Below are 72,089 nucleotides of genomic sequence, written 5' to 3' on the forward strand. Positions count from 1 at the left end.
CAACCGGTTTGCTACCCTACACATGGGAGCGGGATGAGGGGGGATGAAAGATGGGGAGGAGAGAGAGCACACAGCACAGCACACACATCGTCAGTCACTCTTGCGTGGTACGTGACATCACTGTCACAGCCGCTTGTCCAAGCCCGTTGTCCAAGTCTCGAAGGCGATATTTTCTCACGCCCGTCCCGGCAACTTTTCTGCCCTCCTAACTCCCTCACCTTCGACTGTCTGCGCGCGCGCGCCCGCCGCCGTGCTGAAGTTTTGTTTTCTGCCGTTATCGGGAAGCCAGCGTTGGCCGGCGTGGGCAGTTTTGAGTTCCTCGCTCGCTTTGTGCTTGTGCGCCGCGATGTTTCTCGACTCGAACTGTTTGTGCATCGTGCTATGGTGCGCGAATACTTCAAAAAGAAGTTCTGCAAGATTCTTCCGGGTCCCTAAAGACAACAGGTGAGCGTGCGGTTTGCGGCCCGGTTTTCATTTGCGCTAAATAGTGTGCGCAGCCATAGATAGCTGTTCTGCAGTGAGACAACAGCTAATATTTGTAAATATTGCTGTTTCAGAGCATCACGATGCTTTAATAACATCGCTATACCAATATGCAATGAACATAAAAGGACTTGAGGCATACGGTTTCTTGCTAATCACTCTCAATCGTTTAGAAACGCGTTTCGGAGACTCAAGGTAGACGTGTCACAGCCTGCACTGTGCTCAGAGGACGAAACGAGTTCACTTTTGCATGATCCGACTGCACGCTATCTCGTTGGAATTTATGGTTTTCACCTATTTTTCTTCAGGATGAAAGAAGAGTTTTCAATGTATTCTGGCAGGTCACAGCTGATGGGTTCGCCTAGGGAAAAGGTAAACGACTACAGAGTCTGCTCGGCGCACTTCAAGGACACAGACACACTTCATGGACTCGGCGAAAAGAAGACTGATTTGGCTTATGTGAGCACTTATTCTGTGTATGTATATTCCGTTCATGCACATTGATGTATCCGATAATTGTGCACCGATTTTGTTGCCCTAAGAGTTCTTTAATACACGTCTGTAATTGACGCAAGTGTGTGTTTCATGCGTCTCCGGACGTATGAAACACACAAAAATTTGTGCCTTTATTGTGATACACTTTGCTCTTACCAGTAGACAAAGCTGACAAATAGAACTTCCTCCTCATTGTCACTTGACCTGTGTTCTTATGTACCAAATATAATTCCGTAACTTCACTACCTCACCCGGTTTCCAATCTGCCCTCAGTGCATTTTCTGTGTGTCAACGTTCTATAAACGTACTAACAGCTCAAAGATTACTCTTCGTGTTTGCCCGTTATCTCTGTACGTACCGATGGGAAAACCACGCAAACAATCTTCATGTGTAGACTTGAGACAGTTTATTCTGTATAGCTGGAGCATTGCAAGTGTCCTATGAGCAGATTTTTGCCGTTCGTATTTGTTACACATATGACTGCTAGACATTGCATTCGCGGTGAAAGAAAAGTTGTGTTGCTGGCTTGTTTCACCAGACCTTTGAGGAATAGGCTTTTCTGCAAATGTTTTCTATGGCATGATGTAAAAAACGACTATTTTCTGCTCCCCCTTGCCACCAGTACTCAAGTTGTGGTCAAGTGCAAAATAATATCTTTCGTTTTAGTACAATGTTATTTTTATTCTGCCAGGTTTTTTTTTTCATTTTGTTTAGTAGTAGTGAACATGTCACGCATTTCACATACTTTTGCGTAATATCTGAGCAAGTAACTTAAGTTTTCATGACTGTCATACACGTCGTCCAGTGTTGTGCATTATCTAAGGGCGTATATCAGAAGCTCTCATACGCTTTGGTCGTTAGGACATTGTATGAAAATCGTTCTTTATGTACGTACATGAAACGGCGTTCGTGTTTTAGTGTGTTGTATTTTTTTATTTCTCTGTATGCTTTAATTTTAGACCTCAGTGAACATTTGTGGTTGCTTAGTAGCCATGAACATCTCATGCTTCCTTGTGTTCATTTTATGTGCGTGTATCAAACCACATTATATGAAAATCTTGGTTTGCGGAAAGGAAGTCAATAAAACGAGTCCAAATATCTGGTGTGTTGTAAGTGGAATTCATTTGTTTTATGTCCTGGCACATGCTGGCATGATCGCAGTAATGAACAAGACTGCGTGCATGCAAACACGCAAAGAACGCGTGACGCGCGGCATAGAGCCTTCAAAAAAATGTCACAGTTTCGCCCTAAGGGCGAAGCAATGAATGCGATAGCAACACAGCAATGCCATACGAAGTAAGGGGAGCGGCTTTGGTAGCAATATGAATTGTAGTAAACATGAGCTGATTAAGTAAGCAGGTGTGCTGCGGCGTAAGTAGACCGACATGAAGAGTGACTCGATGACAACGAGAAGGCGAGTGTGAAACGGTGGTGTTGATGAGAAGCGCTTCCCGTGGGCAGCGCGTGCGAAGGGACACACCTGTAGCGCTGCACTGCCAATCCGGGCAGCATTGCATGTGTAGCGTGCGTTGGAAAATGTGGCCCGACTATTACTAACTGAATGAACAAGCGTGGTGTGAGCGCACACAACCAAACACGAACAGATCACACTGAATGACTGCAGACAACGACTGTCAAAACGCTGGCAGCAAGCATACGCCGCAGCGGGCGAAGGTACGTGCGGTCTATCGCTTCAACGGAAACTGAGCGGCGAATGCACGGCGCATAAAGGTCAGAGCCGCGTGGAGATAAGAGACGGTGTGAACGAGCGACGAGCGCGGTTGTTGGCGGAGTAGAAGTGCGCCCCCCCCCCCCCCCCCCCCGCTCCCTCCGGCGCTGGCTTCCTGCTTCCTTGCTTGCGCATGGGAGATGAGTGCGTTCGCTCTCCGTGATAGCGCGCGTCCCCGCACGCTTCCGCTCGGGCATACGGCGCGCGGCGAAGATTTTATCTATAGGGAACCTCACGGCGACGGCGACGGCAGAAATCCGGTTGAAGTGTCCATATAATTGCTATCGCAATAAAACAAAACCTGCGGCGCACAGGCAAAAACAACACAAAAAGAAAACATCCGGAGCGCGCGGCATAGGGTGGGGGAGCTGTTCGGCGGCATAATACAAACACAAAGGGAAAAAACCGCTAGGGTGAGGAGAGCCGCGCGGCTGCTCTTCCTGTTGCCATGGCGACGTAAACTGTGCGCACCGCCATTTGTCGCGCGCCTGCAAGAGCAGTAACTGAAGGGAGCCTTGGCGCTAGCGTCGGCTGAGCGTCTGCTTTAAATCAGCCAATGAGAGCCATGCGGAGATTCACCCCCCAGTCTAAGCCACTGGGCGCGCGCCGCTGCCACGGTTACATACTACGGTGGCTCTGCCGTTCCTGACGAGATGCGGTAGATGCTTCACGCGTCTGTCAGGATTACTTCCTCCGATTTCCATCGTGAGGCGCCACCCAGAGGGTACTCTTTGTGTCAAACGCAAAGTGAGGGAGGCTGAGTCAAGGTTATGGTTGGCGGCCAATGGAAAAGAAACCTACTAACTACCTCAAAGAAAATCAGGAAAGAGACAATTTATGAAAACTCAAAGGAAAGCTCATTACTTTTCTAAGCGAGATCAGGATGCCTTAGAATGCGCAGTTATAAAGCGAGGTACACAAAGGACGAAGCCGCATGTGCGTGCTGTCGTAAAGCTAGAGAAAAGGTGGAACATGTTTTATTGGAATGTGAAGAAATCTACCCAGCTGCAAGTCTAGGCTCCTGTGACCTCCTTGAAGCCCTTGGGTTCAGGATAGCAGGGGCAAAGTAAACATGTCCGCTGTAGAGATTAGTAAGAGGCGGTTGGAGGTTTGGTGGCAGAAATGTAGGGAGACCACAAACAACGGAGACGTACAGAAACAGAGTTCCCAGTAAGGTTAAAAAATGTTGATGCTTGGAATTCATTGTATTTGTATGTTTCTCAAAAATAAAGGTAGGTCATTACCCAGGTAGCACTCAAAGCCTTCAGAACGTCGTATTAAAGGATTAAACGTCTAAAACAGATTTTTGACCAAACTCGACGCTTTAAAAACGTCGCAGGCACGACAGCTTAAAAAGGAGAGGTGAATACGTCTTGAAAACGTTTTCATAAGACTAGCCGTATCTGTTCAATTACGTAGCGTACCGGGTTTTCGACGGCGCCGTTTTTGGCGGGAGAATTCGTCATTTATGCAACCTTACGCAAGGTGGCAATACCGTCGTCACATCGGTCACATGACCACGGTGTACATGTCCAAGCTTGTGGCCGCGGCTACCGGCTCCCGCGTGAAACCGGCCTGTGCATAGTTCCGTAATGGCGCTTGGTTTGGGCTATCGTGTGTTTCTGCCTGTTTTCGGTTGTGCTGTCCTTTGTCATTGTGATGAGTGAAAGAAAACGATGACGACGAAGTGCGCGCGGGTTCTTTCGCGATTCGGCCACGCTGTGAGTGATCTCGCCAAATCAGCCATGGCCCAGTGTTATTGGGCCACGTATGATGAACACGTGGCGAAATGCTTCGTGGCGAGACACGCGGCTAGTCAGCGGGAGACGGAAGACAGTAGGCCGACCTGTCGGACGCCGACAATCAAGGAACGCGGCCGTCCATGGAGCTGCCGCCCGACCGTTGCCTTTCGCCAAGGCGTTCGCCAGCGCGAGTACTGCACCTCGGAGCGTGGCTTGGCCTGCTGTGCTACCACTTGCCGCCGGCATTGCGGATCGCGGAGAAGGAGTCTCCTTGGTCAGTTGTTCGGCGGAGCACCGTTCGTGGCCTAGCTAATGGCCACATATGCACCGAGCACTGCGGCTCGCGCGCAGGCTGACCATTCCTGCAACGTGCACTGCGGCTCGGATGCAGGCTGACCGATGAGCGCCAGTGAGCGGTGGTCTCCTGTTCGGTCGTCTCCGGTTCGGTCCGGTTGGGTCGCTCCGCATCGTCTCCAACATCGAGGCGTGCCCGACGTCGTCACGTCATCGCCCCTCACTTCGGCAAGCGCTCGTCTCATGTACACCGTACCGTGAGCTCTCTTGACTGTTTCTTTCTCGGACTGTTATCTACCCTAGCTGTTCTTACCTTGTATGTATGTCGTGTCATGTGGCGTAAGGTTCTGTTTGGTTGTAGTTTGATTTTATAGTTTTCGTTAATGTAGTTTGGTTTTAGTTTTCATAAAGGTAGCTTGGATTTTCCCATCACGAGTTCGACTGCTTTTCTTGCGTCCTTTTCCTCATCACGCGGCATGACAAACAAGTGTGACGAATGTCCTCGTGATTTCCTTTACACTCATGCAAGTATTGCAGTGTTATGCTGTCTTATCCGGCACTGCGTGTGCAGTGATTTGTTTGTATTGTTTTAATTTATTGAGCAGCTTAGTTTTGCATTAAAGAGCGCCGAATGGTGGCACTAATTTGCTCTTCAATCTGTTTCTCGTGTCGGTATGTGAGGAGCCTTTTCAGTGATGTTGTATTTAAGGCGTTATGGTCAGTATGAGGATGAAGGTCCGAAGAAATGTTGCTTTTGTGTGCCTGGCATCGGGATCTGCCGTCAGGAGTGAAACTATCAAGTTTGGAAGGATGCGAAGAAAGGCGGGAATTGCTGTCTCTGCGCACTTTGCCTATATCCTCTAGAAAGCTGTGATCGCGGTATTTCAGTTGCACGTTTCGCAAGAATGTTGCAGACAAGAGAACTGACATACAGGCTCTTTGTGAATGATTCATTACGGGTAAGGTAGCGCAAGAGATGAGGTCAAGTGCCCGTCCTATTCTCTTGCCTTGTGCTATAGCGCACTCATAGAATATTGCGTACCACACCGTGCTGTTATCGCTTGCGATTCAGGTTCTCTCGATTGTGTTTTGGCCCGTTTTATATTACGTTATTGGTATTTCATGGTCTTTAGAGGAACTTCGTTTCCAATGTGACACGGGCAAATTCGATTTTTTTTCGCACCTCGGCATGGTTGCGATGTATTGCGCTGCTTATTGGAGCTTTTTTCTTATAGTTTTTCTAGTTCGCGAGTGGATGCCGCGTATACGCTGGTAACTAGCTAATGGATACTGCATATCTGAAGCGTGAATCCCCTTGTCGTAAAATATCCTGTTACTTCAGGTAGTCACGATTATTTGCAGTTTGTGACTGGTGTCGGATTATACGCTGCGCGGCCTTCGTGGCATTTATTCAGCCGTCTGCCGAGTTCTTGCGTGTGCCAGTGTACGCACGGTGCTTGAGAAGTGCTCGTGCAGTTCTTTCGATTTGTGCGCTCTTCGTGCACTTCGCGCAACAGGGCATGCCGCGGTTCTTGGTCCTTGTGCAACAAACTTTCCTATCGTACATCAGACAGAGCAGAGGAGCCTCTATTTAGGCATGTCAGCGCACTAAGTAAGTTGAAGGGTAAAAGTACATAGCATTTGCTGCTTAGAGTCCATGTGATGGGTTATTTACACAGCCATTTTAACCATGGCAGTGCGGAATGGATTCGTGCATGATTAGTTGCATAAATTGGTTCCTGCGGGGAGGTCTAAGAACAAAATACGGTTACAGGGCAACAGTGTACCAATAACCGCAGAAGTATCGGACCAATGCATTGTGACTGAATGTGGTGTCTTGAATGGTAGTGAGCAGTTGACAGGTGACTTAAAACGTGGTAATGCTTTAAGCGCATAGCGTCTGTAATTATTCTTGCTCCCTTGCAATGTGCCAACTGACTGTTCTCATTCAGTCCACTGGCATCAACACAGCAGCCACTGGTGAAAGTGCGGGAGAACACACGAACATACATTGGGACATCTTCCCTCATCTGCTTTAAAGGGCGTTCTCCAAATCGCTTAAGAAATTCAAGCAATCACACTGCTAGCATTGGAACGGCGTGTGAACGCAATTTAATATGGTATTACATAAGCTGTCGCTAATTTCATTTGAAATGCTTGGCAAGTTTAATGTAGAATCTACATATGTGATTTCATTGTTCAGTGTCGTCAAAACAATTCCTGCAATAATTTTTATAGCTCCCTCATTTTGTTTGTTTTTATGATCCGGATACAGTGTTGTAGTTGCATATTTTGTGTACATATCACTTTCATAAGTCACAATAAAGTTTAGTATGTCTTTAACATTGTAGCTGACTTGTGCTGCAATGTTTCATTACAAGCTGCAAAAAATTTGAAAGAATGTTTAGGCCTCCCCACTTATTTAGCAAGCACACCTAGAGGGAAGTCTTCAGTGCTACACCTCAGTGCTACCTCTGGTGCTACCAAGTGAAGAGCAAATGCATATACAGGGTGTCCCCGCTAACTTTAAGCCAGAATTTTAAAATATGTCGATGCATTCTAACGCGACCAAACCCATGTTGCTCACCATTGCATGGTGTAAGTCACTATTTTTTGTATTCTGCTTAATTACACAATTAGTTAAGATTAATGGACCAACTTCTGAAGCAACGAAGTAAGAAAAGAAGAGTGGTTTGTAAAACGTACAATTAAACGGTTTCTAACTTTCTATTAGGTATTAGTATTTTCCCGCTTACTGCAGATGCCCTCAACATACAAAATATACCATGTGACATGCCCCCTTGTGCGCCGTGATTGCAGTGCCCCCAAACGCTCCGCGTACAAACGAACATAGCATTTAGCGGGGTGTTGCCGCTTAAAAGGCGACAGGGCATTGACGCAGGCGTTGGCTGTGCGATTTACGCCAGAACCGTTATCGCTTGCGCTGCGATAACGCTTGCCGTGTCGCGTTTTAGGCGGCAGCACACCCTGCTAAATGTTATCAGGGTCCTTCAATACTTTCTTCTGGTGATGAAACTCCCGCCGAAGTTTCATATAGGGACAAAAGCTGCCACCAGAGGCGCCGCCGTGAGTAGAAGGGCACCGATCTGCCGCGCTTGGTAGGGCAGTCGCGCGTTCGCGTGAATGTTTGCCATGAAAAACACCTCGTCCACATTTTTATTTCACTGTGTCCACTAACTAAACATAGCAGTGCTTACTCTTGACCAAATAAGATAGCATGCGAGTTGTTTATTACTTCAAGTCATTGATTGTTAGCAATGGTTCACCCAAGGCTGCCCGTCAAGTGTTGCAATTTCGCTAGTGCTCGCACCTATACCTACGTTTCTTGATTCCTGGGTAGGTGAATAAAATCGTGCTTAAATTGTACAGTGCGCCATGACTAAGCCTAGCTGACCCACAGATTAACGTTGCTTCAACAAGAACTTATGGTGCGCCCTTCTGCGCACTGGCGGTCCGTAGCGCTTACTCTCCTGATAATCGCCTGTTTATTCTGGGGCATCGCGAAGCTGCCAATGGGAATTTCGCGCGCAGAAAAGGTACGTCTAAATAATGTCATCTTGGCACTAATTGCAGCAGCAGCTGTGACCTGCGCATGCTAGATATAGGCAATATGTGCGGTTTCTAAGCGAAAGTTCTTGCATTTACGCATACAAATTTAAACATGATCAGTTCAAACCTGCGCGAGTGTATTTTTTTTTCATCCATTCACATTTAATGTCGCAGTGACCATCAGTTCAAGGTTGGCGTTTCACTTAGTGGCCCGAAAACACCACCCGAGTCCATCAGCGCAGATGGAAACCAGCTCGGAGCTTCTATCGCCACTAAGTCATTCAAGACTACATTTACCGATCAAACTGAATAACTATATTATCTTTTTGCATGTTTCTCTTGTTTGTCTTTATACTCAGTTTTCTTAATCCAACTAGAGCCTAAGTTCGTGTATTATTTTTTCTGCCTAACAGAAAACAAGTTTGCACAGGTCCTTGTGGATAGCATTTTGACTTGTGCTAACCACGCTACCCCTTACGGGACAGTGTCTACTTAGTAAAAGGGCGGAATGGAGGGCATGGTATACGATTATTAGGGAGTAATTACTAGCAAGCGTCAAGAATGCAAAAGTGCCGCAAGCATTAGTGCACAAATGGTTGCAATTAAGATTGCGTTTGATACACTGGCAGAAAAGTTGGTGGATAGAGGGAATGAGACAAAACACCAGGAAAAATAATTTATCACTGCTTTCCTCTCTCCCGTGGCTGGACAGGATGAACGAGCACCAGCACGAAATAGTCTGTTCCTTTCGCGTGTAAAAAATCCAAACGGCACTTAATAAAAAAAGTGCACAACTTCATTCGTAGTGCGTACAAAATGTGTTGCGCAGCCAACACTGGCCGAGGAAGTGCGGTCTTCCAGCAGGATGTCTTCAACAATGTTCATGTAGACATTTGCACACGCTATATTGTCCACGGTGCACAGTGCTGGGTGCTCGACCACAATTTGCAGAAGGAAAAGCAGCTGGTCTGATGGCACTTGCAAAAATCCCCTAGTCTTTATTTCGGTCAGTACACTTGGCTCTCAGGAGGTGCTCCTCAGTGTTTGGAGGAAGCTTGCGCAGCTTATTTTAGCAAACTTTCTTGCAATCTAGCCACCAAGGTAGTCCAAAATGCAGTCCTTCGTTGACTCCGGACGATTGATATCTTGCATGCACTCATCCGGCTCCAGTAGTATATCGTCTAAAAGAACTGCAAGGGTATCAATCTGAAACACAAATATCTTCCCCTATCACTCAGTGAATGACATGAGTGGGAAATTTTAAGCACCAGAAACCATAATAGATCTTCACTGCATTTAAAACGAGACGTGTTTGCCATTAGCATCAAATGGCTGGACAATCATTTATCACATATCTATACAGTGCACAGCTACTCTGCAAGTTGTTTTGGTGTGTGTTATTAAATAGTTTACCTGGTTAGCAGTAGGTTATTTATGCTGAAAGAGATCTTGCATTTTTAAGAGTAGGCGTGGCCCATCTTCATTTTAGTCAGTGCTATCACTTTTTCGTTTGGATCACGTTCATTGCAAATGCCGCGCTTCAAGTAAACCTCTAAAACACAGACACTGTCGCGGTTTGTACAAAAAAAACTAAAAAAAACAAAAAAACCTTCAGGAATGGAGGCTTACCGCACTGAATTCGTGGACTTCATGTTTGCCTTCATGACGCACTGATCTATAATGAGCATCTCGCGGCCCGATAGCTTCTGAATGGTTTCCTGCATGCCACGTTTTTCATTTACCTGCGCCTCCACTTTTGCGAGCTTCCGCTGACACGAATGAAGTTGTTGCTTCACACTGCGAAGTTGGGCCTTCAGCCTTTGCAGCTCTGAGGCAAAGCAAGCTGCGTGCTCCGTTAGGCACTCTGCATCAGCACCGCCAAGGCGATTCACAGTTCGTACTTCATCTGCAAAGAGTGACCAAGAACGAATATCGTAATGAGAGTGATTCCAGTTTGCCTGCGTAGTGAGCAAGTACCATACTCCAAAGGTGTGTACCAGACTTACCGTGAATTTCTTCTTCGGCTGGATCGGTGACATCTGCAGTTGCGACGGCCGCAACTTCGGCTTCAGCGCAGTTTGAAGATACCACTCGCAGCCTTTTTGCAGGTGGGCGCCGTGTCGGTGCATGCGAACGTTCTTTGGGCTTAGACAAGTACACAAGTACGCCTTGGAAAATCCTCGGAATGGCGCCTTCTACCAGTTTGGGTCGATCGCGTGGCAGTGACACAACGTTTCCATTCACTGTACACACTTCCGCACGAATAATGTCTCCGACATCAAAATTTTTTTCGCACACGTGAAAATACTTCGATTCAAACGAGAACCCGGCAGTCTCTTGTCGCGGGATTGCTCGCTTCCACCTGTCGCGTAGTTCCGGGTTGGCTGGTAAACAGAATAGGGAGACTTTTTCGTCGAGCCCTTGTATCCGGAGCGGCAGCCTAGCTCACAAGCGTTAGGCATCACTGCTATGGTGAATTACGATGTGCGGATGTCACTACATGGAGAGACACGTTCAGACGAAACAAAAAACAAACACGCACAACAGCACGCCGCGCCGACACTCCGCTTTCCGGCGGCAGCGGCCGCCTTCCCCGTCGCCCTTCTAGCGACACCAGCGCCGCGGCGCCGCAACTGCGGGCGCTATATGAAGCTCTCCCATAGCGTTACGCGGGAGTTTCATGACCAGGAGAAAAGTATCGAAAGACCCTGATGTTATGTTCGTTTGTACGCGGAACGTTTATGGGCACTGCAATCACGGCGCGCAAGCGAGCATGTCACGTGGTATTTTTTTTCGCAGGCATCTGTAGTAAGAGGGCAAAAACTAATACTCAATAGAAAGTTAGAAGCTGTTTAATTGGATTATTTGTAGACCGCTCTACAACTTAATAATTTGAATTTTGTTTGCTTCGTTGGTTGAGAAGTTGGTTATTTAATATCAGCTAATTATGCAATTGATCCGAATACAAAAGATGGTGTGATTTACTGAAAACAATAGTCCGCAACATGCATTTGGTCGCGTCGTCTTAGTGTGCAGCGGCATATTTTTAACTTTGGCTAAAGTTAGCTGGGACACCCTGTATATGCCATCGATAGTATGTGGGCAAGTCTTTCTACATTTGCATTCAGAACATTTCAACTACCAGCGTAGTGCAGAATACGTGTCCACTTCGACCAAATGGAGCTCTAGTGCAAATATCTGGGCGTACTTGTCCAGAGCAACAAGTGTGTTTACATTAAAAACATTTCAAGTACCAGCATGTACGACAGTTCCATTGCAAGAGGCACTGAATAATGTTCTGTGGTGCGCTACCAAGCTGGTTATCAATGGAATTCTGTCTGGACTGTGTACCAAATAGTTTTGGATGTGAAAGTTTGGATTCTATCAGCCATCGTCATCTTTCTCGGCCGCCTTTTATATATGGCGCGCTCCGGTGCGTGTGTCTCGTGCCTCGTGCTGCGAGCTGCGAGGTTATAAAAAAAGGGAGAGAAATAAAAGCTTCTTCTGCTCCTGCCATCGGTCCGAACGGTTCTCAGATCTTCCGCTCGCTGACACACAATGTTGTAGTGGACCTAACCTCTGTCGCTATAACGTGGTGACCCGGACGTGATAGTACGGCGAGCACCACGTCATGGACGACACCACCAACGAGAAAACAACGACCAGCGCAGAGGGCCTCACCACGTTGGAGATTCACCGGCCGTCCTTTTACACAAAATCCTGCAACCTGATTTACTCAGGTGGAGGCCATATTCGACCTTCGGCACATTACCTCGCAGCGCGCGTGGTTTCTCCATGCTGTCTCGGTACTCTCTACAGACAGAGGGGATTGAGAAGTTTCATAAGGTTGTGGACTCGCCCCACAGCACCACACCCTATTACCACTTCAAATTGACGATGCAGGATCGCAAGTCCGTGTCTGCACGCAGGCGGCTTCAGCAGCTTCTAAACCAAGAGGAGCTCGTCGAGCGTCGGAACTTCTATGTCGTATGCGGCGGCTTCTGAGTGACTAGGCTGGACGCAAACAGGCCGCTGCTGCGTGACCTGTTCCTTCAGGGCCTGCCGCAGAATCAGGTGGTCGCTTTGGCTACCACACAAGAAGACATGTCCCTCGACAATCATGCCGAGCGGGCCAACCGCATCGCTGACAATTCAGCAAGAGGTGCTGTAGCAACAACGACCGTTCCGCTGTCGCACCTCGAAGATCGGCAGTCTCGCCTTCAGTAAAAGATCTGAGTACCGTTCGGACCGATGGCAGAAGCACCGGAAGCTCCCTTGTTCTTCCTTTTTTTTAACCTTGCAGCACGAGACACGCGCCGGAGTTCGCCGTATACAGACTCGACAGGGGAACAGCGCGTAAAGACTAAGGACGAGAAGGGGAACATACATCAGCTCTGGTGTGTATTCCTGTTTTTGTCCTTCATCTTTTCGCGCTGTTCCTCTGTCGAGTATGTACCGACTAGCCCAAGCCTGTAGTTTCACTTAACTTGGGCCAAACTTGAAAAATGTGCAAAGGCTACGTAGCTGGACAGAACCAAGGTAATGTTTGCCGTCGCTTAGAGATACTCAGATCATATTTTGCATTCCGCCTAATTATATAATTGGTTTTCAATAATTAATCAACTTCTCAGTTATAGTTAAGTGTCAATGAGATAAGTGTCAAAATACACGCAAACTGGCTCGAGCGGCCAGTCGCGCGGCAGTTATGAGTGTGTTCGGAGGCTTCTATCACATTCGGAGAAACGCTTTTAAGTAGCACGTATTGAGCAACGGAAAGCTGTATCGGGAGGTTTTCATGTTGCTCTAATATTTTCTCATTGACACTTATTTAATTATAATAATCGAGAAGTTGAAGAAATAATGAAGACTAATTATCTAATTAGGTGGAATTCAAAAAATAATCTGAGTATCTCCAAGCGGCGACAAACATTGCCTTGGTTCTGCCCAGCTACGTGGCATTGGCGTTTGGGCCAAGTTACGTGAAACACCCTGTATAAAAAGCGGCTGAAGATGACGATAGCTGCTAGAGGGCAAACTGGTAAAGCGTTTTCTCAGGGTTACATGTGCAGAAGCTTCTTGTCATTCACAGTGCTTTTTTTTACTTTAGGAAACAGGAGATGTGTGTAAAGTGTAACATGGCAATGTACAAACGTATTCACTGGTTTGCAGATGATTCATTGCGACCTTATGCTTGTTTTTTTTTTCAGAGTGGTACATATGTGCCTCCTGTACAATGCTTTTCATATAAACCAAGAATGACTTCTTTGGTTACTTGAATGAAGCTCCCAGTGCAATAGTTTTAATTTCCAAGTTTATATAAGTTTGTAATATGAGGCTTATACATCCATATCTCGTGTACTAGAATGCTAAGATTATTTTATTTATGTAGCCTTACTCAGTCTCATCGTAACCTGCAATACAATGGTGCACACCTGTGACACTGATTTCCCCGTTTGAGTATTCTATACTATTTTTACTTGATTGTTGCTTTTTTGGTTTTATGGTTCCTTTAATTTACACCATTACATTATTTGGCGTATGCCAAAGGCAGTATTTTTTCATTTTAGCATGTTGCCAGTGTTTGTTTTTGATACTATGATGCGTTATTCGTTTTTGCGTTCTTTTCAAGCTTCTGTATTATTGGTAACATTGCTTGTAGGCAGCTACCATGCGATTGAATCTCACATTTCTCAGTGTGCTTCTTGCAGTTGATGTGATATCAATCTCTAAATAACTCTCGTCTGTTAATTTGACTGCATGGGGTGTTTACTTTGCTAAATAAGAAACTTTACGAATTTTGTTTGTATATTGTAGTCATTGTTTATCAGTTTCTAGTTCATTAATAATTGTATCTGCGAACTTAAGTCATTGTTGGGGTACTTTTAATTCAATTTACTCGGTATTTCTTATACATTTTTCTGAAATATTGCACTTTTTCAATAAACTTTTGCTTTGTCGTACTGTCCTCATTCCATGCGCACTTGGCGCAAGAGCCCTGGCCTGGACGTTCGTCCAGACGCGCCCATTTTTTCTTAGCGAGATTTCATTCACATTTTGGTTGTAAACATCATTGCTGCATACCCAAGACTGTATTCTAGATTCTTTTTCGTGGACATGTTCATTTTCATGTGACTTCGTAGAGGATGCGTCGGCGTCGATAGCCAACAGTGCTTGGCATTGCACCAGGAGCTCTTTTGCACTCGACACCAAAGCTTCGACTCATCTGCAACCCCCGAAAATTAGCTTCAGATTATCGTAAACATTTGAAGACCATTTCTATACCAGCTTTTTGATAACGTCTTAAAAACGTTTAGAAATTCGATATGATTAGCTTTGGCAAAGGGCTTATTTGTTTCTTTCCCAATCCTATTTCTAGACGCGCTTTTTGAATACGTCTTTAAGACATGTTATAGATCGTCTCAGAAAAGAAATTAAGCCGGACATTAGCCTATGTATACGACGCTTTACCGACGAAGTTGTCTCACTCATGTCTTCCTTAAACTGTTTTTATCGTCTTGGATAAACGCTACGAGAACGTTACGTATCTCTTTTGTGCTACCTGGGTAGGCAAAATAATATCAAGAGCTTGGTGGCGCAACCCACCACCCCGTTTCGGAGGGGGCGCTCATAGCATCCATCCATCCATCCATCAATCCATCTCTCCCTCGACCGTAAAGCAGGCGCGAAGGCTAGCCGACGGGGGAGAGTAGGAAAAGGCTATTGGAGAGGGTGGTGAACCGTTGGATCGGCCGCATCTGGCTGGCATTGAAAAATAGAGGCGCTGCTCCCCGAGCTAAAGCTTCCTCTTAAACTATGGAGCATGCCAGTTCTATAGGAAACCCGTGAAACAGAACCCTGATGTATACGCAAGACCGTGGCCACAGTGGCCGTTGCACAAATAAAAAGTCCGCTCAAGAAAAAAAATTCAAAGGAAGCTTCGCGGGAGCCGGTATCTGGGCCAAACATTTCTCCGGAATACCGACGAGCTTTCTGACCAGGTGTCTAGCAAAACCGTCGATTTCAAAATCGGTAGAGCAATAGCTGGCTGTCTTCGAGATAACGCTGATATATAAGCGCACTCGTTTCCAAGTGCCGAAGTGAAGCGACAATTTTAGGGTGTGCTTTTTATTATTTTTGTTTTGCTGTGCATCATGGCATGCGTCACAGCGGGAATTTCGAATTCCCTAAGGTCGATACGCCACGTGGTGCCAAAAAAAGGATATTCAACTAAATGTGCCAAATTCCTGGTTACGGGTACACATATAGCCTTATACGCCTGTTATGAATATGTTGAGTAGAACAAAGTTGTGGCAGTTAATGCAAAGACAACGATCTTATATCACAACAGCAATAACGACATTTAACGACATTACAATGAAACCAGCAAAGCAACAGCTAGGGCAGTAAAAAAAGGGGGCTACCACTTAGTACAGAAGGCAACAGTACAAATAAAAAACACTGACATGAAGTAGATGCTTCTTTACGTAGAAATTTATGTAATATGATATACTATATGGCGTGTTTCTGCGTTGATAGCAACGAAACGTACATTGTGCCCCAACAGATGCCAAATGTACCAGTTCATTACCTTCTGTGATTGCAATAAACCACGCGTTCGCGAAAGATTTCTTTAAAAAAGGTCGACAGAAACCATCACATGCAGGATGATCACAGGGGGAACAAAGGGGGTAACAATCACCAGCCCTTTCCCTGTCGAGAAAATGGGGGGGGGGGGGGGGGGTAAGCGAAGCTTGCGGCAGGACGACGCTGTCGCAGGCGTTCCGCTTCTTTCGCCCTAAACTCACGGTCGGTGGCTCTTCACTGACGTTTGTCCTCAACATCGCGCACCCGCAACTTTGGGTCCGCGGCTCTTCGCTGACGTTTCGCCTGGGCTTCGGAAGCCCTCACGCTAAAATCGGGACGTCGACGACAAGCGCTTTCCCGAGCGAGTTCGCGGTGTGGTCGCTCAAACGCAGCCTGTTCCTCGGAGGAACGCACCCAGCGCGGGCTTTCCCATCCACCCAAATGTAGCACTTTGCTACAATGGAAACCCAACCGGGTTCCTCGAAAGAAAGCCTCGCAGTTGAAGAAAAATTCGTCCTGGTCCGGGACTCGAACCCGGGACCACCGCCTTTCCGGGGCAACCGCTCTACCATCTGAGCTAACCAGGCGGCTTGCAGATGGCAGGGCGAAGTCGAATTTGTCGACAACTCGAAGCAAACGCAAGTGTATGACGTAAATAGTTCAGCGGGAATCCTATAGGTGGAGATAAGTAATTAGAGGGAAACTGAGACATCCACCCAAATGTAGCAATTTGCTACAATGGAAACCCAACCGGGTTCCTCGAAAGAAAGCCTCGCAGTTGAAGAAAAATTCGTCCTGGACCGGGACTCGAACCCGGGACCACCGCCATTCTGGGGCAGCCGCTCTACCATCTGAGCTAACCAGCCAGGCGGTTAGCAGATGGCAGGGCGAAGCCGAATTTGTCAACTTGAAGCCAAGGCAAGTGTTTGACGTAATAGTTCAACGGAAGCCCACGATGTGGAGAGAAGTAATTAAAAGGAAAATGAGACATCCACCCAATCGTAGCAATTGCTACAAAGAAAACCTTTTCTTTGTAGAAACAAAACCTTTTCTCGGTTTCTCATTTGGGTGGATGTCTCATTTTTTCTTTAATTATTTCTTTCCACCTAGTGGGCTTCTGCTGAACTATTACGTCAAACACTTGCCTTTGCTTTGAGTTGTTGACAAATTCGACTTCACCCTGCCATCTGCTAACCGCCTGCCTGGTTAGTTCGGATGGCAGAGCGGCTGCCCCGGAAAGGCGGTGGTCCCGGGTTCGAGTCTCGGACCAGGACAAATTTTTACTCGACTGCAGCGCTTTTCTTTCGTGGAAACCGTTTGGGGTTTTCTTTGTAGCAATTGCTACGATTGGGTGGATGTCTCATTTTCCCTTTAATTACTTCTCTCCACCTAGTGGGCTTCCGCTGAACTACTACGTCAATATATATAATTTTACAGCAAATATTTTAAAAGGCTCCTGCAACACCTTTTCAAGTAAGCGTATAATGACCTCACTGCTGTAGTCGACTCTTGAAACTCCTGCCGAAAAATATTTTCAAATCCTTCAAGTGTAAGTGGATTAGTTGTCGCACGCAACACGTACTTTCTCTCTGTGTTTTTGAAATGACCATATGCATCGGCGAGTGTTGTCTTTGTGGGCTCGGCACAAGACAAGGCGCATAGTGTTTGAAATAGCACGCATGTTGTATGCTGGACGCTACCTCGTATGCATGTAAGTGAAAAAAAAAACATTGAGCAGACAACTCGATCGAGACTGCAACAGCAAATATGAAATGTTGTGCCTTTTAGTTATCACAGATACATTCCATGCTGCATAATTTTTAATGTTCTAAAAGTGTTGCAGAGCTCCTTTAAGAAGAGTTCCACAATCTTGCACATGCCTTCTGTTTTTTGGCATGGTAAAATAACTGAAGTATAGATTTCTGAAACCTGCAATACATTTGCGTGAGTTGAGTCAAACCTTGATTTTGAGTGGTTTTGTGATGCTCATATTATTACATAATCTTATACTTTTGATAGTGTTGAGTGCATCTTTTATTTATAATCGAGATATCAACAGATTGCCAGAATCATCATCATCAGCCTATATTTATTTCCCCTGCAGGACGAAGGCCTCTCCCTGCGGTCTCCAGTTACCCCTTTCTTGGCTAGCTGATCGCAGGACAAGTGAGCTCTTGTATAGCTGTTGGAATAAGGATATCTGTGATTTCGTAAACATGTAATAGGTTTGCCAAATACTCATGTACAGTTTCATTAACCCATCCTGTTTACATTTGTGTACCTTTAATGATGCTCATTTTATTACATAATCTTATAATTTTGGTAGAGTTGAGTGCATCTTTTATTTATAATCAAGATATCTACAGATTGCCTGAATCATCATCATCAGCCTATATTTATTTCCCCTGCAGGACGAAGGCCTCTCCCTGCGGTCTCCAGTTTCCCCTGTCTTGCGCTAGTTGTTCGCAGGACAAGTGAGCTCTTGTCTAGCTGTTGGAATAAGGATATCTGTGATTTCGTAAACATGTAATAGGTTTGCCAAATACTCATGTACAGTTTCATTAACGCATCCTGTTTACATTTGTGTACCTTTAATGATGCTCATTTTATTACATAATCTTATAATTTTGGTAGTGTTGAGTGCATCTTTTATTTATAATCAAGATATCTACAGATTGCCTGAATCATCATCATCAGCCTATATTTATTTTCCCTGCGGGACGAAGGCGTCTCCCTGCGGTCTCCAGTTACCCATGTCTTGCGCTAGCTGATCGCAGGACAAGTGATCTCTTATATAGCTGTTGGAATAAAGATATCTGTGATTTCGTAAACATTTTATAGATTTGCCAAATACTCATGTACAGTTTCATTAACCCATCCTGTTTACATTTGTGTACCTTTAATGATGCTCATTTTATTACATAATCTTAAGCTTTTGGTAGTGTTGAGTGCATCTTTTATTTATAATCAAGATATCTACAGATTGCCTGAATCATTATCATCAGCCTATATTTATTTCCCCTGCAGGACGAAGGCCTCTCCCTGCGGTCTCCAGTTACCCCTGTCTTGCGCTAGCTGATCGCAGGACAAGTGATCTCTTCTATAGCTGTTGGAATAAAGATATCTGTGATTTCGTAAACATTTAATAGATTTGCGAAATACTCATGTACAGTTTAACACCTCGTGTTTACATTTGTGTGATTTTAATGATACTCATTTTATAACATTACTAAAAAAAGCAATCTATACTTCTGGTAGTGTTCAGTGAATTTTTTATATAATCAAGACATCTAGCCTGCATATTCATTGAATACCTTGGTGCAATGTTACTTTGCAAGACAAGTGAGCTCTTGTATATCTGTTGGAATTTCTGTGATGATGCAAATGATGTGCAAAAAATAGATTCGTGAGATGATTATGCGCAGCTTCATCAACAGCTCTTGTATAGACGTTAATTTGCTTTAGAGTTGTAAAGAATTTTGAAATTAGGTGTGTAAGTGTATAGTATTGTACGTTGCTTGCCGATGCAAACCAGTAGGTAAATACATGCATTGTGATACTACACAACATTGCTTTTGTAAACACCATATTTCCAGGCATACCGCACTGTTTTTGACACCTGTGATAGAGCGTACATTTCGCCACTGCAGACAGTGATATGTTACAAGGTGGTTGTAATACTTAACACAAGTTGCAACGGTTGACTGTGATACTGAATAATGCAAGTACAAGTATTGTGTGACGCAACATGCTTGGGTGTATGTTTCAAATGGGTCAACAAGTGATTTTACGACCTTTTATTTTCATTGTAGTGGAAAACCTTCAGCAATTTGTGAGCAGTGTCTGTCGGGCTTGTTAGTTCATAATGCTTGGTTTACAGAGCTGGCGTAAAACAACACACATTGTCGTACTTATTAAACAAAACATTCGTATAAGGAACATTCTGTGGTATTTTTCTGGAGTTCTGGCTCTAAAAGATTTAATGAATTTATTTCTAACATGAAGATTACACACACATATACAAAGGCACTTACATGTGTTGGTTGCAATGAATAAGTATGGCTGCTGCTCTATTTTATGGAATTTGTATAAAACTAAATGTGTTCATGATCCATGCTGTTATCTATTGCCAGTGTGCTTATAATGCTACCTTCAGCATGTGAAGAATTGTCTTTTTTTTAATTCTTCCTGTACTGGTATAACATTTCTCTTTGCCTAGCTAGAAACATAATTCATTGTGTTTCTGTCATGATACATTTTGATCAATTCTCAGAACTTTTAAGCATGCTATTCACCAATGAACAAAGACCAGGGAACTGACAGGAACAGGTGCAAGCGTGTGTTTATTCAACCTTGTTTTTTTGGTGAAAATCTAAGCAAATCCAGGGAAACATGGCAGCTTGAAGTAATGGTAAATTTTCACTGAAGCCAACTTTTCTTCTCTGTTGGCTTCAGCGACATTCCCTGTTCAACGGAAAATGATTACAATTCTGCTGAATAATGTGCAGCAATGTGTTTCATTAATCTGATTCCAAGTAAAGTGCACCAGCAACCGATGCTATGTTTGTTATTAGCAAACAGGTATGCGTGTTTATGTGAATTATAAATGAATGCAATCATGTTTATTTTTTTCATTAGAAAGCAGTGTTTTAGAGATCATTGTGAGGCTTGTTTATCGCATTTACACAGCACATCATCTGTACTTGTGCGCAAGCTCACACACGAGCGCTGATGACTTATCTGAATAAAATATCTAATTTTGTGCCCTGTCATTTTCATATCTTTTTATGCTATTGTAAATGAAACAGCATAGTGAGAAGTTGACCAAATGAGCCAAAATGACCTCCTCCACCCCCTAAAATGTAAGTAATGTTGAGTGGTCATGGTTCTTACCCTTCTTAGAGAGTGGTGGACATAGGTTTGTCAAGGCAGCAACATCAGTGGTGATTTCATCGTAGACGTCCACAAGACTGTGCTGTACGGTATCAGTCATTATACGCCACTTCTTTGAGTGGCCAATGGCACGTTCCACAATTATACGAGACGAAGAAATCCTCGATGTTGTGATCTCCTGCCCTGGTAGCTGAATTCTACTCTTAACAAAACTAGGTGTTATTAGCTGGATATTTCTTTCATCAAATTCTTCGAAAAGCAGAAACCCACGGTCTGCCAGAACTTGGTCTCCACTTTCAAGGTACTTCATAAATCCTGCGAAAATCGTAATTTGCATTTTTATATACTTAGTTTAAACTGAGTTCACGGGCACACAAGCAACTTAGGTTATACTGTGCCAGCCACAAAATTTGTGTTTTGGCAAACGCTAACAAAGTAGCAATGTAGGCTATGTGACGGGCATATTGTGAACCAAGGCTAGCAAGAACAGAGGAACACATGCACAAGTTAGTAGAAGAAATGTAATGCATGCAGGTACTATGCAAACAGGTTCAGGACAAGAACATGTGCGCAGGTTAGTGGAAGAAATGTGATGATGATATGTGGTTTTTTGTGGCGCAAGGGCCAGGTATGGCCAAAGAGCGCCATGACTGATAATGTTGTGTTAAGCGCTGATTGATTAGTTGCGATGATAGGATGTAACATGGCTGTAAAGTGGCCTAAAATCAATCGCTATCGTAGTAGCGTAAAATGATATATAGTATAAAATTATGATAGTGATATGTGGAGTGGTCGATGGGTACAGTACCAATGACAAGTGATCATGAGGCTAAAATGCAAGACAATGGAAATAGCACGTATGCCTCCTTAAGGCCTTTGAGCCCAAAGGCTGTGAGGCAGGTGCTTTCTTTAACGTAGCTACCGCAGCAGAAACCTCTGTTAAGAGGCCGTGCTACGGATTGCCTGGGGCTATAACATGAAAACTGTGTACTTCTTTTAAGAATTCCAACAATGATTGATATTTAAACAGAGGTTCTATATCTAAGATCATTGAAGGATGAAGTGGAATTTGCTGCCGGTGTGGTAATGGAAAATGCTTTTTTCGATTAGCGTTCAATTCAGTGCATTGCAGCAGGATGTGAAGCACGGTAAGTGGCTCACCACATTTATCACACGTGGGTGAATCACCACCGGACAAGAGGTAAGCGTGTGTACTGTATGTGTGTCCTATTCTAAGTCTGCAAAGTGTTACTTCTGTGCGGCGGTTCTTTGATACCGGCGGCCAGTTGCCATGATACGGCTTGATAAAATGCAGTTTATTTTCTGTTGCTTTATCCCACAATCGCTGCCAATAAGCCCTCAGCTTTTTCTTTAGGGTGGGCTTGAGGTCCATTACAGGGACAGTCGTGGAAGAGTTGGAGACGTTCGCGTGGACGGATGTGGCTAGCTGGTCAGCCAACACGTTACCTTCTATCTCTCGGTGCCCCGGCACCCAGCATACCACGATATGTTGCTTGGACTCATAGGTGGCGCATAGTACAGAGTAAAGGGATAGAATTACAGGGTTTTTATATTTTTTGACAGTTTTTAAAGCGTTTACGACGCTCAAAGAGTCTGTGTATATAACTGCCTTTGGGATATGAGATTCTTTAATGTGTATAACGGCGGCCAATATCGCGTGGGCCTCTGCTGTGAAAATACTTGTGTTAGGGTGCAGAACACCGGCATCCGAAAAGGACGGACCGGCCGCTGCGTAAGACACGCCGGAAGTACACTTCGATGCATCTGTAAAAAAGTCAGGATAGGAGTATTTGTGCTGCAGTTCGAGGAAGTACATTCGGATATGCGCGACAGGTGCGCGCTTTGTAATAGGTATACGAAAGATGTGTCACAGTGTATAAGTTGCCACTGCCACGGCGGGGGCCGTATAGCAGGGGGCATAAGGTGGTAATCAAACAGTGGAACCCTTGTTTCTTCAGCTATGTCTCTAACACGCAGTGAGAAAGGCTGTGCCACTCTGGGCCGGTTGCTGAATAGTTTAGAACTGGACAAATCATTTATGGTGGAATACGCGGGCTGCTCACTGTTTGCGTTCACTCTCAGAAAATACATGAAAGACGAATACGTTCTCTGCAGATGAAGTGACCATTCATCCGATTCAACATAAAGGCTTTCCACTGGGCTTGTTCTAAAGGCGCCTGTGCACAGGCGAATGCCTAAGTGGTGGACAGGGTCCAGCATCTTCAGAGCAGTTGGAGTAGCCGACTGGTAAACTATGGCTCCATAGTCTAGTCGTGTGCGTACGAGGCTTTTGTACAAGTTCATAAGACATTTTCGATCACTACCCCAGGTTGTGCTTGACAGCACCTTTAAGATATTCATTGTTTTTATACATTTGTTTTTAAGATACTTTATGTGCTGTACAAAGGTTAATTTTGCGTCCAAAATTATGCCTAAAAATTTATGTTCCCTGTTCACAGGCAGACGCTCACCACGCAACACAAGTTCAGGATCAGGGTGCAGGCCTCTTTTTCTAGAGAAAACTACACAGGTGCTTTTTTGTGGGTTCAGTCTGAACCCGTTCTCATCAGCCCATTTGGAGACCTTGTTGAGACCAAGCTGGACCTGTCGCTCACACATTGCGAGAGAACATGATTGAAATCCGATCTGCACATCGTCAACATATGTTGAATAGATGTTACGTGGTATGTATAGGCGAAGAGAATTAATTTTTACTATAAATAGCGTGCAGCTGAGCACCCCGCCCTGCGGCACTCCAGTTTCCTGTACAAATTTCCGTGACAACACGTTGCCCACTCGAACACGGAATGCGCGATTAGACAGATAACTTTCGATAACATTGAACATATTACCGCGTATGCCTAAGTGTGAGAGGTCTCTCAATATCCCAAACCGCCACGTAGTATCATAGGCTTTCTCCATATCAAGGAATACAGATAAGAAAAACTGCTTATGAACAAAAGCTTCACGGATACGTGCCTCGATACGTATGAGGTGGTCACTGGTGGATCGGCCCTCCCGAAATCCGCACTGGTATGGGTCGAGCAATTTGTTTGATTCGAGGAAGTGTAGTAAGCGACAGTTAATCATTTTTTCAAATACTTTGCAGAGGCAGCTTGTTAACGCTATAGGTCTGTAACTTGATACAGAGGAAGGATCCTTTCCGTGCTTCAGAATTGGAATTATGATAGCCTCCTTCCAAACAGAGGGGATCTCGCCGGAAAACCATATAACGTTGTAAAGGGAAAGGAGGGTTTTTTGTGTTTCGGTGGGTAGTTGTTTCAACATATCATATATTATGCGGTCTGAACCTGGGGCGGATGTATTACAACAGTTCAGTGCTGCCTGCAGTTCTGCTATGCAGAATGGTTTGTTGTACGCCTCACTTCCTGTACATTTTCTTTCTAGCTTTTGTTGTTCTATTCGCGTTTTGTAATTTAGGAAGGTTTCGGAGTAGTGTGAAGAGCTCGATATGTGTTCAAAATGAGCACCAAGAAAGTTTGCTTGATCTTCCAGGCTTTCTCCGTGGCTGTTTACTAAAGGCAGGGAATACGTTTGTTGCCCGTTAACTTTCTTCACTCTATTCCATACTTTCCTTTCGTCTGTGTACGAGTTGATGCTTGATATAAGCTTTGCCCAACTCTCTCGTCTTGCTTGTCGGCGCGTTCTCCTTGCCTGCGATTTGACAAGCTTAAAGTTTTCCAGGTTTTCTGCTGTTGGAGAATCGCGAAGCATCGCCCACGCTTTGTTCTGGTTCCTCCGTGCTTGCCTACATGCATCGTTCCACCAGGGAACACGCCGCTTGGAGCCCATGCCGCTTGCTTGAGTAATACATTTACAGGCAACGTCAAGTATGAAAGCTGTAAAATATTTAACAGCATCATCTATGGTTAGACCGGACATCTCAGCCCACGTCATGTGAGTAAGAGTTCGGTACCGTTCCCAAACGGCTGAGTCAACCTTCCACCGAGGGACCTGCGGGGGAAGCTGATCTTGTTTCGGCGTACTCAGGATTATCGGGAAGTGGTCACTGCCATACGGGTTATTAAGCACATTCTATTTAAAATACGGTAAAAGCGTCGGCGATAAAATGCTAAGATCTATGGCAGAGTATGACTTGTTAGCCAGGTTAAAATACGTGGGCTCCTTCGTATTCAAGAGACATGCTCCAGAGGAAAAAAGGAGCTGTTCAATAACGCGACCTCGCGCATCACAGCGTGAATCGCCCCACAAACTACTGTGTGCATTAAAATCACAAGAATCAGATAGGGCTCTGGGAGCTCATCTATTAATGATTCTAAGTCGCGTCTGTGAAGCCGATAGTGTGGTGGTATGTACAAGGAACAGATGGTAATGATTTTGTTTAAAAGTACGGCTCGAACGGCCACTGCCTCAAGGGCCGTTTGGAGCTTCAAATGCTGACACGCCACACTTCTATCAGCAATGATAGCTACACCGCCAGATGACGCAACAGCATCCTCGCGGTCTTTTCAGAAAGTCATGTATTGTCGGAGGAAATTGGTGTGCTTGGAAGTTAGGTGTGTTTCTTGCACACACAGCACTTTAGGATTAAACTTACAAAGAATTTCTTGGACGTCATCTAGGTTTCTTAATAGTCCTCTAGTATTCCACTGTATGATGTTGTCCATGTTGAGAAAAAAAATGTGCTGCGTGTCTCAAAAGGGAGGAATGACTTACTTTACAGAGCCTTTGTTAGGCCCTGTAATTGGTGTTTTGTCTTTTTTGGAGCGGTCAAGAGAACCTCGCCGCTCCTTCGACGCTACCTGCGCCGTTAGGCTTGGACTGGTGTCCATAGCCTTTTGCGAGGCACTGGACACCCGCTCCAGAGAGCGATGTGTGCGTCTCGTAGACTTCATCTCGAGCGATGAAGTCTTCGTCCCCACCGGGCTGGAGGTCGGCAGGACCCCCGTGGCCTCTGCGGTGCCCTGGCTGCTGCCGGAGCTTGTAGAGGCCACTGGTGTGGACAATTTGAGAGATGGCAGGGCAGCGTTGGCTGCTTCCACCTTAGGGGCGGGTGGCGTTAGCCTCGGCACGCTAGGCGTGGTCCGGGCTGCCGCCAGAGGCCGTTGTGGTGCCGCCACCCGTTGCACCACTTCGGCGAAAGATGTTTTGAGCAAGAATAACGAGGAGATACGTTGTCGTGCTTCACGGAATGTTATGTTCTCCTTCACTTTTACAGTAATTATTTCTTTTTCTTTCTTCCAGGCTGGACAAGCTCTGGAGTATGCAGGGTGACTGCCGTTGCAGTTCGCACAGTGTACCTCGTCATTATTGCAATCGTCAGAAGAGTGACCGGTTGTGCCGCACTTTGCACACATAAGCTGCCCTCTGCAGCTCTGGGATGCGTGACCAAATCTCTGACATTTGAAGCATCGTCGTGGGTTGGGGATATAAGGTCGAACATGAAGTTTTACGTAGCCGGTTTCAAGAGTCTCAGGTAAGGCAGTTGAGTTGAAGGTAAGTATTAAATGCTTTGTTGGGATTTCAATGTCATTCCGCCTGATTTTGATGCGCTGCACGTGCATTACGCCTTGGTCTTTCCATCCATCCAGTAGTTCTTCTTCGTTCAATGTCATTAAGTCTTCATCTGATACTACGCCTTTCACTGTGTTCATAGTTCGATGTGCGCTCACAGAAACAGGGATGTTACCAAAGGCTACGAGGTGTGCGAGTTTGTTGTACTGTTCCTTTTCTTTTAGTTCGAGGAGCAAATCTCCGCTTGCCATCTTTGTTACCTTATAACCGGCTCCAATGGTCTCTTTTACGCACTTGGCAACAATAAATGGTGAAATTATTCTAGCTTTTGTAGATGATTGCTCACAATGAAGGACGTGGAATTTCGGGAAAGTTTCTTGGTTTTTTTGCCAGAATAGCGAGGTCGCGTCGGTGCGTACCCTTTTCGAGGCACGATCGGTAGAAAAGGGGTTTGAAGATCCCATGAAAAGAATTGGTTCATTCGGCAACGGCGTCTGCCACCCACCACGGAGCCCAACAAGGGGACGTGGCAGAACATGTAAACAAGTCTGCACAGCGCCAGCAGTATGCCGTTACTATAACCTAATATGGTATACCCAAGGTAGGACAGCCACACCAGGTTAACCCTTGCCGCCAGGAAAAGTCGAAGTGAATGCAAAGATGAGAGGACAGGAAAGATTAAAAGTGGAAGGGAAAGACGAAGATGAGGGTAGAGAGAGATAGGAAAAGGCGACCACCGATTTCCCCCGGGTGGGTCAGTCCGGGGGTGCCGTCTACGTGAAGCCGAGGCCAAAGGGGTGTGTTGCCTCCGCCAAGGGGCCATAAAGGTCCAAGCACTCAGCATTGGCTCAACCCCCAGAACTCTCTTTTCCCCGGACACGGCTAAGCCGCGCACGGTTAGACGCGGGAGGGTCCAACCCTCGTGTGCTCGGGTACGTGGTGTCGCAACACACCAAAAACCTGCTTACGCAGACGCCCCTGCGGGGGGAAGAAATGTAACGCATGCAATTTCTATGCAAAGAGATTCTGTATGTAACTCACCACTTGACAATGTCAGTTCTTTGTCAGACACTCTTCATCCAGATGTTTTTGAAATAAACATTACAGCACCGTGTGGATTAACAGCAACAAGATATTTCAGTATGGTGTTTTGTTTGTACGTACTTCATACCACTTGCTGCTCGTCCAGGTTAAGTGGCCTAAAAAGCAATTTTAATTGTCTGTTGTTTTAAAAAGCATTCTTAGAAGAAAAAAAAAGGTTTCCAAGACTTGCCTTGCCACGTGTACTTCAGTGCAGTCAATGATTGCCCAAAGCCTAGGAAAGTGCTTCAGCTCCTTGTCCGTCAACCAGCTCTCGCATACTTCACGGCTTGGGAACACAATCAGGTGTGTGCACAAATGCCACACACTATCCAGCACGGTCCTAAAGCTCTGGCTTATTGTCCTTGGATCTAAGCTAAACCGATACACCAGGTCCCTAAAAGAAACGTTGAGTCACAGCTTCATCAAAAATGTGAGGAGCTGTATCTCATGCGGAAACTTCTTTCGAGCCACTGGCAAGACAGGCACAATACTTGACAAAATGGCAAAAAAAACACGTCTTTTGGGATACCTGCAAAAAGCAAGGTAGCACTCAGTTGAATCTGTATTATTTTTGCTAAAACAGGCAAACAAAGCATTCAGATTTGCAGGAGAGACATGGATTAACTTTTTCAAGCATGCCACAGTATCAACATTTACAAGCAAAGAAAGGCAGTTACCCTGACCTGTGTAAAAGTGGACCTTTGCTTCGTTCATATTTTTCACTAGGTTCTGACCTTGTTTTTCCTCGTGCCTGAAGCTTTTGCGCTTAAGCTCCTCGATTTTCAGTTTCAACGCCTTTATTTCTTCTTTCAAATGGTGGCAGGAGTTGCACACAGGCGTGTCAGCTTCCGTCTGGACTTCTGCCGATCTGCCGATGAAACGCACACGTTATATATAACCCAGGCACTGCACACACTGCACTGCACAATCGCAACTAGTCGCGGGATTTTGCACGAACCTTGTGTTGCTTGTAGCAACAGCAATACCTTTGCTGATGCTTGCTGAGCGCCGGTTGGCAGGATTTAGTTATGCAAGTTTATTGTCTCAGTGCGAAATTGAAAATCTTGTGAAGCGTTTTCTTCCTATGAGAAATATTGCGTTCGGAAATAAACGTGATCATCATGTGCGCCTGTGCGTGAGCTCCCCCTTTTCTGCTGCTGCTGCTGATGATGATATATGTTGTTTTCTGGCGCAAGGGCCAGCTATGGCCAAAGAGCGCCAAGACGTGGTGTACTGAGTGAGCAATGGTATGATCAATGACAGTGGGTAGGTGTAGGGTGGCTGTAAAGGGGCCTAAAATCCTGCGCACTAAAGGTGCGTAAAATACAAAATTAATAAGATCATGACAATGATGTGATAGGGCGCAATGAATATGGTATAAAAAAGCTGTGAGCGATACAAGGCACTACTGCCTCACAGAGACCCTTAGAAGCAAGAGCCTGGAGGAGAGTGCATTTCAAAATGCTGTCGCAGCAGCGTCCTCTGAAAGAGGACCCTGCTACGAATCTCTCGGGCGAAGAACTTGCAAAATCTCGATGTCGGTTAAAAAGGCTATAACTGATTCGTGCTGAAATATCGGGTCATTATGTAAAAACATCGCTGGGTGAAGGGGTATATTCTCTCTATAGGCTTGAACGAAGTGTTTCTTTCTTTCAGGTTCTATTAGTGGACACTGTACTAGGATGTGAAGTACAGTAAGTACCTCCCCACATCTAGTACAGGTCGGGGGTTCGCCTCCAGACAACAAGTAATTGTGCGTGCCATAAGTGTGTCCTATTCTGAGCCTACAGAATAGGACATCATTTCTTCTAGATTTCGTGGTCGATGGCCAGTTCCCTAAGCGAGGCTTAATAAAATGAAGTTTGTTTAGACTCTGAGCCTCCCACAAACGTTGCCAGTGGGCTCGAAGTCTCTTGCGTAGATATGGCTTCATATCGCGAACAGGGACGGGCATGGATGTGTTTCCAGCTTTTGCGTCGATGGATGTGGCAATCTGGTCTGCCAGTACATTTCCCTCGATGTCTCGGTGTCCTGGCACCCAGCACACCACAACATGTTGCCCAGACGCATAAATATTACATATTAATGAATAAAGCGATACTATTACTGGATTTTTGTGCCTTTTAAGAGATTTTAAAGCTTTTACTACGCTCAGCGAGTCTGTGTAGATAATTGCTTTTGGTATTTTCGATTCTTTGATATGTTTAAGAGCCGACAGTATTGCATAAGCCTCTGCTGTGAAAATGCTCGTTTGGGGGTGCAGGGCGTCGGCATCTGAAAATGATGGGCCAACCGCTGCATAAGAGACGCCAGCATGAGACTTTGATGCATCGGTGTAAAATTCCGGACAGGAGTATTTATGCTGCAGTTCGAGGAAATGCATTCGAATGTGTGCAACCGGGGCGTGCTTCGTAACATGTAAAAAGGACAAATCACAGTCGACAATCTGCCACTGCCACGGTGAGACCTGTATAGTGGGTGTCATTAGACGATGTTCAAAGAGTGGGACATCCATTTCCTCAGCCAGACTTCTCACACGCAACGAGAAGGGCTCTCTTACTGCAGGTCGGTTATGAAAGAGGTGGGAGCTGGACAAATCATTTACGGTGGAATATGAGGGATGTTCACTGTTTGCATTCACTCTAAGGAAATACATGAAAGCTGTGTAGGTCCTCTGGAAGTGGAGGGACCACTCATTGGATTCCACGTAAAGGCTTTCTACAGGGCTTGTCCTAAAGGCACCTGTAGACAAGCGAATACCTAGATGGTGGATGGGGTCCAGCATCTTCAACGCGGTTGGGGTGGCTGACTGGTAAATTATGGCCCCGTAGTCTAGGCGTGTTCGTATGAGGCTTTTATACAAATTTAACAGACACTTTCTGTCACTACCCCATGTAGTCCGTGACAACACTTTTAAAATATTCATTGTTTTCATGCACTTGTTTTTTAGATGTTTTAGGTGTGGTATGAATGTTAGCTTAGTGTCAAGAATTATGCCTAAGAATTTATGTTCCGTTTTTACAGGTAGACGCTGTCCTTGCAGGTCAATGTCGGGGTCGGGGTACAGTCCTCTCTTTCTAGAAAAAAGGACGCAGGTGCTCTTTTGTGGATTTAGGCAGAACCCATTCTCGTCTGCCCATTTAGCCACCTTGTTCAGACCAAGTTGAACCTGCCGCTCACAGATTGCAAGGTTGCATGATTTAAATCCAATCTGTATATCATCGACGTACGTTGAATAAAACATGTTGCGTGGGATGCATAGACGCAAGGAATTCATTTTTACAATGAAGAGAGTGCAACTGAGCACCCCACCCTGTGGCACTCCAGTTTCCTGCACAAAAGGTCGTGATAATGCATTGCCAACTCGAACACGGAATGTGCGATTCACCAGATAACTTTCAATGACATTTAACATATTACCACGTACACCAAAGTGGGAGAGGTCTCTCAGTATTCCAAACCGCCATGTGGTGTCGTAGGCCTTTTCCATGTCTAGGAATACAGATAAAAAGAATTGTTTGTGAACAAAAGCTTCACGTATCTGTGCCTCAATACGTATCAAATTGTCAATGGTGGATCGACCCTCGCGAAAACCGCACTGGTATGGGTCAAGCAGCTTGTTTGATTCTAGGAAATGTATCAGACGACGATTTATCATTTTCTCGAAAGCTTTGCAGAGGCAGCTTGTTAGAGCTATGGGCCGGTAACTCGATACGGACGATGGATCCTTGCCCTGCTTCAGGATAGGGATCACTATGGCCTCTTTCCAGGCAGAGGGGATCTCGCCGGAGGTCCATATAGAGTTATAGAGACAGAGAAGGGTTTTCTTAGTTTCAGAGGGTAGGTTTTTCAACATGTCATATAGTATACGGTCAGGGCCTGGGGCAGATTGGTTGCAACAGGTGAGTGATGCATGCAGCTCTGCTAGGGAGAAAGGTAGGTTATATGGCTCGTTTCCGGTGCTCTTTCGGTCCAGTTTTTGTTTTTCTATTGCTGATTTGTATCTATAAACGCTGGAGAATAGTGTGATGAACTGGACACATGTTCAAAATGTGCACCCAGATGGTTCGCTTGGTCCTCCAGGCTGTCTCCCTGCGTGTGTACCAGGGGAGGCGGATGTGTTTGTCGTCCTCTTACTCTATTCACCCTGTTCCAAACCTTGGCCTCATCCGTGTACGAGTTGATACTTGATAAAAATGTTTGCCAGCTGTCTCTCCTGGCTTGTCTACGTGTTCTCCTACCTTGGGACTTGATTTTCTTGAAACTGACAAGGTTTTCAGCAGTAGGATAATCGCGAAGCTGCCTCCATGCTTTGTTCTGCTGCCTACGTGCGTTCCGGCATTGTTCATTCCACCACGGAACACGGCGTTTGCTAGAAAGTCCACTTGTTTGGGGAATACACTTAGAAGCTGCATCAATTATGAAATTAGTCAAATACTCGATGGCACCGTCAATTCCGAGCGATGAAATGTCTGCCCACGAGAGCTTACTGGTAAGTGTTTGGAATTTATCCCAGTCCGCTGCATTGACCTTCCACCGGGGAGCATGTGGTGGAGATTCGTATTGTCTTGGTGCTCTCAGCAGTATTGGGAAATGGTCGCTCCCGTAAGGGTTTTTTATAACTTCCCATTCAAGTTCAGGGAATATGGATGGAGAAGCTATGCTGAGATCTATAGAGGAAAATGTTTTGTTTGCAAGACAATAATATGTAGGTTCTTTTTTGTTAAGCAGACAAGCACCGGATGAGAAAAGAAAATCTTGAATTAGACGGCCTCGCGCATCGATGCGAGCGTCGCCCCACAGACTGTTGTGTGCATTGAGATCGCCAAGAACAAGATAGGGCTCTGGCAATTCGTCTATCAAGGACTGAAATTCGTGTTTGTGTAAGCGGTAATGTGGGGGTATGTATACCGAGCAAATGGTGATGAGTTTGTTAAGGAGAACCAGTCGAACTGCCACTGCTTCAAGGGGCGTTTGCAGCTGCAAACGTTGACATGCTATGCTTTCGTGAATCACAATGGCAACACCGCCTGATGATGCGAGACCATCATCGCGATCTTTACGAAACGTAACATACTGTCGAAGAAAGTTTGTATGTGCCGATTTTAAATGAGTTTCCTGTACACACAGCACTTTTGGATTGTGTTTGTGGAGAAGTTCTTGCACATCATCGAGGTTCCTAAGAAGGCCTCTGATGTTCCATTGTATAATTTGTGTGGCCATACTGAAAGTAAATGGGTGCTGTGTGTACTAAAAACAAAAAGGAAGTGTTGCATTAGATTACAGAGCCCTTTCCAGGCCCTGTAACGCGGGATTTGTCTTTTCTGAAGCGGTCGAGGGAACCTCGCCGCTCCTTAGGCGCTTGGTGCGCCGTCGGGGTGGGTGTGGTGTCCATTTCCTCTTGTGAGGCGCCGGACACGCGCTCTTGCGAGCGAGAAGTTTCACGCGAAAGTCTCGCCGCGAAGGACGAGACATTTGCGCCCACCAGCCCGGATGTCGATGGGGCTGCCTTTGGGCCTGAGCTGCGCCGGCTGTTGCCAGCACCAGCAGGGGCCGGTGAGGGTGAGGCAGCCTTGACTGCACCCACCGTGGTAGCTGCTGGCGGGCCTGCGGGTTCGCTACGCGAAGCGCAGGCTGCCACCGAGGACTGTTGTGGTGCCGGCAACCCTAGGGTAACCGGGCCTGTTCGCTGGTTGGGTGGAGTAGACTTAGCTCCTTCCACCCTGGGGGCAGGAGCCACAAGCGACAGCTCGCTGCGCGCGGGCTGGGCAGGTGGCAGTAGCCGCTGCGACGCTGCCCCTTGACGCGCCGCATCAGCATATGTGGTAGTGTGGAATGGTGAGCACCTTTTGCGTGCTTCCCTGAACGATATGTTTTCACGGACTTTCAGTGTTAGGATTTCTTTTTCTTTTTTCCAGCTTGGACAGGAGCGGGAGTATGCTGGATGGTCACCATCGCAATTAACGCAGTGAGGTGTGGCCTCACAATTGTCTGAGGCATGACCTTGTATTCCACACTTAGCACAGGTGAGTCGACCACGGCAGCTCTGCGAGCCATGGCCAAATCTTTGGCATTGGTAGCATCGCCTAGGATTTGGGATGTATGGTCTTACGGATGTCTTTGTGTACCCTGTTTCAATGCTTTGTGGCAAAACGCTCAATTCAAAGGTAAGTATCAGGTGTTTCGTGCGAATTTCTTTATTGTCCCGTCTCATAACAATGCGCTGCACATTCGTGACATTTTGCTCCTTCCATCCTTCCAACAGTTCGGTTTCAGATAGGTCGATGAGGTCTGCTTCAGATACTACCCCCCGTACTGTGTTCATTGATCGATGCGGTGAAACGGAAACTGGGACATCACCAAAAGTAACAAGCTTGCCGAGTCTGTTGTATTGCTCCTTATCCCGTAGCTCAAGCAGAAGATCCCCGCTTGGCATTTTGGTGACTTTGTAGCCAGGGACCTAGCGTGTTGGTCAAGCTTTTTGCAACTACAAATGGGGATATGGTTCTTGCTAGTTTTTCGGTTCTTTCACTATGTACTACTTGGAATCGGGGGAAAATGTCTTTTGGTCTGGTGAACAAGTTCAGAATCTCATCGGTGCGTCCCCTCTTCTGAGGGAGACGATCAAGAAGTCGGGGAAAAGCGGGTGTTCCCATAGCAGTTTGGTGTATTTCGGCAGCAATGGCAGCCACCCACCACGGAGTCCAACAAGGGGACGCTGCAGCACTTAACGTGTAAGGCTGCAGGCGCCAGCCGTACATTGCCGCTATAACCTTATATATAAACCCAAGGGAGGGCACCTACACAAGGTTAACCCAAGCCGCCTATGGAAATTGAGGAAGTAACAGAAGAGAAGAGATGACAGGACAGTGAAGACAGAAAAATAGAGCAGAGAAAGATCGGAGAGGGGGACAGGAAAAGGCGACCACCGATTTCCCCCGGGTGGGTCAGTCCGGGGTGCCGTCTACGTGAAGCGGAGGCCAAAGAGGCGTGTTGCCTCCGCCGAGGGGCCGTGAAGGTCCGAACACCCGGCATCGGCTCAACCCCCAGGATCCTCTTTTCCCCGGACACGGCTAAGCCACGCACGGCTACACGCGGGAGGGGCCAACCCCCATGTGCTCGGGTCCGTGGTGTCGCAACACACCAAACGCCTGCTGACGCAGACGCCCCTGCGGGACCCCTTTTCTGCTGAAGTTGCATAATAGCGACCCATGTGCTTCGTCACCAATTCTTACTGCAATCCAGTTTCCTAGCTTATAAATGCTTCGACGTCGTAAATAATCTCTGCTTACGAGGTTTACGAGCAGTTTGAGAAAAAAGATCACAGCTTGCTACTAGTACAGCTTACTTATTAAGACAAGGTGTCCTGACATAACTTATACGCAACTAAACATGACGAGAAAGTTGCTTATGAAAGAAAGAAGAAATTAATTGTTATGTAAAGAAACATTTGTATCTGATATGCTGCTGCTGCGTCTTGAAAATTTTACTGGGATGAAGGGGCCCTATTATCATGTGCTCTATTGCCACTCTGGACAAGTTCAAACATTGTTTTCGTGACTGTTTTTAGGTGCTCCTCGCATGTGTTCACCATGTGACAGCTTTAATGGGCCACTGCAGTAAGTTAACACAGAACTTATTTTGTAGAGGCGAGGCTGTGACCACATAACTGAGGGGACTCATTGGCTATGGCTGTCGTGGTGCAACGTGTAATCTGGATGGTCGAGTCAGGTATGTTTGAAGTGTACGTGTTCCAAATAGTAGGATGATGATGATAATATATGTTGTTTTCTGGCGCAAGGGCCAGCTATGGCCAAAGAGCGCCAAGACGTGGTGTACCGAGTGAGCAATGGTATGATCAATGACAGTGGGTAGGTGTAGGGTGGCTGTAAAGGGGCCTAAAATTCTGCGCACTAAAGGTGCGTAAAATACAAAATTAATAAGATCATGACAATGATGTGATAGGGCGCAATGAATATGGTATAAAAAAATCTGTGAGCGATACAAGGCACTACTGCCTCACAGAGACCCTTAGAAGCAAGAGCCTGGAGGAGAGTGCATTTCAAAATGCTGTCGCAGCAGCGTCCTCTGAAAGAGGACCCTGCTACGAATCTCTCGGGCGAAGAACTTGCAAAATGTCGATGTCGTTTAAAAAGGCTAAAACTGAGTCGTGCTGAAATACCGGGTCATTAGCTAAAAACATCGCTGGGTGAAGGGGTATGTTCTCTCTATATGCTTGAACAAAGTGTTTCTTTCTTTCAGGTTCTATTAATGGACACTGTACTAGGATGTGAAGTACAGTAAGTGCTTCCCCGCATCTAGTACAGGTTGGGGGTTCGCCTCCAGACAGCAGGTAATTATGCGTGCTGTGTGTCCTATTCTGAGCCTACAGAATAGGACATCATTTCTTCTAGATTTCGTGGTCGATGGCCAGTTTCCTAAATGGGGCTTAATTAAATGGAGCTTGTTATGAGTCTGGCCGTCCCACAAACGCTGCCAATGGACTCGAAGTCTCTTGCGTAGATATGGCTTCATATCATGAACAGGGACGGGCATAGATGTGTTGCCAGCTTTTGCCTCGACGGATGTGGCAAGCTGGTCTGCCAGTACATTTCCCTCGATGTCTCGGTGTCCTGGCACCCAGCACACCACAACATGCTGCCCAGATGCATAAATACTACATATGAATGAATAAAGCGATACTATTATGGGATTTTTGTGCCTTTTAAGAGATTTTAAAGCTTTTACTACGCTCAGCGAGTCTGTGTAGATGATTGCTTTGGGTATTTTCGAGTCCTTGATATGTTTAAGAGCCGACAGTATTGCATAAGCCTCTGCTGTAAAAATGCTCGTTTGTGGGTGCAGGGCGTCGGCATCTGAAAATGATGGGCCAACCGCTGCATAAGAGACGCCAGCATGAGACTTTGATGCATCGGTGTAAAATTCCGGACAGGAGTATTTATGCTGCAGTTCAAGGAAGTGCATTCGAATGTGTGCAACGGGGGCGTGCTTCGTAACATGTAAAAAGGACAAATCACACTCTACAATCTGCCACTGCCACGGTGCGACCTGTATAGTGGGTGTCATTAGACCATGTTCAAAAAGTGGGACATCCATTTCCTCAGCCAGACTTCTCACACGCAACGAGAAGGGCTCTCTTACTGCAGGGCGGTTATGAAAGAGGTGGGAGCTGGACAAATCATTTACGGTGGAATATGAAGGATGTTCACTGTTTGCGTTCACTCTAAGGAAATATATGAAAGCTGTGTAGGTCCTCTGCAAGTGGAGGGACCACTCATTGGATTCCACGTAAAGGCTTTCTACAGGGCTTGTCCTAAAGGCACCTGTAGACAAGCGAATACCTAGATGGTGGATGGGGTCCAGCATCTTCAACGCGGTTGGGGTGGCTGACTGATAAATCATGGCCCCGTAGTCTAGGCGTGTTCGTATGAGGCTTTTATACACGTTTAAGAGACATTTTTTGTCGCTACCCCATGTAGTGTGTGACAACACTTTTAAAATATTCATTGTTTTCATGCACTTGTTTTTTAGATATTTTAGGTGTGGTATGAATGTCAGCTTTGTGTCAAGAATTATGCCTAAGTATTTATGTTCCGTTTTTACAGGTAGACTCTGTCCTTGCAGGTGAATGTCGGGGTCGGGGTACAGTCCTCTCTTTCGAGAAAAAAGGACGCAGGTGCTCTTTTGTGGATTTAGGCAGAACCCATTCTCGTCTGCCCATTTAGCCACCTTGTTCAGACCAAGCTGAACCTGCCGCTCACAGATGGCAAGGTTGCACGATTTAAATCCAATCTGTACATCATCGACGTACGTTGAATAGAAAATGTTGCGTGGGATGCATAGACGCAAGGAATTCATTTTTATAATGAAGAGTGCAACTGAGCACCCCACCCTCTGGCACTCCAGTTTCCTGCACAAAAGGTCGTGATAATGCATTGCCAACTCGAACACGGAATGTGCGATTCAGCAGATAACTTTCAATCACATTTAGCATATTACCACGTATACCAAAGTGGGAGAGGTCTCTCAGTATTCCGAACCGCCATGTGGTGTCGTATGCTTTTTCCATATCGAGGAAACAGAAAGGAAGAATTGTTTGTGAACAAAAGCTTCACGTATCTGTGCCTCAATACGTATCAAATGGTCAATGGTGGATCGACCCTCGCGAAAACCGCACTGGTATGGGTCAAGCAGCTTGTTTGATTCTAGGAAATGTATCAGACGACGGTTTATCATTTTCTCGAAAGCTTTGCAGAGGCAGCTTGTTAGAGCTATGGGCCGGTAACTCGATACGGACGATGGATCCTTGCCCTGCTTCAGGATAGGGATCACTATGGCCTCTTTCCAGGCAGAGGGGATCTCGCCGGAGGTCCATATAGAGTTATAGAGACAGAGAAGGGTTTCCTTCGTTTCAGAGGGTAGGTTTTTCAACATGTCATATAGTATACGGTCAGGGCCTGGGGCAGATTGGTTGCAACAGGTGAGTGATGCATGCAGCTCTGCTAGGGAGAAAGGTAGGTTATATGGTTCGTTTCCGGTGCTCTTTCGGTCCAGTTTTTGTTTTTCTATTGCTGATTTGTATCTTTTAAACGCTGGAGAGTAGTGTGATGAACTGGAAACATGTTCAAAATGTGCACCCAGATGGTTCGCTTGGTCCTCCAGGCTGTCTCCCTGTCTGTCTACCAGGGGAGGCGGATGTGTTTGTCGTCCTCTTACTCTATTCACCCTGTTCCAGACCTTGGCCTCATCCGTGTACGAGTTGATACTTGATAAAAATGTTTGCCAGCTGTCTCTCCTGGCTTGTCTGCGTGTTCTCCTACCTTGGGACTTGATTTTCTTGAAACTGACAAGGTTTTCAGCAGTAGGATAATTGCGAAGCTGCCTCCATGCTCTGTTCTGCTGCCTACGTGCGTTCCGGCATTGTTCATTCCACCACGGAACACGGCGTTTGCTAGAAAGACCACTTGTTTGGGGAATACACTTAGAAGCTGCATCTATTATGAAATTTGTAAAATACTCGATGGCACCGTCAATTCCGAGCGATGAAATGTCAGCCCACGAGAGCTTACTGGTAAGTGTTTGGAATTTTTCCCAGTCCGCTGCATTGACCTTCCACCGGGGAGCATGTGGTGGAGATTCGTATTGTCTTGGCGCTCTCAGCAGTATTGGGAAATGGTCGCTCCCGTAAGGGTTTTTTATAACTTCCCATTCAAGTTCAGGTAATATGGATGGAGAAGCTATGCTGAGGTCTATAGAGGAAAAGGTTTTGTTTGCAAGACAATAATATGTCGGTTCTTTTTTGTTAAGCAGACAAGCACCGGATGAGAAAAGAAAATCTTGAATTAGACGGCCTCGCGCATCGATGCGAGCGTCGCCCCACAGACTGTTGTGTGCATTGAGATCGCCAAGAACAAGATAGGGCTCGGGCAATTCGTCTATCAAGGACTGAAATTCGTGTTTGTGTAAGCGGTAATGTGGGGGTATGTATAGCGAGCAAATGGTGATGAGTTTGTTAAGGAGAACCAGTCGAACTGCCACTGCTTCAAGGGGTGTTTGCAGCTGCAAACGTTGACATGCTATGCTTTTGTGAGTCATAATGGCAACACCGCCTGATGATGCGAGACCATCATCGCGATCTTTACGGAACGTAACATACTGTCGAAGAAAGTTTGTATGTGTCGATTTTAAATGAGTTTCCTGTACACACAGCACTTTTGGATTGTGTTTGTGGAGAAGTTCTTGCACATCATCGAGGTTCCTAAGAAGGCCTCTGATGTTCCATTGTATAATTTGTGTGGCCATACTGAAAGTAAATGGGTGCTGTGTGTACTAAAAACAAAAAGGAAGTGTTGCATTAGATTACAGAGCCCTTTCCAGGCCCTGTAACGCGGGATTTGTCTTTTCTGAAGCGGTCGAGGGAACCTCGCCGCTCCTTAGGCGCTTGGTGCGCCGTCGGGGTGGGTGTGGTGTCCATTGCCTCTTGTGAGGCGCCGGACACGCGCTCTTGCGAGCGAGAAGTTTCACGAGAAAGTCTCGCCGCGAAGGACGAGACATTTGCGCCCACCAGCCCGGATGTCGATGGGGCTGCCTTTGGGCCTGAGCTGCGCCGGCTGTTGCCAGCACCAGCAGGGGCCGGTGAGGGTGAGGCAGCCTTGACTGCACCCACCGTGGGAGCTGCTGGCGGGCCTGCGGGTTCGCTACGCGAAGCGCAGGCTGCCACCGAGGACTGTTGTGGTGCCGGCAACCCTAGGGTAACCGGGCCTGTTCGCTGGTTGGGTGGAGTAGACTTAGCTCCTTCCACCCTGGGGGCAGGAGCCACAAGCGACAGCTCGCTGCGCGCGAGCTGGCAGGTGGCAGTAGCCGCTGCGACGCTGCCCCTTGACGCGCCGCATCAGCATATGTGGTAGTGTGGAATGGTGAGCACCTTTTACGTGCTTCCCTGAACGATATGTTCTCGCGCACTTTGAGAGTGATAATTTCTTTTTCTTTTTTCCAGTTAGGACAGGATCTGGAGTAAGCTGGATGTTCACCATCACAGTTTACACAGTGTGGTGTCGCTTCGCAGTTATCTGAGGCGTGACCTTGGACTCCACATTTCGCGCATGTAAGTCTACCACGACAGCTCTGCGAGCCGTGGCCAAATCTTTGACATTGGAAACATCGTCTTGGATTAGGTATGTATGGTCTGACAGCTATCTTAGTGTATCCGGTTTCTATTGTTTGTGGCAGATCGCAAGTGGCAAAGGTCAGGATCAGGTGTTTTGTAGGAATTTCTTTATTGTCTCGTCGGATAATGATACGCTGTACATTGGTTACATTTTGCTCTTTCCAGCCCTCCAATAGTTCGGTTTCAGGACAAGTCAATGAGATCTGCATCAGAAACTACTCCGCGTGCTGTATTCATAGAACGGTGAGGTGAAACGGTAACAGGAATGTCTCCAAATGCCACAAGCTTGTTGAGTTTATTGTGCTGCTCTTTATCACGGATCTCAAGCAGGAGGTCCCCGCTCGCCATTTTGGTGACTTTGTAACCTGGGCCAAGGGCGTCAGTCAAGCCTTTTGCGACTAGAAAAGGGGATACGGTTCTTGCTGGTTTTTCGGTCTTCTCACTGTGAACTACTTGGTAACGGGGGAAAATTTCTCTTGGTCTGAATAAGCTTAATAGTTCTTCGGTGCGTCCCCTCTTGTGAGGGTGACGATCAAGTAAACGGGGAAATGCAGGCGTTCCCATACTGGTTTGGTTTATTTCGGCAGCAATGGCGGCCACCCACCACGGAGCCCAACTAGGGGACGCTGCAGCACTTAACGCGTAAGGCTGCAGGCGCCAACCGTACATTGCCACTATAACCTAATATATTATACCCAAGGGAGGGCACATACACAAGGTTAACCCAAGCCGCCTGTGAAAATTAGGAAGTGACGGAAAAGAAGAGATGATAGGAGAGTAAAAGAAAGGAGATAGGAAAGCAAAAGGTTGGAGAGGGGGACAGGAAAAGGCGACCACCGGTTTCCCCCGGGTGGGTCAGTCCGGGGGTGCCGTCTACGTGAAGCAGAGGCCAAAGAGGTGTGTTGCCTCCGCCGAGGGGCCGTAGAGGTCCAAACACCCGGCATCGGCTCAACCCCCAGGATCCCCTTTTCCCCGGACACGGCTAAGCCGCGCACGGCTACACGCGGGAGGGTCCAACCCTCATGTGCTCGGGTACGTGGTGTCGCAACGCACCAAACGCCTGCTTACGCAGACGCCCCTGCGGGGTTGTTAGTGGTGGCGCTGGCTAACACTCACAGGGTTAGTTCTAGTTGTAAAACATAAATACTTGTCTGGTCCACCGAGACAGGGACCAGACAAGGACAAGATCACCCGCACTGAAGCAGGCGTCCGGTGGTGGGCGTCGTACAACAACTTCTGCCGTGACTGCGACGCAGAGAGGCGAATACGGGCAATGTGACGTGCCTTTTCTGCTGTAGCAATGGCGTCGCGCGCGTATTCAGTAGGCAGCGCGTCAGGGGTCGAAATAAGTGTGTCGAAAGGGAGCGTTGGTTCTCGTCCGTATAGAAGATAGAAGGGGGAGTAGCCGGCGGTGTCATGGCGTGAGGAGTTATAGGCAAAGGTGACAAAAGGTAGCGCAGTGTCCCAGTCATGGTGATCAGACGAAACATACATAGGGAGCATATCAGTGATAGTGCGATTCAGACATTCAGTAAGACCGTTCGTTTGGGGGTGGTACGCAGTCGTAAGTGTGTGTTTGGTGGCACAAGAACGAAGTAAGTCTTCATGACTTTAGATAAGAAGTAGCGACCCCGGTCGTTGAGAAGCTAACGAGGAGCGCCGTGGCGTAAAATTACGTCTTGCATCAAGAAGTCGGCGACGTCTGTAGCGCAACTGGTAGGGAGAGGTCTTGTGATAGCGTAACGGGTCGCATAATCCGTAGCAACGGCAATCCATTTATTGCCAGCGGTGGAGGGAGGGAAGGTCGAGGCCAACACGAAAAAATGGCTCGGCGGGTATGTCAATAGGCTGGAGGAGCCCAGCTGGAGGAAGAGATGGCCTCTTCCGGCGTTGGCACGACGCACAGGCAGCGACATAACGTTGAACAGAACGGTAGAGACCGGGCCAGAAAAAGCGCCGCCGTACACGGTCATACGTCCTGGAAACACCAAGGTGGCCGGCTGTTGGGACATCATGCAGTTGCTCGAGTACGGTCGCCCGAAGGTGTGCGGGAACGACGAGTAGTAGTTCCTGTCCCTCGGGGTGCATGTTACGGCGATATAATGTGCCATTTACAATGACAAACAGGCGAAGTGACCAGTCCGACGAGCCAGACTGCAGGTCATTGATGAGATCATTTAGAGACGTGTCCCGCCGTTGCTCGTCACCAATGTGGCTGAAAGCGGAGAGCGAGAAAAGGCCAGGCGGTGTATCCTGATGATGTATGGTGTTTAATGGCGCAAGGGCCAAGTATGGCCAAAGAGCGCCATGCCAATGTTTGTGAGTTTGCAGTGGAGTGATGAATTCTGAGAAATAGATGAGGCGTGGCTGTAAAGGGGCCTAAAAATAATCGCTGTAAAGTGCGCAAAATATACATGTACTAAAATCATGGCAATGACTAATAAGGTGTACTATGCAATGAAGAATGCATTGAGAAAGAATGACACGATATTTAAAATATTAAAGATGTAGTAATTGGCAAGAAGCACAACTGCCTAGACAGAGCCCTTGAACCACATGGGCCTGGAGGCATGTGCTATAAAAAACTATCACAGTGGCATCCTCTAGAGAGGGGATGCGCTAAGAACTTATTGGACTAATAACATGTAGCACAACATCGCTCAAAAAGCCAAGGATTGCATTGGCATTAAAAAGTGGTTCTTCACCAATAAACATCATGGGATGAAGAGGGATATTATAGCGGTATGCTACAGGAAAATGTTTTCTTCTCTCCGGTTCGGCTTTCCGACACTCCAGCAGGACGTGGAGGACGGTCAGCCTCTCACCACATCTACCACAGGTTGGTGGTTCATCACCAGTAAGCAAAAAATTGTGGGTGCCGTACGTGTGTCCTATTCTGAGACGGCAGAATATGACGTCAATTCGTCGTGTTTTCGTAGCTGAGGGCCGGAAACCTAACTGTGGTTTAATCATGTGGTTTATTACTTGTTTCAGCGTCCCACAAGCGTTGCCAGTGGCTTCGCAGTTTCTTTCGCAAGAAAGGTTTCAAGTCTGTTGCAGGAACAGCTACTGTATGATTACTAGTGTGTGATGTCGCTGATGTGGCCATTTGGTCTGCTTGCACATTACCCTAAATGCCTCTATGGCCCGGCACCAAGCATATTATTACATGCTTGTTTGCTACATACGCTCTGCATACGGCGGACTAAAGCTCAATGAGTACAGGATTTTTGTGCTTGCAGAGTGACATCAGGGCTTTCACAACGCTTAGAGAGTCTGTAAATATAACTGTTTTTTGAAGTTTTGTTTTCGTTATATGATTCACAGCCGACAATAGTGCATAGGCCTCAGCCGTAAAGATACTTGTTTGCGGGTGGAGTATACCGGATTCCGAGAAAGATGGGCCGACGGCTGCATAAGAAACCCCGACATGTGATCTAGAAGCGTCTGTGTAAAACTCTGTACACAAGTACTTGGATTGAAGCTCGAGGAAATGCATTTTAATATGTGCCTCTGGAGCGTATTTCGTGACCTCTACGAACGATGTGTCACACTCTATGATCTGCCACTGCCACGGCGGTAACAGTTTAGCAGGAGACATAGGTCGATGTTCAAGCACTGGAACACCCATTTGCTCACTAAGATTCCTTACACGTAATGAGAACGGTTTTCTCGCTGCAGGTCGGTTATGGAAGAGTGGAGCAGCGGTCATATCGTTTATGATGGAATAAGAAGGATGTTCATTGTTTGCTTGTACTGTCAGAAAATAAGTGAAACTGCTATATGAACGCTGCAGATGGAGTGACCACTGGTTGGACTCTACATAGAGGCTCTGGATCGGGCTTGTTCGGAAAGAACCAGTTGCGAGGCGGATACCTAAATGGTGAACGGGGTCTAGTATTTTTAATGTACTTGGCGTTGCGGAGTTATAAATTATAGCTCCGTAATCAAGGCGTGAGCGGACAAGACTGTTGTACAAGTTTAGGAGGCATTTTCGATCACAACCCCATGTTGTGTGCGAGAGAATTTTTAAAAGGTTCATAGTCTTCAGACACTTTGTCTTCAGATATTTAAGATGGGGGATGAAGGTGAGCTTAGAGTCCAGAATTATGCCCAGGAATTTGTGTTCACTGCTCATAGATAATTCCTCTCGATTGATCGTGAGATTTGTCACCGGTGTCACGCCTCTTTTGTTTGAGAAGAGTATGCCTGTACTTTTCTGTGCGTTTATTTTGAACCCATTTACATCCGCCCATTTAGACAATTTGTGTAATCCAAGCTGCACCTGTCGTTCACAGATAGCGATGTTACATGATTTGAAACCTATCTGTACGTCATCGACATACACATAATAAAACATGCTGCGTGGAATGACTGTATGCAGGGAGTTCATTTTTACAATAAAGAGTGTGCAAATAAGTACACCCCCCTTGCGGCACGCCAGCCTCCTGGGTGAATGTTCTAGATAAAACATTGCCCACTCTTACGCGAAACGTGCGGTTAGACAAGTAGCTTTCGACTGTGTTTAACATATTTCCGCGGACCCCAATCGCAGAAAGATCTCGCAGAATCCCGAAGCGCCATGTCGTGTCGTACGCTTTCTCTAAATCTAGAAATACAGAAAGTAAAAACAGTTTATGAATAAACGCATCTCTGATGTTTGCCTCGATGCGAACAAGGTGGTCTATTGTCGAACCTACCTTCTCGGAAGCCACACTGGAAGGGTCTAGTATTTTGTTATTTTCTAGGGAACAGATTAAGCACCGGTTTATCATTTTTTCATACAGCTTGCACAGGCAGCTTGTTAGAGCTATTGGCCTGTAGCTGCTGGCTAAGGACGGGTCTTTGCCTTGTTTAAGTACCGGGATGACTATGGCTTCTTTCCATGAGGACGGAATACAGCCAGCCACCCACATGGCATTAAAAAGAGACAGGAGTGTTGTCAGTGTTTCGGGGTGTAAGTACCTAATCATTTCGTACATGATACGATCGCCACCTGGCGCCGAGTTGTTACAGCAAGCGAGAGATGCTTTAAGTTCGGCTAAGCTAAATGGTTGATTGTAAGCCTCACTCCAAGAACCTTTGCGGTTAAGAGGCTGCCGCTCTTCGCGTTCTTTGAACTTCAGGAAAGTGTCTGTATAATGCGATTCACTTGATACATATTCAAAGTGTTCACCTAGACAATCCACCTGTCTTCCAGGCTATCGCCTTGGCTACTTACTAAGGGTAGAGGATGTTACTCCCGGTCTATTAGTTTATTTACCCTATTGCAGACTTTTGTTTCGTCGGTGTATGAATTTATACTGGAAATGTACCTTTCCCAACTCTCTCTCTTTGCACGTCGACGCGTTCTTCTGCCCTGTGACTTTGCTTGTTTAAAATTTATCAGGTTTTCAGCTGTTGGGGAGTTGCGAAACAATCCCCAGGCTTTGTTTTGCTTTTTACGTGCTTTCTGGCATTCATCATTCCACCAAGGCAGGCGACGTTTATTAGATAGTCCATTAGTTTGTTGTATGCACCTTTCAGCCGCGTGAATGATAAACCTGTTATATACGCGACAGCATCGTCTATGTTAAAAGAGGCAATGTCATCACGGCTTAAATATCTTATTTGTCGGAAATGTTCCCAGTTAGCCGAGTCAACCTTCCATCGAGGAACGTTTGGCGAGCATCTATCTTGTTCTGTTAAGCCTAGCATAATTGGGAAGTGGTCACTCCCAAAGGGGTTCTTGAGAACAGACCACTCCAGGCATTAGTGTACTCGATGCTATACTTAAGTCAATGGATGAATATCTGTTATGTGTAACGCTGTAATACGTAGGCTCTTTCTTGTTAAGCAATTATGCGCCTGAAGAAAACAGGAAATTTTCAATCAGGCGACCTCTCGCATCGCAACGTGAGTCTCCCCACAAAGTGTTATGTGCGTTGAAATCTCCGACAACTATGTATGGCTCCGGAAGTTCATTTATGTAGTTTTGGAATTCGATTTTATGTAGTTGATAATTGGGAGGGATGTATATAGAGCTGACAGTGACCAACTTGTCAAACAACACCCCTCGGACAGCAACTGCCTCTAGGGGCGTACGAAGTTTTAGTTCCCGGCAGGCAATACCTCTGTCGACTACAATAGCCACGCCACCGGAAGACACGACTGTGTCATCACGGTCCTTACGAAAAATGGCGTATTGTCGGAGAAAATTTGTTTGCGTGTGTTTGAGGTGTGTTTCTTGGACACACAGCACCTTTGGATTATACTTATGTAGGAGTTCTTTGATGTCATCGATATTGTGGAGGAGTCCTCCGACATTCCACTGTAATATTTGTGTATCCATGTTGAATGTGGGTTTTGTGCTGTGTGTTAAGAAAGACGAATTACTTCACACAGCCCTTTCCGGGCGCCGTGATGCGGTGTTTTTCTTGTTTGGAGCGATCGCGAGACTCTCGCGGCTTCTTAGGCGCAAGTGACGCCGTCTGGCTGGTTGTTGTGTCCATAGCCTCTTAAGAGTGAGGCGCTGGACACGCGCTCTTGCGAGCGGTTGGTTTGACGAACAGGCCTGGCCTCGAGAGACGAGGCCCTCGAGGCCACCAGCCCGGAGGTCGATGGCCCCTTCTTGTGAGTTGGCAGAGCAGCGCTAGCTGCACCCGCCGATGGGGCGGATGGCGTCGCCGCCGGCCCACTGCGCGTGTGCCAGACAGCCGCCGGGGGCTGATGTGGCGCTGCCCCCTGACGCGCCACTTCGGCAAAGCTGGTTTTTGGCAGGTACGATACCCGCCTGCGTGGCTCCTTGAAAGTTATGTTTTCTTTTACTTTGATCGTGACTATTTCTTTCTCTTTCTTCCAAGACGGGCATGCGGCATGAGTATGCGGCATGCTCGCCATCACCGTTGACACAGTGTGGAGTTTTTTCGCACGTTTCAGAGGCATGGTCATCGGAACTACATTTAGCACATGTTTGTCGGCCTCGGCAGTTCTGGGAACTGTGGCCGGAACGCTAGGCGGTGTATCCTCCGTGGTAGCTTCGGGGGCATCAACGGGGTGCCGAGACAAGCAGTCGGCATCCTGGTGTAGTCGGCCAGACTTGTAGACCACAGTGTACGTGAATTCTTGTTGACGTAGAGCCCAGCGACCTAGACGCCCAGTGGGGTTCTTGAGGCTCGAATACCAGCACAGAGCGTGGTGGTCAGTGGTAACAGTAAAAGGCCGCCCGTATAAGTAGGGGCGAAACTCGCGCTCGGTAATGGAATAATTGCGCTCGGCAGGGGAAAGAAGCCGGCTGGCGTTTGCAATAACTCGATCACAACCACGTTGGAATTGGGCTAAAACAGCACCAATGCCATAGCCACTCGCGTCTGTGCGTACTTCAGTTGGAGCATTGGGATCAAAGTGGGCGAGAATCGGCGGGGTAGTGAGTAGCGTGATAAGGTGTGAAAAGGCTGTGGCTTGAGTGAAACCCCACGAAAACGGAGCGTCTTTCCTGAGAAGATTCGTTAGTGGACGCGCTATGTCTGCAAAATTTCTGCCAAATCGGCGGAAATGCGAGTACAAGCCCAAAAAGCTCCGAACCTCCTTGGCGCAAGTTGGTACAGGGAACTCGATGACAGCACGAACCTTGGCGGGGGCGGAACGGACGTACGCCAGTTTAATCGACGAGATGCCCGAGGATGGCAATTTGGCGGCGACCGAAGTGGCATTTCGAAGAATAAAGTTGTAGCCCAGCCGCACGAAACACCGACACGATCGATGAAAGACGCGTGAGGTGTGTGGCAAATGTCGGGGAGAACGCGATCACGTCGTCCAGGTAGCACAGGCAGATAGACCATTTAAAGCTGTGCAACAGCGTGTCCATCATTCGCTCGAATGTAGCCGGGGCATTGCACAAACCAAATGGCATAACTTTCAACTGATAGAGGCCGTCAGCTGTAACAAATGCTGTATTTTCACGGTCCCTGTCGTCCACGGCGATCTGCCAGGAACCAGAACGCAGTTCGATGGATGAAAAATAGGTCGCGCCGTGAAGGCAATCCAGAGCGTCATCAATTCGTGGAAGAGGATATACATCCTTCTTGGTGATCTTATTGAGATGCCGATAATCAACGCAAATCGCCAACTATTGTCTTTCTTTTTAACTAAGACAACAGGGGAAGCCCATGGACTCGCGGACGACTCAATAATGCCTTTTGAAAGCATCTTGTCAACCTCTTGTTGAATAACTTGGCGCTCGGATGGTGACACGCGATAAGGTCGCCGGTGAATCGGAGGCGCATCGCCAGTATGGATGCGATGATTGACGAGAGAGGTTTGACCTGAGGAACGGCCGTCAAAGTCGAAGATGTCAGAGTACGTGACGAGCAAATGACGGAGGTCGTCTACTTGGGAGGGCAGGAGGTCCGGGGCAATCATCTTTGTGATAGCGCTCTGTACCGACGGAGAAGTGGGCGCGTCGGCGGACAAAATTGTTGACGTAGGATCAGGTGACAGTGATGAAATCTTGCACTCATCTGATGGTGACAGGGTGGCCAAAATTATGCCTTGGGGAAGAACTTGAGGACAGAGACCGAAGTTCAAGAGGGGCAAGCAAGTCTGGTTGGTCGCAACAGTCACAACAGCGTGGGGAAAGGAAATGTTGTGCGACAAAAGGACACTGGTAGAGGGAGTAACCACATAGTCACCATTCGGTACACTGGGGCAAGGTACAGCGACAATACAGGTGAGTGCTTGGGGTGGCAAACGAACAAACTCGGCACAAGAGAGCTGGCTCTGGACTACATCAGGAGCGTCTAGTGAAGCGGGCAAGTCAAGTTCAGCGACACTGACCGAGCAGTCAATTACAGCGGAGTGGTCAGTCAAGAAATTAAGTCCAAGGATTACGTCATGAGGGCCGTGGCGAAGAACATGAAACAACACGGACGTGTGGTGGTCGGTGGTCGGTTGCTTATTGGTCAGCTGAACGTCCGCGCAGGACGATTTCGCGGCCGTGTTTGGAAGCCGCATGGATTGTTGGGCGATGCGGCGACTCTTCAGTGCTTCAAAACGCCGGCATTCCTTGATAATGTCTTCAACAGTCGAGCAGTCCTTAAAGACCAGCAAGTTGAAAGCATCATCAGCAAAGCCTTTCAGGACGTGACTTACTTTGTCCGCCTCGGTCATGGTGGCATCAACTCGGCGGCAAAGGGCGATAACGTCAAGGATGTACGACACGTACGATGCCGTGGGAGATTGGGCGTTACAGGAGAGATCTTTTGGAGCGGCGCTCTGGCGGCCAATTGGTTTGCCAAATAGGTTCTGCTTACATAGATCCCAGCTGGTCAGCTCCGTTTCGTGAGTGTCAAAACAGACGCGCGCTGTCCCACTGAGGTAGAAACCGACATTAGCGAGTGTCACTGTCGGGTCCCACCGATTGTTGGTTGCGACGTGCTCGTAATTCCTAATCCAGTCATCAACGTCGACGTTGTCGGTGCCGCAAAAGGATCCTGGGTCGCGGGGTTGGATCAAGATCACTGGCTGGGGTGCCGGTGTTGCGGTTGACGCAATATCCCCACCTGTTGACATTGTGGAACTTGCCAGGACACGTCCGCTGCGGAGTTCCGTCTTGAGTAGTACCCCAGCACTTCCACCAAAATGTCACTGGAAACGGTATAACTGAAAATATATTTACAAAATAGATACAGCGAGCTGTAGCACTGCCAAGATGGCGGAAAGACAATCTCTTCAATCGTCGTCTTCTTCACCAAAATGATCAACGTCATCTTTGTCTCATTGCACGCAGTCTCGTAACAATATATATATATATATATATATATATATACATTGCACCTGACCGTGGTTGTCTCCGGACCACCCTTAGTTGCACTCAACTCCTCGAGAGGAAGGACGTTTGTCGAGTTAGCTCCTGAACAACATTTTACAACGTGGTGAACTCGGTTTATGTCATGCTTCTGCAAACTCAAAGAGGTGAGAAGTAACGCTTACGCATTTCTCTAGCATTTACCGCTAAATCGGAACTGAACTTTAATTTTGTGAGTTCTCCAAATTTTCCATTGTTATATGTCTACTAGGGAACATTCAGCAAGGGCAGAAATTCGCAAGTTGTCCATAAAACAGGCTATTCGCCGGGTTTTAAAACAGTCCTGCGCAAATGAGGACGCTCGCCTCGCGCGCTGCGTGCGTTTGTGGGCTTGCACACTGTGGGCCAAGTGGAACCTTTCTGGCGGCCCACGTGTCATCAGTGCAGGACCAATAAGCGCTGCTCAAGGTTCCGGAAGGGAGAAAAAAGAACACAGAAAACAAACACCTCTCCGTTCTCGTCCTCTGACGCAGCTGTTCGAACGTTGCAGCCATGCGAAAAAAAAAAAAAACAAGTCACGCGCGTTCGTCGGAACGGGCGGATGTTTGACCCCCTGTAGCGCAGTGGCAGCTTTTGCTGACTAAGTGGAAGCAGCATAAAACAAAGCAGCGTAGAGAAGTAGCATGGCGACGCTTGAAAAGTAGGGTGCAACGTGGTCGTTATAGACGCGTCTTCTCCCAACACTGCCCTTTCCTGACCCGAAAATAGTGACCTCGAAGAGCGAGCGTGCATCCGTGAAAAATTGCTTGCCGCAGCCATCCGAAGACATTCCTTCACGCTCTTTTCGATTACCGGTAAGTGCACTTTATTCCTTTCTTCAGTTTCCGCTGAAACTCGGCTGTCCGACCTGGGGAATTAATTACTACGTATGTTAACTCGGCACCATAAACTATCATCACGACTAAATATCCTGTCCTGATTGCTAAATGAATCAGAGGGAGCATCATGCATGCGAGATGCTTCGCAATAAAAACATTAAATTCGGTGCGGCCACCGCACCCTTCAAGACCGCAAGTCGACACGCCATCCTTCGATATTCTTTGCTGACGTGTTCTTGCTTTTGTATGCTCCTTTTATTTACGTAGATATAAAACACTAAAACTACACTTTTTAATATTGGCACCAAGAATTTCCATTTGTATACTTATATAGCAAGCCGGTGTCGGCTACCAAGCATAGCTGCTAAGATATACTTAGCAGCTATACTGGGTTGGACACTTCAATAAAGATGTTGGTTCAAAATTCATAGCTTGTCTCCAAAGCTAATTACGCAATACAACTATTTCGCGGGAATTGTGGTTGTCTCCAAGAAAAAAATACTTCCTAAAGCCTTCATCCGTGTAGCATCATGCATATATCAGTGGAGCAGTTAATGATGGCTGATATCATCTTCAGTGAGAGGTGCACACCAGTCACAGTTGAACGATTTGTTTATTATTCACACAATTCGCACTCGTTGATTACTCAAAGGAGAGTGAAAATGTAAAAATACGTAAGCAATTGTCATTCATAACTCTAATTGCTACATATCTAGCAAACGTTAGCGCCAGATTGTCTCAAATATACGCCCAATTTTCTAGCCGTCGCAGGTGCTGACACAGCACACTCGACTATTTCCCGTTTTATGTGGAACTGCTTACATTTGGTATCTTACTAAACGGTAAACAAAGTGAGTCACTAATGGTGTTCGAAGAGCAGCAGTATCGTAAAACTACTCACGAGCGTGCACATAGCAAGTAAGTAACTTTTTTTCTTTTCTTTTTGCGCTCCTCATTTCGACCGTTCGATTTTTGTTCTCAATTTCTAACAAATTAGATGTATACATGGCTGGGACAAAGATAGAGGAGAAAACCACCATCCGCATTCTGGGCGTGTGGGTCCAGTCAAACAAAGATGCACCGTCAACCTCCACCGCATTCAGACATCCGTAAAACAGGTGTCCAGAATGATCAGAAGCGTCACTAGCACAAAGTTGGGCAAGAGAGAAAACGACACAATTCGGCTTGTCAAAAGTCTTATCGAATGTACAATCCTATACAGTCTTCCCTACTACAACTTGCTAAAGACGGAGATAGACTCCATAGAAACCTGTCAGCGGGGAGCTTACAAAACGGCCCTGCAAGTTTCCCAAAAGACCTCAACGAAACTCCTTATGGCCCTTGGAGTCTCGAATATACCTTCGACGAACTCATGGAGGCACAGCTCAATGTGCAACAGTTAAGGCTCGCCCAGTCAGCAAAGGGACGAGACGCCCTGCGCAGACTGGGCTTCCGAGACTGCGTGAAACTCCAGAACAGACAGGCAGGCCTCACAACTACCCAGAGAGAAAAAAAATCACGGTTTCTCCAGTCCCCAAAGGGATGGACCCCGTCCTAAACCCGGGATGCAGAGAAGCTAGGGCCAAGCACTACAAGAAAACATATAAGGGCAGGAGTAACACATACTACACTGACGCCACAGGACACAGAACACGTACACCGTGGTTTCCAGCCTCAGTCATACATAGCAGTTACAAAGAAGTCACGAGCACCACAGCGCGGGCCCACAATATCGGCGAGGCCAAGGAGACAGCCATCGCTACGGCTATTGCAGCGCACACAAGCACAACTGAGGCAGCCCACATCCTGGCGGAGTCGATGCAGGCGTGTAGAAACTACCGAAACGGTAGGGTCTGCGTGGCAGCCGCCAAGATAATAAATAAACACAAGGGCCTTAGCGCAATCAAACTCATCTGGATACCAGGTCATACTGGCATCGGGGGAAATGAACTCGCCCACATGGTGGCCACTGCGCACGCAACATACCAATGCCACCGCAACGGTGTGGCGATCATCAAACCCCAACCGGTAGACTGGAGCAGAATATTACAGGAGAGCTCGAATTAGGTACGCCCCACCCCATAGGAAACTAAGTAAAATGGAACAAGTCACTTGGAGGAGGTTGCAAACTAAAAATTGCCCGCACCTGCATCTCCTACACAAAATAGATAAAGAGAGATATCCAGATGAGTGGTGCGGGACCGAGCCCACGCTGGACCACATGACGTGGGAATGCGCGAAGGCTCCTCAAGACAACATTCACGAAACCACAACGCGAGAGGGATGGGAGGCCCTGCTCTCCAGCTCGGAGGAGGCGGACCAGAGAGCTGCCACACTCCAGGTCAGCCGCAGAGCACGCGCCAGCGGAGCCCTAGAATAGGGGCCCCGATCAACCTGAAGACCGCTCGTCCTATTTCTTAGAATAAATGTTTTCTACTACTACTCTGAATTTCTATAGCGCTTAAAAACTGCAGATATAAACTGGCTGTCGTACCTTTAACCATAATCACATATACATAAAAGAAAAGTGACCAAGAAGACTTTGTTCGGATACAAAAGTAACGGGTGGAACCATCGCTTCAGAAATAATCTTAACAGCACTCAACACAACACGCGCAATCGTGAGTTAGTATTTCTTTAGCACCGAATACCCATGAGCATTAATATGCGCTTTGTCGATAAACGAAATCAATTTGTGCAGCTCCTCGGATGCAGCTTCTCAATAGGTTGAGAATAAACTGAAGCAAACAAAAAAGTAAGAAGAGAAAGAACACTTTCAAGGACAATGACATGTTCTAGCCGGAAAGTCGAAATTTTGTGTAATTTTGTGCGCTAGAAGAGGATCACCATAGCGACCGTCTCTGAAGTGGGCGGAGCAGACGTCCTTTTGCAGTTCTGCCGGATTCGTTCGGTTTGCATAGCCTTGTCACGACCCGCATGAGAAAGAAATATTGAAATTGAAGCTGTTGATTTTCGGTTCTTCTGTTTCGTCGTCGTAATTAAATGGAAGATAATTCCAGGACTGCCGTTAAGTGTTACTACAAAAAAAAACACATTTTCCTAATGCAAAGGGCATCACATAACCTGCGTTTACAAAAAAGGCATGCCGTGGTGTGTTTTCTTGGCATATGGGGAAAAGAATGATTAGTTAATACCCACGTAGCATTCTCACTGGTATAACTTGTGAGACTGGTCCTATAGGAACCTCCAATGATCCGCTATTGGGCATAATGTGCATCAAGGACTTATAGTATACCGTGTTCAGCAAAGACACGAATGACACCAAGTTCAGGTTTACGGTGATGAAAAAACAGCTTCCTCATATTGGCAAAGCCTTTAGCGCAATTCATAAAATACAGGGACGTGACAGAGACACACGATAGTGCTGTCCGGTGTCTCTGTCACGTCCCTGTCTTTTTTGAAATAACGTAGAAGCTCTATGAGAGCTATACAGCTCTTCTAGAGCTCCTACGTCATAATTGTATGCTTTGTAAACACCTATTCTAAAGCAATTTTCGTAGATAATGCTTCTTGTACTTCCGAACACCTTAATACTCTAGACTAAACAGGCTTTGAGCCTGAAGGCTAAGAACCAATGAAGATTCTGTGTAATTTCTTTGGCAGAATCTCGTCGGTTAGATGGCCGCAACAGCTTTGTGATGAAGGGGTCTTAATTGTACCGCGTGTGCTAGCTAACGTTAACCAAACTAATTCAAAGAAAAAATGCAAAAGCGCGTTGCAAGTTGCAATTTGAAGACCTACGGTGTTCGGTCATCACAGGTCTGACGACCGAACACCGTAGGTACTATAATCGTATTTTGCACTGCGAATTTTAAGTCTTTCTTTTTTCTGAACAGCTTGGTTGACGTTAGGTAGGAGACCCTATATATCATGCTACGTGCGGTTTTCTCTGCTTCAGAATTAAATTATAGTAGATTTACACTTGCCACGAAAAGTTTGTTCCATTTTTATGCCAATATTCATCCACTATAGTTGTCAGCTTAAGGCTCTTAGAGAAAGAGTTCTGTGACCATTAGCAACTCCTGCGTAGTGTTGCTCAGGTTACCTTTGTTCCAAGGGTCCTTGGAACTGTCAAATGTACAAAAAAAAAAACTTGGAGGGCGCTTAATCTTCGCTTTTAACAGTGGAACGCTATAGCATTAAAAGATCCCTGAGTCCTTCTCACGCTTCCCGGCAACCGCCGCTTATGTGACCTTAATGTTTACCTGCAAAAGCTGGCGGCAAATCCTATGCACAAAGGCGAGCTTTTTGGTTCTTTTTTTTTCTTTCCCGCGCAGGGCGGCCACCGCCGCTGCCGCGGATACAGTGTGCTAGAATGTTTTACAGTGGGTCGAGCGGAGGCGCACCCTATTGCGCGTCGCGTACCCGCTTTGGAAAAAAGTAGCGGCGGCGCTGTGGTCGCCCGCACTTGAAGCGAGTGTGCGTCGCTTCTGCGTCTGCACGTTGTTTTTCAATGTCGTCGTCGCGGAACGTCGCTTCTTTCGCGCCTTTTTCTGCGTCAGTGTTTTATTGCGATAGCAATTATATGGACACTTCAACCGGATTTCTGCCGTCGGCATCGCCATCATCGTCGCCGTCGCCGTGAGGTTCCGTATAGATTCCAAGGGCGATAAAACCGTCGCCTGCGCGAGTGAAAGCGCTCGGGGGACGTGCGCTATCACAGAGAGCGAACGCACGGCGGAAAGCAAACGCGACCGTCGCGCGAAAGGCCGTGGGGGTCTGGGAGTTAGGGAGGGAGGCGGGGCGACGCTGTGCTGCTTCACCAAATGCCTATCTTGCAACCGGGCGCAAGGGGAACTTGTCACTCAATGCGGGCGCTGTCGTCGCCCGCACTTGAAGCGAGTGTGCGCTGCTTCTGCGTCTGCACGTTGTTTTTCGATGTCGCCGTCGCGGAACGTCGCTTCTTTCGCGCCTTTTTCTACGTCAGTGTTTATAATGCCACCGAAGCGGCGGTTAAAACACTGTAACGCGCCAGGCAGCGCAACTGGCTATGCCAGAACAGCCCAGGAGCGCAAGTTATCGCTTTTTAAGGCTCCGAAAGATGAACACCAAAGGCTTCCTCATATTGGCAAAACCTTTAGCGCAATTCAAAAAAGACAGGGACGTGACAGAGACACACGATAGTGCTGTCCTGTGTCTCTGTCACGTCCCTACCTTTCTTTAATTGCGCTAAAGGCTTTGCCAATATGAGGAAACCGTACCAACTAGCCAAAGAATCAGCCTTGTTGAACCAAAGGCTTGTTTGGCAGCGAAATCTCCACAGGCTTGACAAGCCGCTGGACCCTGATTGAGCTGTTTGTGAACTGCACTTAGAGCCGCATTTTATCTTCAGGCATTATGTCCACATGATCAATGAAAATGAAGTTACAATTCCGAGGGGGACCCCAAGGCTTGCTCCACTTTTATATTAAAGGGCAAACAAGTCTCACCCGTTGTGGTTCCTCAGTGGTTACGGTGTTGGGCTGCTGAGCACGAGGTCGCGGGATCGAATCCCGGCCACGGCGGCCGCATTTCGATGGGGGCGAAATGCAGCAAACACCCGTGTGCTTGGATTTTGGTGCTCGTTAAAGAACCCCAAGTGGCCCACAATAATCTGGAGTCCCCCACTAGGGCATGTCTCATAATCAGATCGTCGTTTTGGCATGTATAACCCCATTATTCTCGTGATGCAGTGCGGAGAAAGTCGCACCAACACTTGAAGCTTAGTCGCTTATGAGGGTAATTATACCAAGCTGTTGGACAGTGGTCGACTGAAAAGCGAGCATATTGTGTAAATAAAAGTGCATTGGTGTGTCATATCACAACTTTGTTGTTTATTAATTGTCCATAACTCTACCAGCAAATACACGCGAAGTGCCTCGAGGGGCCAGTCGCGCGGCAATTTTGCGTGTGTTCGCGGGCTTCTATCACGCTCGAAAAAGCACTTTTATGTAGCACGTATTGAGCAACAGAAACATGTCTCGGGAGTTTCTCATGTTGCTCTTCAATTTTCTTATTGACACTTTTCATCTCATTGTAATACTTGAGAAGTTGATTAATTAAGACTGATTATGTAATTACGCGGAATGAAAAAAAAATAATATGGGTATCTCCAGGCGATGGCAAACAACATTACATTGCTTCTGACCCGCTACGTGGCATCTGAATATTTTTAAATCTTGGTGCATGATAGTTCGGACACCCTGCATATTGCGGTAGGCTATCCAGCTCAGCCACTCTCGAAAATCACGGTAAGCGTTCGCAAATACTCATTTTACGCTTCGCACGTTCGTATAAAAAACAATGTCGATAATAAGCCAGGCAAACTGCAATCAATACCAGTGCGAAATATGAAGTATTGAGGCTATGTCTCTGTATACCAGACTATTCCACAACTACAACACGCGCAAGCGACAGTATTTGAAATTTTCGATATGCATAACGAAGTTGCAAAGAATAAAAACCAGAAGCAAAAAGATTTGTCCCTTGCTAGTCGTGCATTGCTTCATGGCGGTAAACTTTACCTGCCGAAAACGCCGGACGAAGTGGTTGTCCTAACAGCGTGACGGCCTCAAAGCTGACGCGCTTTCAAGTGCGGCCGACTACAGTGCCGCCGCATCTTTCTTGCCTTTGAGGCCCTCTCTAGCGGGGGCGGTCGCGCCACTAGGAGACATTCTAGTTCACTATACCGCAGATGGGCGGAGGTGAGCGCCACCTGGATGGCGTTGCAAGGAACCGAGTGGCGGAGCGCGATGCTGCCACTAAGAGAGACCTCAAACGACATATGGAAATTGGTTTTGTGTTTGAGTTTACGCGTTACAGAATTATGTTTTCATGCATATTCAGATCTTAATCCAATACTATCATGTCTGTAGGTTGTGTGTTACGAGTTTTCTGACGCATTTTGCTTTGAGAAATTCAATTAGTTCAGCAACGCTTATGTGCCAAGCGGAATGCCTGGGTGATTCGGGATAGATTTTTCTTTAACGGACAACGCCGCATGGGGGGCCCTTAACGCTCTCTCGTTAAAATTAGGACAATAGCGACAGCCTAAATCCACATCACAACGATGATATTGAAACGGGCAGAGATAAAAGGCTAAACGGGACCTTGTTTACTCTGCAGAGATAAGGCCGGTACAACCAAGATGGCGGAACGTTAGGTTAACCCCACTACGTCGTCTTTTCGTCTTGTTGGTGATCGTCTTCTTTGTGCCTCTCGTGGCACCGTGACATAACCCTCTGCGGCGAAAGCGCCGACTCGGCGCCTTCTAGATGGCGGCCGCATGGTACGGATGAGACGACTCACGTGAACTATATCAGATGACGTGGACGGCGGGAAAGGATCGGCTGGAGCTGTTTCATAAGTGACACCACTGAGCTGTTGGGCGACGCGGTAAGGGCCAGAGTATCGGGAGAGCAGTTCTTACGATAGGCCCACACGCCGTGAAGGAGTCCAAAGGAGGACGAGGTCACCGGCAGAGAACTGGACATCACGATGACGGTTGTCATAAAGAGACTTCTGTCTTGCCTGCTGCTCAGAAAGGCGACAGTTGCCAATCTGGCGTGCCTGCGGGCAGCTGTAGCTATGGCGTCGCGAGCGTACTCACAAAGGGATACGAAAGCAGTTGGCAGGAGCATTCCAAAGTCAATGTCGGGTCACGACCAAACAGGAGATAGAAGGGGAGTAGAGAGCGGTGTCGTGACGTGACGAGTTGTACGCGAACGTCACAAATGAAAGCACGGCGTCCCAGTCACGGTGATCTGAGGAGACATACATCAAGAGCATATGTGTAAGTGTTCGGTTCAGGCGTTCAGTGAGGCCGTTCGTTTGAGGGTGCCGGGGTCGCGCGGATTGGTTAAGACGACAGACGGTTGCAGCGTCGCGGATGCTGACGGCCCGGGTGCCGACGCTGTGCTTGAACAACGGTCTGGTCGTCTGTCAGCATGGTAGGACGGCCGAGGACAAGCCCGCTGCACAATTCCGTCTTGTGCAATACCCAGTGCCTCCTCCAATCATTAAACGGGCAGAGATATAAGGTTAAATGGGACCGCGTTTACTCTGCAGAAGATATGGCCGGTACAACCACTATGGCGGAACGCTAGGTTAACCCCACTACGTCGTCTCTTTCGTCCATTTGGTGATAGTATTCTTTGTCCGTCTCATGGCACCGTGACAATATATTGGTGGCATATTGAAATTGAGCTAACAATTATGTGTGCGCGTTATTTCGTCGTTACTATACTTGAATTTTTCTTCCTGAATAAAATAGAGGAAGCGTGCTTTTTCTTTCGTATTCTAGCATTGTCAATTTGATTGATCAAAGTAAATTCTGAGAAAAACGGACAAAGGTGTAGCCCAGCTAGCGCACACTAACGACCATCATTCCAAGCCTTTCAATCGCAGTTTCTGCAAAAGTACCGATTATATACAAATGAATCGAGTGACACAACTCCTATGTCCCTCAGGCTTCCGCAGAAACATTTTGCTTTTAAACGACTCCTTTTCTCATGCAAAGCAAGCAGGTGCTAAAAAAAAGTGAGACATTTGTGCTCTTCGGGAAATCGGAAAAACCTGGTGCAACTTCAATTCGCTGTGCTGGAACAGCACCCAGCCGTAAAAGTCCCTTGATGCCTCGGTGGCCGTCTTTATCTAATGCTTCGTTTTCTGTGTTTTCTGGTGCTTGACGTCATGTGAAGCTACGGCATCTTATCTTTTGCCATCTTCATATTTCTCATGACAACACAAGCAGCTATAGGCGAGGACGGGGAGGGGGATTTAATGAGAAGCGCTGACTGGCTGGGCTGGAACACGAAGGTGAACGAGGCACGCGTCCCCGGCATGCCTTCTTCTCACTCGTGCAGTTTCAGCCATTCAGCAGCAGCCAAAATGAAGGGTCCACTAGGTGGACACTTGCACCCAGGCTCAAGCCATTGCGATATTTGCAAGTGAGCGGCGATCGCAAGCTGAGGCCCCTGCGTCGGACACCGTCAACTATATCCGACATGGTTACCGATGAAAAATTAACGAACAAAAAGAAAAATGACTCAACTTGGAACGAAGTGTACTGTTTCATTCGGTAATTTGTTTTTCGAATTCTGACAACTTGTGGAGACCAAAATATACCAACAACCACATTGCGTTCTGACAGATCTTAGTATATCCGGCAACCACAAGGGACACGTATGTGTTTCGATACCGAAGCTAGCACTGGCCTTACGGACGTTGGTTTATTAAATTTTAGAAACGCTTCTGCTGTTTTCACGTGTTCTACCTTTCTCTTCGCGCTTCAAAGACTTCAACAGCGTCGGCCAACTGACCCGAATCGTCATCTAGTTCCCCCAAGATGTGTTGAGCGGCTTTAATCGAACGACCGGGCTATTTACGACAAGACGCGTCGTTTTTGGAGCGCGTGCAAGGTTAGTGCGACCTCATCTTTGGCTATTAGGTCGGAGGTTAGCGCTCAGAAAGGGGCACAACTCGATACGAGGGCGAACTTTTAGGCTTCACCGCTCTAGTAAAGAAACGCTGCAACATTAGGCCAGCGCCGCCCATGCTTACCAGCTGTAAACAAGGCTAAATAATTTTCATGTCCTACATCACGCAGCGCTGCATGGCTCACTTCCGGTACAGCGGTGCGCCTGCAGGTACAAGGTCGTGTTTGTTTTTTCTTTTTTTTTCATGGCCACGCATGGAGGTAAAATGCAAGAACGCTCACTTTACGTGGTTTCGGTGCTGCTGGAGAACCTGAGGTCGTCAAAATTTATTCGGCGCTATCAGTACTGCGTTTCTCACAGCGAAACTGCTGCTTTGGGAAACCTAGCCCATGAAGTATTAATGCGTTAGCATTGTTTGGCTGTTTCATGCACTTTCTGGGATATATATCTATGTTGGTATGTTTGTATGTACGTCTGTGTCTAGTCGTCCTCCCGGCTACCTTGGTCACTGGGTAGTCTGAGGTCGAATGGTTAGCGCATCGGGCGTCTGTGCTGAGGTTTCAAATAAATCCTCGGACCAACTTGATCACTAAGTATGCGGCAGTGTGTACCTACGTGCCGCTCTTCAACGAACCTATCTCACGCCGGCGTGGCTCACTGTAGATTCGGTACTGTACCGCTGTACAAAGAACCTCCTTGACCCCGACTTGGAGCACTGAATATGCGTCACTAAGTCTTTGCAGGTCTTCATTGAAACCCTTTGATGCCAGCTTGGGCCACTAGTTATGCGCCAATAATAATAATAATAATAATAATAATAATAATAATAATAATAATAATAATAATAATAATAATAATAATAATATTTATTTATGCACACCAAGAACAAATACATAGTAGGCGGGCCTGTCGAAGCCTGAATGGCTTGTGTGACTAGGCCCGGCAGCGCCGGCAACAGCGATGAGATCAGCGTATATACATACAGACGTTACCTTAATGCCGACAAAAAATTGTGCAAAGAAAAAAAAATTAGATACATGTTATTCCAATGTAGCGTGAACATATTTTCACGCTTACATAGACAACAAAAATTAAATACATGTTATTCCAACGTAGTGAACATTTTTTTCACGCATGTATAGACCAAAAAACAAAAATTAAAAACATGTTAAGACAACGTAGTGAACATTTTTTCACAGATATATATATACGTACAGGTTAAGGCAACCAAATTACATCCAATAAACATATACCCATACAAAACAGAAAACTCAAATGGAAGATGACATTTTCTTTAAAGCCCTTTTTGACTGAACCGAGAAAATTTCCTCAGGCAGATCATTAAAGATTTTTGGCACATAGACAGATCGTCGTGCCTCACCATACCTAGTTGCTGAACGAGGAACTTTAAAACGCTTGTTGTCCCTCAAAAGTCGAGGGGCTACGTATTTCTCTCTGAATTGGTCGTTCCAAAAATGACGAAGAACAACAGTTTGCTTAAATAACGATTGAAATGAAGGAAAACCTAATGCTGAAAATAAATTTTCATCTGACACCTGGCCACAGCCATAGGCAACACTTTTCAAAATATTTTTTAATAAGCTGTCAATTCGTGTTTGCCATCGCAGTGCGCAGAAAGCGAATACGGTGATTCCATATCGCAATATGCTGTACGCGAGAGCATGCACTATAGTTTTCTTTACCGATAATGGAGTAAAACCTTTTATATTAAAAAGCAACCAAGCGACACTCCTAAGTTTGCCACACAGATAGGCCAGATGATGCTGCCACGACATGCTGCTATCAATAAATAAACCGAGATATCTCACACAGTCTACATACTGAACCGGGGCACACGTACATGAAACGCAGTGCTGGTCATGCAAGAATACTGGGATGTTTATTGTTGTGGACTTTAAGGGATTTCTAAAACATGTTAACTGTGTCTTCTTGATATTTACATTGATACAATTTTTCGCAAACCAGTGCATTACACTATGTATTGTATTTTGCAGGGCGGCCACAGCCCTTTCATAATTTATATGCTTCGTTAATATTACTGTATCGTCAGCGTACTGATAGATAGTACCTTTAGAAATTACTAGAGGAAGATCGTTTACAAATATGTTAAATAAAAGAGGTGATAAAATTGACCCCTGAGGAACACCGGCTGTAAGCCATTGCTTGCTACTGACGGTTTCCTTGTCGGCCATAACTATCTGTGACCTACCACACATGTAGTTTCGCAGTACGTTGTGAAATGGTCCTCTGAATCCCATTAAAGTTAGTTTCGCTAGTAGAATGTTATGATTCACTGTGTCAAAAGCTTTTGCTATGTCTAGAAATAGCGCACAGGTGAATAAGTTGTTTTCAAATGCCGAATGTACTTCATCTGAGAATTCTTCTAACAGGGCTGTGGTACCTCGATTCGCAACGAAACCAAACTGTCTGGGCGATAAAATCGAAAACTTCATTAAAAAAGAAGTCATGCATTCGTACAGGAATTTTTCGAGTATCTGGGAAAGTACCGGCAAAATTGAGATTGGTCTATAATTTTCAACCTTATCTTTCCTGCCTCCATTGTATAGTGGCTTAACTATAGCCGTTTTCAGAGTCTCGGGAATTACTGCAGTTTCTAAAAAGCCATTAATTAAAAAAAGCAAGATGTTCGCAAGCACATCGAAGTTTCTTCGGAGAGTGCCTACTGATATGCCATCTATTCCTGGTGTTTTACTTTGCCGAAAACTAAAAAGGATCCTTTTCAGGTCAGGCGGTGATAAGCTAGGCAAAAAAGCGGACGCCGACACAGATTCCTTTAACGTACAATGATTTTCCTGTTGGGTTAAAGCGTTTTCAGAAGCATGCGAGAAAAAACGGTTGAATGCATTAACTACCACAGTTTTGTCATCTGGAAATGAGTCGATGGGATTAGTAAGCACGTCACTTCCTCTCCTAAGATTATTTATTAACGACCACGTTTTCGCGGGACTTTTGCGCGATTGGTTGAATTTATTTAAAAAATACATTCTTTTCGCTGTTCGCAAAAGCCCGACTACCCTGTTTCTTGCCATTTTGTATAGAACGTTTACGTCACCTTCCTTCAACAGCACCGAAAATCTTGCAATCTGCATCGTCCTGGGAAAGATAGCGCTAGATAGATAGATATTTATAATATAGCTCAGATATGGACATACAATATCGAGCACGTAATTGACTGGACCAACCTGCATGCCCTCAACATCGCAACTTGACTATTTTTAAGTAAAAGGAAACTGACTGTACCTCAGGCTCCGCAAATGGGGGAAGGAAAATTGATTACTATCAGGCATGAATTTCGAAATATCAGCAGATGCACGAGTAATGGCCACAGCACCGCTCTTCAATGAACGCGTTTCACGGCAACTTGGGTAACTAGGCATGTGCCACTGGAGATAGAAAGACGAAAAAGATCGCTTCAATTTCTACCGGTGATGGGCGGAATCGAACCCACGTCACAAGGATTTGTAGAGGACACCAACCCCTCGGATTAGCCGGCTCCGCCACAAATGCTCTGGGTATGGGCCGCGCTTCAAAGAAGACCTTTCACGCCAAAACTTCAGCGAGCTGCAACACGAATGCCCTTGGTATGTTCCGCTTTTCAATGAATCTGTCACCAACTTGAGTCAATGATTATGTGCCACTGAGTGTGCTGCAAGCGAGGGAACAATTCTCAGCGTTAGCAGCCGCACCACCTTTGTCGTCTCGGAGGCCATGCCCGGACTTCTCGGCCGTGGCAATAGATGGCGCAGCATGTCCAGAAAGAAGTGCGAGAGAGGAGTGCTGCATGAGGCGATTCTCAACCCTCGCACGCACCGTCACGCCATGCATTTCGAAGGCCACACGCAGGCATTGCGGTGGTGGCGGCGCCTACTGGCGCCCAATTCTCGCAGGGAAGCGCGAAAGAGGAGACCCGCTGCGGTAGATGTTCATACATAACTCGTTTCGAAGGTGGCAATACGCTGTGTCGCTATTTAGATTCAGTACCCAAGCATTACCATTCACAGTCATCGGGAGATAGGTTCTGTCGCATTTTTACATCTTTTATGGCGATAGCACGCACCGACATTATGTTTCTCAAGGAGCACACCGGAAGTCGGTCTCAGGCAACCCGTAGTTGAGGTGTCTCCGAAACCGTGAGAATAATAAAAACCCATCTAAAAGTAGGCAATGGTTCAACTTAAGAGTTCTATGGGATAGATATGATATAGGAGCGTAACTTTAGTTAAGGAAAAAGCCAAGGAACCGATAGGTCTTTTTCATCGTTATGATTGTTAACTATCGTCATCAACAATGGCTCGAGCGTCGCATTCTTCCACAGCTGGCTCCGTTGCCGCTCATCATTCCAGCGTATAATTTCTCTTCTGTCGTCGCAATGGGGAGGCCGCGTTTACGGAGGTACGAGCCACTGCTTAAGGTGACACTTAAATTAAAGGGACCCTAAAGAAAAACACTGAATCAGTTTAGATTGACAAGGTATTCTTCAAGGCTTTACTTTCGTTGACTTCGTGGATATAGGCTCATTATTTAGAAAAGCAATTGGCGGACGAATCTTCGTTTTTTTTTAAATATTACGCGAAACCAGAGGGCCTCTACGCTGGTATGACGTAGAGGCCTTCTGGCCTCTACATCTACGTCTACGTCACGGATCGAAAATGATTTTTTCGCTTTCTGGACGTTGTGGCTAGGTAAAGGTTATTGAAACTTCCTGACAGCTCTTTTGGAATACGAGGTAGTCCATTCTTGCCGATAAATATTTTACCTAGTCCTGAGCAGACGGCGTCACAATAGATGACATCACGGTGGGCTGGTGCGGGGATTTTATAGCTGCGTTGCCACTACTAAGCGTCTTCTTAGTAGTGGCAACTAAGCGTCTTCAGTCCTAGCATACTAAGCGTCTTCTCGCCATAAGGGTGCCTTTTTCGGTCTTTGATGATGGTATTTATTGAAATAGCTGAAATCATTTTACTCATTTATTGCTACTAAAGGATTTCTGTGGACTTCACCTGTATGTATGCAGAGCCTGAGGATCACTTTTGAACAGCTTCTCTGAATATGTACGGCATGGCGCGCGAGAAAAGGCAATTTTTGCTGTGATGCCACCAATGTAATCTCTGGTTGTGCACGAGTAGCGTCAATAATGCTTTCGATAGCAAACAATCCAATGCCTAAACGTTGCTGAAGAATACCTAACAAATTTTGCATCTTTCAACGACCTTTCAGTTTACCTTCAGTAAAAAAACTTGCACAGTAAATAAAAAATACAGTTTTGGGGTTTTACGTGCCCAAGCCATGATATGACTATAAGACATGCCGTAGTGGGGTCTCCGGATCAATTTTGAACACCTGGGGTTCATTCACCTGCACCAAACGCACGCCACATAGGAGTGCTTGCCTTTCACCCCCATCGAAATGCGGCCGGGATTGATCCAGCGCCATCGGCCGCAACGCCAAAGCCAATGACCCACCACGGCTGGGTGGTGGGTCAGTCACGTCACTTAATAGCACGTTTACCGCACTGTTTCTTATTGCAGCTAAAACCACGCTCGTTTCCTTCTGACTCTCCAGGATGCAAGATGGTCGTGATACTCACACCAGAGAACGCCTCGTCCGCGCTGAAGACAGCCGCCTTCGCAACGCTGTTCTTGGTAGGCTGGGTTGAGCTGGGCCGCAAGACAACCAGGATCTACGGTCGCGTGCGAGGCGCAACAATGCTCGACCTCGCTCAGCTGGTGAGGCACGGGACTTACGTCTTGTATTTGTCTCATACGTAAGAACTATATTCTCAACCTAACGTTCCCAGCAACTGAGCGCACTGTCAGGCATTTGTGCAAGTCTACCTTTTCCGCTGACGGCTTTAAAATTACTCGAATGATTACTGCATTTTCGGAAAAATGAAGTTTTATAATCTTCACGTCAGTGTGTGCCATTTTTGCCTCCGCGTCAGCCTGCTCATTTCCAGCTATTCCACAGCGGCTAGGAATCCACTGTGGCAAGATTGAGATATCTCAGCTAACAAAGTCATCATGTCGTAAACCAGTGGACTATATGCGCTTTTGTCATCCGTACAACTGCTTCTGAGTTGCATCGCCAGTTTTGAGCTGGTATACGCCTTGCTCCATAACTTCATCAAAACCTCTATGGCACTACAATGGGACAACCGCTAACAATGGCGTGAGCGCCTGCATAGACTTGACGCTGGTTTGCGATTCCGGCTCCCACTTCGGATACGTAGATGCCAGGAAACACTCATTCATCATCCATCGATTACGGCTCGCTGGATCCACATCGGCTACACATCCCTTACAAAAATTTTTGTAGAAAGTCTATATAAAGTCCATAGACATTTGTCTATGAAGTCAACAGTCTTTCTGTAGACATTTCTTTAGACTATTCTATGCAAAGTCTATCGACTTATGGCCATACACTTTTTGTAGACTATAGTCTACAAGAAGTCTCAGTCTATCGACTGACTACCAACGGTCTATATAGATCAATGAAAATTCAGTTTTGTCGACAAATGTCAGCAGAAAGTTAATAGACAAATGTCTATAGGCGTATGTAGTTCTACTTTTGTAGACATAAGTCTATGAAATGTCTATATACAAATGTCTACAGACTCTATAGAGTACTCCTACAGACCAGTCTATATACAGTCTATGGACTTATGGCCATGCACGTTTTGTAGACTAGTCTGCAAAATGTCTGACTCTACAGACTGACTATAGACGGTCTGTAGATGAACGAAAATTTACTTTTGTAGACAAATGTGTGCAGAATTTCTATAGACAAGTCTATAGGCTTTTATAGTTCTACCTCATCATCATCATTATCATCAGCCTATATTTTATGTCCACTGCACCACTAAGGCCTCTCCCTGCGATCTCCAATTACCCCTGTCTTGCGCTAGCGTATTCCAACTTGCGCCTCCAAATTTCCTAACTTCATCATCCCATCTGGTTTTCTGCCGACCTCGACTGCGCTTCCCTTCTCTTGGTATCCATTCTGTAACTCTAATGGTCCACGGGTTATCCATCCTACGCATTACCTGCCCTGCTCAGCTCCATTTCTTCCGCCTAATGTCAACTAGAATATCGGCTACCCCCGTTTGTTCTCTGATCCACACCGGTCTCTTCCTGTCTGTTAAGGTTAGTCCTAAGATTTTTCGTTCCATCGCTCTTTGTGCGGTCCTTAACTTATTCTCAAGCTTTGTTAAACTCGAAGTTTCTGCCCCATATGTTAGCACCGGTAGAATGCAATGATTGTACACTTTTCTTTACAACGACAGTGGTAAGCTCCCAGTCAGGATTTGACAATGCCTGCCGTATGTACTCCAACCCACTTTTATTCTTCTGTAAATTTCTTTCTCGTAATCAGGGTCCCCTGTGAGTAATTGACCTAGATAAACGTACTCCTTTACAGACTCTAGAGGCTGACTGGCGATCCTGAATTCTTGTTCCCTTGCCAGGCTATTGAACATTATCTTTGTCTTCTGCAGATTCATCTTCTACCCAATTCTTACACTTTCTTGATTAAGGTCCTCAATCATTTGCTGTAATTCGTCTCCATTGTTGCTGAATAGGACGATGTCATCTGTAAACCGAAACCGAAGGTTGCTGAGATATTCGCCGTTGATCCTCACTCCTACTCCTTCCCAGTCTAAGAGCTTGAATACTTCTTCTAAGCATGCAGTGAATAGCATTGGAGAGATTGTGTCTCCTTGCCTGACCCCGTTCTTGATAGGTAACTTTCTACTTTTCTTGTGGAGAACCAAGGTAGCTGTGTGTCACCTATTCTTCGGGAGCCGGAGGGTTGCGCACAGGCGTTACCCTCCAGGGAGGAGAGATACGACTGGCAGCACAGCAAACAAGGATTTCATATTGTTACGAGGAATTGTGTATGAGCCTGCCATTAAAGGACCGCTGTGCTAGGCGAAGAGGAAGAAGACGGGACAAGCCTCGTGGGATGCTGTCAGCCATTCGCTGGTAGCAGCAGCCTGTATATATTGTCTCTCCAGTGTACTTGTGAATCCCCGTGACAATATGTACAAGGACGGTAAAAGCACGAGGCACACAAAACTAAAGCCATAATTTAACAAAGATGCTCGCTCAATGTAAAATACACAAAGACTAGCTACAAACTACTAGTAAACAATACTCCGTCTCAGTTTCGGAGACTAGCTCCGTCTTAAAGTCTCCAAGTCAGTCCTAGCCCTGACTCATCAAAGTCTGGCCACCATAGCCCCGGCCTATAACTGCGTCGCAAAGCAGAAATGTGGGCTCTTACGGACCATCGGTTTGAAGTTCTTGTAGTTGAGTCTACGTCGTGCTCATTCGGAGTGTTGCGGGTGCCTTAAGTGCCGACGATTCGTGGTTCCGTCGACCTGACCGAATACGTGGCTGGTGCCCCGGTAGCCGCCGCTGACGTTTCAATTGCCTGGTTAGGCCTAACGAAGCGTTCTTCGCCCTCCGACATTCTGTGTGGCGACCCGGTATCTTGGTGATTACCGGTTGATCGGGCTCGGCCGAGAAAGAGAAATTCTTGCGAAGAGGACCGGAACCACCGCGAACAGCAGCAGCTGGTCCAGGAGCTTCGCCCGGACGTCTCCGAGGTCTACAGCCACGCCGGGGCCTTGCCAGCGTCACGAGCTTCGTGGCCAGGCAATCCCGTCGTCAGAGCATAGCTGACGAAGCGACCTTCCAGTCCAAGAGCCACGTCGATCATGCTGCTTCGCCTCGCTTCTGCCCCGACTACACCTCGGTTCGCGTGCCTCGAGCGCTCGCGCCGTTCGGAACGCTCCGCGATCTTCGTCGTCTTCTTTTTCATGTACCGCCAGCGTCCGACTCATGACATGGGCCCCTGTTTTAAGAAATTTTTGCTTCAAAAAACGGCTTGCTCCCGATCGGGGGGCGGGGGGAGTGGCTTTCGGGTGATGACTGTGACTCTTCGTAGTGACATTGATGTTTGTTCATGTGAAGTCTTGATGCACCAAACAACACCACACTGTTCCGCACAATTCACCAGATGCACGGTTCACCGCGTTTCAGAGTTCACTTTATGCACTGGACCTATGTATTCACCTTAGCCCCGTCCGCGTTATATTTCACAGCCTCAATTCTCAATCGCCCTAATCATGAAGTCCGCTCCCACATTCTGTCTGCCTTTGATATATTGTACATGGAAGCAATACTCTTGTAAGGTGAGGCTCCATCTCAATAACCCACCATTGTGAACTTAGCTTTACTCAAAAACTGTAGGGGTTGGCGGTCTGTTTGCACCCGAAATTGTTTGCCGAATAGATATATGTGAAACTTTTTCACAGCCCACACGAGAGCTAGGCAGTCCTTTTCTACTGTACAATAATTTTGTTCAGTCTTATTTAGTCGCCTACTAGCAAAAAACACGGGATGGAGCTTTTCATGTTTTTCTTGCAAGAGCACTGCTCCTAACGCCTTGTCTGATGCGTCTGTGCGAAGCACGAACTCTTTCTGTGTATCCGGTGCTAGAAGAACAGGCGGATGTGCCAAACTGTTCTTTAACATCTCAAAGGCCTCCTGATCTCTATTTCCCCATTCTACTATGTTGCTCGCTCCCTTCTTCGTTAGTTCTATCAGAGGGCCTGCCAGTTAAGCGTTATGTGGGATGCACTCTCTATAGAACCCTGTCAATCCTAGAAACGATTGCACCTGCTTCTTAGTCCATGGTCAACATACCGCTTGAATCTTCTCCAGGGTATCCTCCCTAGGTTCGACCATGCCCATTCCTAACTTGTGCCCTAAGAATTCTATAGCGGCATAGCCTAACTCACATTCGGTGGGCTTGATTGTCAATCCTTCATCCTTTATTCTTATTAATAATTGTTGCAGGGCTAGTAAATGTTCCTCCCACGTGTCTGTGGTAACTAGAATGTCGTCAATATAATGCTCGACATGCGGCACACAATTTAACACTTGTCTCGTCAACCTCGTTAACACAGCTGCTGCAGTTTTCAGTCCGAACGGCATATATCTAAGTTGGAATAATTCCTTCGAACACGAGAATGCAGTTTTCCTTTTGGATGTTTCTTCCATCGGTATTTGCCAATACCCTTATGCCAGGTTGAGCTTTGAGAAACATTTCTTCTTCGCTATCCTTGCCACCACAACATCTATTCTTGGTATTGATTCCGCGTCAGTTTCTAACACGTTATTCAGGCGCCTGAAATCCACGCATACTCTGTTGGAACCATCTGCTTTTTTGACCACCACTAGAGGCGCGTTATAGGGAGAGTTTGCCCTTTCGATGATGCCTTGTTTCAGCATATCATCAACCTCCCTCTCAATGGTTTCCTGCATTGCCAGCGGTAGAGGGTATTGCTTTACATGTACTGGCTCCTCTGTGGAACAGTGTAGCCCACACTGTACTGTATCCGTACGCCCCGGTAAATCTGAAAACACTTCTCCAAAGCTGTATATTAGCGCTTTCAGTTCTTTTGTTTGTTTGTTTGTTTGTTTGTTTGTGTGTGTGTTTGTTTGTTTGTTTGTTTGTTTGTTTGTTTGTTAGGACTGGATTTAACTTGACACTCTCCACGCCCATAGTCTTCTTGTCAACATACGTTTGTACCTCGCCGTGGTCATTCTCCTCCGCAATTACCATACAGACTCTAGCCCTTGCATCATCCTCCCCTTTTCCAGTTTCTTCTCTATCTTCATATTTTTTCAGCATGTTAATATGGAACACCTTTCTATGACCCTGCATCTCAATTTCATAAGCCAACTCATTCTTCTTCTGCGTCAGCGTGAAAACTCCCTTCCATTGCATCAGTATCTTATTATGGTCCGTCGGGAGCAGCACTACCACCTTATCTCCCGCTTCTAATCTTCTAGACACTGCTTTGCGGTCATAATAGCTCTTCTGAATTTGCTTAGCCTGTGCTAACTTCTCATGGGCTAACTTACATGTCTCCTCCAACCTGTTCATCAGCTCTAATACATAGGTGTAAGTCGTCTTTTCCTCACTACCCTGTTCTTCTTTAGTCCACAATTCCTTAAGAATAGTTATCGGCCCTCTGACTGCGCTGCCATAAATCATCTCGAATGGAGAAAACCCTATGCTGGCTTGTGGTACCTCTCGGTATGCAAACAAGAGTGCTGGCAAGTATCTATCCATCTTTTGGCCTCTCCTGACACATCCTCCTGATCATTGTTTTCAATGTCCCGTTAAACCTTGCCACTAACCCATTGGCCATTGGGTGATATGGGGTAGTTAGCTTTTGATCTATGGATAGCAGCCTATTTATCTCCTTCATAACTTCCGATGTAAAGTTAGAACCCCTGTCACTTAAAATCTCCCTTGGAACCCCGTACCGGGAAAACATCTCTAATAAGGCTTCGTCCACCTGAATCGTATCTACCGTCTTAAGTGCTACCGCGTCAGGATACCTAGTGGCAACGTCCACCAACGTGAGCACATATCTGTTACCTTTCCCGGACGTGGGACTAATAGGTCCTACGATATCAATCGCTACACGGTCAAATGGTAGCTCAACAATGCGCATCTTTCCTAGCGGTGCCTTTCCCACACGACCCTTCACCACCGTCTTTTGACATACATCACAGGACCTGACGTATCTCCTTACATCGCTCTGTACCCCAATCCAGAAGAACTCCTCTGTAATCCTCGCCAACGTGCTTCCTATTCCTTGATGCCCTGCCATCACACTGTCATGTCCTATCTTCATTACTATCTCTCTCAGTTCCTTGGGGACCGTCAACTGCTGAACCTCTCTTCCAGAATTGAACACACACCTCCGGTATAACAAATCGTTCTTTTTGAAAAACTTCACCACGTTTCGACTTCTTTTCCTTCGTACTACTTCTCCTATCTTCTGTACGCAC

This window comes from Dermacentor silvarum, unplaced genomic scaffold, assembly GCF_013339745.2.
Source record: "Dermacentor silvarum isolate Dsil-2018 unplaced genomic scaffold, BIME_Dsil_1.4 Seq153, whole genome shotgun sequence".
Classification (NCBI taxonomy): Eukaryota; Metazoa; Arthropoda; class Arachnida; order Ixodida; family Ixodidae; genus Dermacentor; species Dermacentor silvarum.